This window comes from Culex quinquefasciatus, chromosome 3 (assembly GCF_015732765.1).
Source record: "Culex quinquefasciatus strain JHB chromosome 3, VPISU_Cqui_1.0_pri_paternal, whole genome shotgun sequence".
In the NCBI taxonomy this organism is placed as follows: domain Eukaryota; kingdom Metazoa; phylum Arthropoda; class Insecta; order Diptera; family Culicidae; genus Culex; species Culex quinquefasciatus.
Window position 1 is genome coordinate 195882291 of NC_051863.1, and position 68448 is coordinate 195950738.

The following is a 68448-nucleotide window of genomic DNA, read 5'->3' on the forward strand; positions in this document are numbered from 1 at the left end:
ATGTTATAAATAATTAATGCTGAAGGGAATGCATTTAAATTTGTCCGTTTTGCGCCCCCCGCGAACGGAAACGGACACCTGATTGCAAATCGGGACAACTGTTTTGGCGATTATTGAATTACCGATGCAATTACGTGCTCAGATTCGCAGATTGGACGGTTTTTGGCGATTTCGTTTATGGGCAGTGATTTTGCAGCTGCCGAGCAAAGGGAAAGTTCGTCAGGACACACGTGTGTTTCACCTTTGGCAGAGCGGCTACTGAAGCAGCAGCGGCAATAAGCGACGAACCTGTGGGCTGATGGCCAAATCCGGAAAAACTGACAAACAGCTATTTGAGAAGCTTTTGTTTTCGACGATGCGAACGCTTTTGACCTGGCCTGGAAAACAATGCCTGTATCTGGCAGATTTGCATACATTTCCCCAAAGTTTGCTCAAACGAATTTATTGTTGTTTCGAGTTTTGGCTGGGAACGGAGAAATGCAGGTGTTGATTGCTGCTGGCGGATGAAGAGAATTGAGAGGAGAGGAAAAGATTTTACGACATGCAGGTGCACATGAAAAAGCCGGCTAGTGGACAGACAAAACGGTTCAATTGCAGGAAGGATTAGACGGATAATGGATTTGCATGGTAAATTAAGCTTCCGCATGCTCAGCAAACGAGTAGCGTTAATGAACCTTTGCTACTCATGGCCATTTCGATGCGCTACTCAAGATCACCTCACTCGAGTACTGGAATAAATAAGTATGCCGGTATTGATGAAATAATTGAATTATTTAGTTGAATTGTAAAAAAGAGTAATTTTGATTTTGAAAGAAATTTTCACAACCTTCTTCAAAATTCTCATCATTTCATTGATATTACCCAATTAAAAAAAACACACACATCCAAATCGTAATAATATAATAATTGGATTTTTCAAATCCAAGATATTAGATAACTCTCAACATTGAATTTATGACATTTCCCCGAAACCCACATTCCCGAATAGACATTTCCCCGAATGTCACATCTCCGAAAAGACACTTTCCCGAAATGTCATTTATCCGAAAATCATTTCCCCGAACAATCCATTTTCCCGAACGGCCACATCCCCGAATGGCGACTTCCCCTAAAAACCATTTTCCCGAATGGCCACTTCCTCTAATTTTCCACATCATTTCCCCGAACGCCACTTCCCCGAACCCGGTCAGGCGGGTATGGCCGTTGCCCAGAACCGCCTGACCGGGTTCGGGGAAGTAGAGATCAATAAAGTATCATGTCCACGTTTGAACGTTCAAAAATTCCGAGCTTCACTTGAATTTTGAATATTCAAATTGATGTAAGTGCGACAACTGGCCAAAGGGATTTCAGGTCAGAACGTGTTTGACACACGTTCAGGCCCGACTACCACAAAAATGTTTAATTATTACTCGGGACCTTGGCAACCAAAATCAACCAAACTTCGGGACAATGCACAGAATGGTCAACCAAACAAAACGTGTTTGGCTCTATTTTTCGTTTATTCAAGGCCAGACATTAAAACGCGTTTTTTCGGAACGTCAAAAAGCGACAAACGACAAGATAACACAACAACGTCAATTTGATACATTGATCATTTGGCAAAAATGCATTTAGTTTAAAATCAAATTACAGTCTAGACTCGATTATCCGAAGGCCTTGTCAAAAGTTCACTTCGGATAATTGAATAATAAACATTTTTTTAGTCGTCTTTTTTGTTTTGCTGTCGAGCTTAAGTATAGCCCCTAAACTACTTTAAAGTGATTAAGTTATTTTAAATCTAAAATGGCGGTGATGAAATATAAAAAAATGCATTTTGTAATACAATTATCAACTATTTAGATTTGATTTTAAAAAGGGTTGGTTGCAGAACTTGAATTGGACGTAATAAAAATTTAAAAAAATTGTTCAAAGTCTTCATCCAGCCAAAATTGATAAAGACGAATCAGTTCAGTTAAACAAAATCTAGAACAAACTGAATCCTGCGCATCGAGTCGTCGCATAAAGCTATCGTTGCTGTTCAATCCTTACCACGTAGATACCGCTTTGGAAAATTGTCCTTTGCTGAAAATTGTCGCTACAAAAAAAAAACTTTTTTTTATGGAACGTGGATAATCTCAATACCCCGCACTCTTGAAGTGTCCGCGTGGTTTATTAATGCCCTTCTACGGTTATTTGTTTTTTTTTTTAAATCTTAAAACACGTAGGAGAATTTAATATTGAGGTACATACATACTTTTATTAAAAACAATCCAAGAAACAATCCCTAAATAACAATTTAGTTTATATCTAGGTTATCATTCAGGAAAATTGATTTTTCGGAGAAGTAAACATTCGGGTTTATGTAAATTTGGGAAAACGACAGTTGGGTAAAATGGCCATTCAGGTAAATGACATTCGGGGATATGGAATTTTCGGGAAAATGATTTTCGGGGATGTGGAATTTTCGGGAAAATGATTTTCGGGGAAGTGGCACTTTCGGGGAAATGATTTTCAGGGATGTGGAGTTTTCGGGGAAATGATTTTCGGGGAAATGATTTTCGGGAATATGGGATTCGGGAAAGTGGGATTCGGGAAAGTGGGATTCGGGAAAGTGGGATTCGGGAAAGTGGGATTCGGGGATAAGGGATAAAACCCTCAACATTTTGTTTTTTTATGTGTCCAACAGATTTTATATAAACCTTTTCTTGTTTCAAATTTGTTCCCAGTCAACTTTGACGTTCATCAAATGTGTCAGTAATTAAATTCTTTAATTTATGTAAAATTATCCAAAATTGAACTTCTAATTCACCCTTTCCAAATACAGCCAACCTGATTTATTTTTAAATTTTAAATTAATTTAATTCAGATTTTTGTGATAATTGTTTTGAGTCTAAAAAAACTTAGGCCTGAGAGATCATTATCAGGTCTGGGAGAAACTAGAATCACTAAAATGGCCATGACTCTGTGAAAACTCATCCAATTTGCATACTTCTTTATTAGTTGGACAGAAATATTTGACTTTTCAATGTAATATTAATTGCTTTCAATTAAACATATGGTAAAAATATCAAGAATGGGTCTCCTACTAAAGGCTAGGCAGAATTCTCGAAAGGCCGAATCCCATAAGGCAAACCATGCCCAAAAAGCCGGAAACGCATTTCCAACGAAGTTTTGCTTTTATTTTTTGAAAAACTATATCAAAATCATTATCATGGTATATAGGTATACGTAATCCCATCCCCAGTACAGTATTTCAATAAATAAAATCAAATCAGGAGTGCTTGTCATCGTGATTGACACCAAAAAAGAACTAATATCAGTAAACTTTTATAATAAAAAAAAACAACGGGTTATTCAACATTGAACATCTTATTTCCCGATTCTACTCGCTCATCGCATATTACGAGCTCATTTAGATATCACGACCACACCAAAAACCGCAGCAAGCTATGCGAGTGCTTCCCACCAACGAACAAGATGCAACGGATTCCAGGCTGAATTAGTCGCTCTGGTGGCATTTCTATGGTTGCTTTGGTGGTTCAGCGAAGAAAAAAAAAACACTTAACCCATTTGAAGCCCAACGCCAAAGTAAATCTGTGCTATCAGGGTATGCCAACTGCACTGCAATTGAATTCATGTTAATTTTCCTAAATGGCACCGGGCCGTTTCTTCACCTCACGACGACGACGCCGTGGTTGGCAATTTTCTGTCTCAGTTCTTTCCCGTAAGGATGGCGTTAAATTTGAACCATTAGAGATCCCAGCTTCTCGATGCCACCGTGAAGGGGGGGGGGCGGTACTGTACCGCGAGGGTCTCCAGCGTAGGAAGAAATGTCCCGCGACAAGATCGTGTTTGTTTTAGAAACAAATTTCTCCCACCAGAACTAGTCACGGTAAATTGGCTGGTTTTTCCTTCGTTTTGCCTTTCCAATCGTTGCCGTATCCACCGGGGCACTTGTTCCCCAGGGTCCGTGGCCGTCGACGACGTCGCCGCTGCGGTGGCCAACTCTGGCTTTGGGCTGGCTGGAAATGGAGGGAAAGAAAAACAGTCTCTGTCGCTTGTAGTAAAATGGTTAAGATATGTCAAGACATGGGTTTTGTGTAATTAGATATCACAAGTGGTCCGGGCTTGTTGAAATGATCCATTGTGGACCACAGCTTCTCGGGTGGTAGGAACAGAAAAACGAAGGAATAACTCGTGAGAAAGATTTATCGACTGTTGAGACCCCTCCGTGGACTTCTGTGATCGCGTTGAGGTTGGGAAGAAGTAAAAAAAAGTACCACACTCCTTCGAGCCGGATTTGAACCAGCGACCTATGGATAACTGAGGATTTTTGACGCACTACAGTCCACCGCTCTACCAACTGAGCTATCGAAGGTGCATGAACCATTAGATAATGCAACGATGCAGTTAACGCAGTAGGTTGCACTCACCCATGACGAATACTTTAACGAATGAAACCGAAAGTCATAGTAGCCTTCGATAGCTCAGTTGGTAGAGCGGTGGACTGTAGAAAGATCAACTGCGTAGTAATCCATAGGTCGCTGGTTCAAATCCGGCTCGAAGGAACACAAGTTTTACTTTTTACCGTTCCATCAATCAAACAAATTGGTCTCTCGGGACCCGCGCACAAGCAATTACAACTGGACCAATTAGCTAATTGTTTGAGGTTGACTTTCGCTCGGAGGTTGTCAAGCGTCCCGGTGGCGCGGCCATTGGTCGCGTTGCCGCACACGAAGTGGCTAGACGTCGTTCAGCTCTCCACAAGTAATTGGTGAAAATTAATCCACCAGTTGCATTTTTTTACTGCTGCTTGTATGCAAAAAAAAAAAAGCTACATGAGTTACGCGCGCGGGTGTCCTGAGCTAAGCACATGTAGCAGCAAATTAAGTGCCACTACCGTTTCTTCTGGCCGGGGCTGGGGCATTCGGACTTTTGAGTCAGTGCAAGTGGCTGGCTGTGTGGAGGACATGATAAGTATGATTGGTGGCTTGAACAGTTAAACTATGGATCGAGGCGCAGTTGCTCTTTGCTCTTTGCATGGGGCATTGCACGCGGTGAGCCATCGGGGATCTGAACTTTTCAAGCGGAAAGACAGTCGTGCTGGGTCAGTAATTGGCTGGCATTACGCGGTGTAATCTTGCTGTGATGAGGAGGAATTTGTTGGGCTGCACGTGGGTTGGAAATTGGTGCAATTTGGTATAAATTGGGTGGCCTATGGTGTGGAAGCAAATATCCGAATATTTAAGAATATTTTCTGCAGTATCTCGATATGTGTTATTTGTAATTTTTGTTTTTATTTTTAGTGGATTTTGTCATTTTTGTCATTTTTGTCATTTTTGTCATTTTTGTCATTTTTGTCATTTTTGTCATTTTTGTCATTTTTGTCATTTTTGTCATTTTTGTCATTTTTGTCATTTTTGTCATTTTTGTCATTTTTGTCATTTTTGTCATTTTTGTCATTTTTGTCATTTTTGTCATTTTTGTCATTTTTGTCATTTTGTCATTTTGTCATTTTTGTCATTTTGTCATTTTTGTCATTTTTGTCATTTTTGTCATTTTGTCATTTTTGTCATTTTTGTCATTTTGTCATTTTTGTCATTTTTGTCATTTTGTCATTTTGTCATTTTTGTCATTTTGTCATTTTGTCATTTTGTCATTTTTGTCATTTTTGTCATTTTTGTCATTTTGTCATTTTTGTCATTTTGTCATTTTTGTCATTTTTGTCATTTTTGTCATTTTGTCATTTTTGTCATTTTTGTCATTTTTGTCATTTTTGTCATTTTTGTCATTTTGTCTTTTTGTCATTTTTGTCATTTTTGTCATTTTGTCATTTTGTCATTTTTGTCATTTTTGTCATTTTGTCATTTTGTCATTTTTGTCATTTTTGTCATTTTTGTCATTTTGTCATTTTGTCATTTTGTCATTTTTGTCATTTTGTCTTTTTGTCATTTTGTCATTTTGTCATTTTTGTCATTTTTGTCATTTTGTCATTTTTGTCATTTTGTCATTTTTGTCATTTTGTCATTTTGTCATTTTGTCATTTTTGTCATTTTGTCATTTTTGTCATTTTTGTCATTTTTGTCATTTTTGTCATTTTTGTCATTTTTGTCATTTTGTCATTTTTGTCATTTTTGTCATTTTTGTCATTTTTGTCATTTTTGTCATTTTTGTCATTTTGTCTTTTTGTCATTTTTGTCTTTTTGTCATTTTTGTCATTTTTGTCATTTTTGTCATTTTTGTCATTTTTGTCATTTTTGTCATTTTTGTCATTTTTGTCATTTTTGTCATTTTTGTAATTTTTGTCATTTTTGTAATTTTTGTCATTTTTGTCATTTTTGTCATTTTTGTCATTTTTGTCATTTTTGTCATTTTTGTCAAAAATGACATTTTTGCAGATTTTGTTAATTTGGTCAATTTGGTCAGTGTGGCTGGTTTGGTCAATTTGGTTATTTTGGTCAATTTTGTCAATTAAATAAATTTTGGTAATTTTGTCAAATTATTTCTACAACTTTGTAGAACATTAGTACACTCTGAAAACTAACCTTGCAAAGTTAAAAAATCACGTGTTTCTAAAATAAAATTTTTGTTCTAAATAATAATATGACCTTTCTGGAATGTTGAAATTCAAAAATTATTTTAAAATTTTCTCTGAATTGACATGTCTCAAATTTTTTTTACAGTAGAGTAAGGGCAGCGATTTTAAAACTATTTTTTTCATGAACTCAGTAACCCGCAACGCATTGTCTAATCAATAATTTTAATTATAATACCTTCATAAACTATTTTAAAAAGTCGGAAAACTTAACCACTATATCAAAGTGTTTGCTTTAGTGTGTTTTTTATTTTAAAACGGTGAACCTTTTTTGTAATGTTCTCTTTTTACAAATTTGATTATTGCATCTGCAAATAGAGCAGATTTTATGAATGAAAAAAAGAAGTTCACGATTTCGGAACCAGATTCATGAACTGTTATGCAAAAGAAGTTTTTTCGTTGCTTAAAATCTATTAAAAAAAAGTAGTTTAAATGATACAAACTCAAGAATTTTAATTTGAATGATTTCAAAACTGAAACAAAAAAAAACAATTTTTAAGGGTGAATCTTCAAACGAAAATGATGACAAAAATCTCTCCCAAGCTTTCAAAGGAATGTCAAAGAGTTTACGATATTTTATGGCTCTGCAGAACTATATCTGGCTATTTTCACATTTTTGACAAACATGGATGTACTGCATAAAGGTTAGCGGTTGCTGAAGTTTTACAAGTGAAATTCTAGTGAGAACGTATATTGTTGATAAGCTTTTATTATTATAGGCTGTTGCATTCCTTTCTCAATAAGGCTAATTGAAATTATTTTTTTAAACATTTTACCATCTCATTTCCAGAAATAAAATATGTTATTTTTTAAGATAAAAATATTTTTTTTGTTCAATTTTTCGTGAGTTCAAGGGATTTTCGAAATGAATTTCACTTTCCCAGAAAATCAAAACCTGGCATAAAGATCGCCCAAAGTTTTAGTAAAATTTGAAAAATTAGTTTATTGTGATGGTCTGGGATAATTCAATGTTTTTTTTTATGATTTGATTTACCTAAAAATTATAAATTTTATTAGAGAATAATTTGTTTATTATATCTAAACTCATGCATTTCAATACAGTCTGCAGTTACCCATTCATTGAACATTCATTGACAGCGCGGAAAGCCACCAACCAGGCAGTGCTTCCAAGTAGGAAAAAAATACTCGCACTTGTCCCATTCATCGCCATGCCACTACACCACTTAGTCCAACCAATATGTTAACGATATGCATGCATGCCCAGTCGGAGGAGCTTTGTCGCGAAGCATAAATATGCAACATGTGCAGCCACGAAGAATTGTCGGGAAAAGAGGAAAACGACGCCGCCGCCAAATGCCAACAACAGGTTGTTATTTAGCTAACATTATGTACAAATAGGCTTGAATGGCTTGAAAAATGTGGTGCCCAACGAGGAAGGGATCACATTTCATAGAGCGTTTCTCTTACTAATTGAACGATTGGCCACCATCGAGCCACGTCGTTGATCACGCAGCACTCAACGACGGAGTAGGCGGCCAAAAGATCACGTCGACAAACATCAAATCTATCACGTCCGTCCTCCTTGCTGCTCTTTCCTGTGTATTGACCCCTTGGAGATGATCCTAGCCATGCCAAGCGGGAACCCGAGAAAAGGAGGACTCCTAAGCTGAGAGGTGCGGATGAGATGATCAAACAAGCCGTAAAACGATCACCATAAATCTCCTTTTCGGTGGGACTTGAACCCAAAGTGACGGACCTACATCCGAGTGTCCATGGTCGTGGCAAATTGAAAAAAAAGGTGAACCTGAACTTCCCCTGTAATTAAGCGGACCGGCTCATTTTTTTGTTTTTTGCTTCTTCTGTCTAAGCCACTTCGAGTGAACTCTTGCTTAAGAGGTGATCTTCGTTGGGTCTTCGCAGTAGGCCTCCCGTGGTGAAGTGGGACGTGATGCACCTTATTTGGGAAAAATGTTGATTTTTTTTTCGGACGCAAACGTGACGAAACATGTTCAAATAGACGTTGGAATGTTTGCCAATTTACGACATAATTAGAAGGGATGGATCGTCTAACAGGTAGAATGAACAAGGATTGCGTGCTTGAAAATGGATGTGCAAGAAAGAGTTTTTGAATGGATTTTTGTAAACGTGACATTTCATAAGTGTGTCGAATTTATTTCAAAAATTAGATAGCTCAATTCGTTGATGCACAATTCACGACTAAAAATCAAAAACTGAATACTCAAATGAAACACAGTTTGCCAAATAATCAGCCCAGAACATCCTGCGAATCCGTTCGTTTTCAGTTTCCCATAAGAACCGGAACACATGCTGCTTTCACGTGTGAAACCAAAGTCCCACCGATATCGATGTTGCTTTATGCAGTGTGAGAAACAATCCCTTTGAAACAGGACCTTATGCCCAGCTGCGGAAAACAACGAGGGGACAATGTTCCGATTCTCACCCACCCTTTTTTTAAGGAACGCTCGGAATCGTTTAGAACACACAAAGCATGAGGGCAATTATGGGCCGCGCTTATCGGATGGGCTCACGATCTTATCGCGCCATCAGCTGTACCAATTTAATCCTTGGTGGTTTATGTTGGTTTGAATCTGGGCTTTTGAGGTTCTAGAGTCTATGAAACTTCCAAATTTGAAGTCGGAGTTGTCAACTCCTCAGAAGCTGGAGTCGGAATTTGAGTCGCTGAAAAAAAAACCCGACATCTCAGTCCTGATTAGAATGGAGAAAAATGTGAACCCTCATACTAACGATTTCAATACATTTTCTCAACAGATTTAAAAGTAATTAAAACTATCAAGTCAATTGACGACCACTATTGAATCCTCCAAAGTGCCACACAATGCCAAGTCAACAGGCCCTCTCGAAAGTCTATAAATTTCTCACGCGATCACACCATATCGAACACAGTTCACAAAGGCCGAACAAACTGCCGGAACGTGTGGGTCACGTGACTGTACCGCCAGCCAGCCAGGGTACATCAATCTTCGGACTTAATCCGAACGTCATACACACGACACGATAGGGGAGGGAGTTGGGACTGTCATTCGATTCGCACTTTCAACCATTTCCCGTATATCGAAGATATAATGAGAGGACGATATCAATATGCTGGATAAACATATGAAAATGGTTCAAATGCGAATTTTCTTATAATTTAACTTTTCTTTTTCGCGTCTATTAAAAATAAATCAAAATTAATCACCACTAAACCCTTTTCAAAAAATAGTCCAGCCTGAATCAACGCCTCTACGTCTTTCTCTGCCATTTCACAGCCATAATCAGCTGTGTGGTTCGGCGCAGTATGTAATCATAATCGACACCCCTCACAGAGTGAAATCGACGACGCGACGCTCCGGCACAACAAAGTAGGCAGTGCGAATCGAACAACACTGGTGGAAAGGAAGCGCCAGCAGCCGCAGCCGTCGCGACGCTGTAGCGATATTATTTTGTGACGGTTGATGAGAGAATCGGGGAGATTGTCGTGGCCTGCTGAGCGTGTGCTGTTTGTGCAGCTGGACATTTTCTGTGGGAACTAAATTTGCTGCGCGAAGAGGATGCAAAGTTGCTTGCTTTTTTACTTCTGAAGTTTTTTTTAAAGTTGCAATAAACCAATTTTTTATTTTGCTTTTTAAGTGGTTTAAAAGAACACAGAAAGAATAAAAAATAAAAATTGATTTATTCCATTTAAATACATATTTTCTTTGAAATGATCAAAAACTTTCATCAATATTTCATATTTATTCTGAAGATATTCTGAAGTTTTTGAAAATGTAGTGCTATTTTGGTGAGGACCTAAAATGCTCTTTTTTCCTGTTTCCTCAGCAATTAGGAGTCCAATCATGAAAGTTTCTTAGATAAATTTATAAGAAATTTTCTGAACTTTACGAGGATATATCTCGAAAACGGTGCACCTCTAACAACATTTTTATTATGTTTTATTTGATTTCAAATTCAATATTGCATTTTTGAAGTCAATTTTATGACCGTTTTACAATTATTTATTTTTCTTGTCGGGACGTTACTCAATAGTTGCATTTTCCGATGCTCTAAAACAAAACTTTAAAAAAATAATGCTTTTGCGCAATTCTATTTGTTTGTAATGTTTGAGATCAGAGTTTTTCGTGAATATAGTATTTTCCGCAAAGTTGTAGTTATAGGTAAGGCAAATCCAGGAAAAAAAGATTCTAGAATATTAAGTTAACATTTTTGCATAGACAACTGCGTGGAAATGTGTATTAACGAACAAAATATGCCAAATGATTCTTTGGCCATAAGTCCCTATAAAGTTTAAGGCAAATAAAAAAAATACATTTTAATTGAAAGTCCACTTCCGAAATTCCGAAGGCGCGTAATTATTCATTTACATCCAACAACCAACTGTTTTTTTTTTGTGCAAAACTATTACCATATTTTCAACATAAAAAAAAGATACTTTGAAAACTTTCAGGATTCCGGAATTCCTGAGGTATCTTGAAATATACCCACAATCAATAAAATTAAACTGTCTCTATATACTGAAACATGATTTTTTCTGTAATCAGAAAACTAAGAACAAAAACATCCTCAAAGTAGTACAACAAAAATAGATGGACTGTAAAAGATGCTCTCAGCACATTTCAGCAAACGAATGACCTGCGGTCAAACACCGCTCATATTGATAACAACAATATCGTTCCACTTGCGAAATACTCAGTCTTTCACGGTACTTTCTCACGTAAAGATGATCTTCAGAGTGGGTTTCTTAACGTTTGCGCTCATAGTTTCAGGTGTTATTTCGTCAGAAGAAAATGGTACAGCTTAAAATAATTGAGTATACTATATTAAACAAAATGTTCAATTTCCATAGAATTTAACGTTGGCAACCTGGACTTTACGTTAAAGTTCTTCCGCAAACACTACAACTCGTCCAGTAACTCGATCGTGTCCCCGATTTCGGTTCGATTGGCGTTGGCAGCCCTGTACCAAGCGACTGGACCCAAGCTGGATCCCACCTTTCAGCAAGCAATCAGCATTCCCACTAAAAATAAGAAGAAAATTGCGGACGACATTCGTGCATTTCTGGAAACGACCAACAGTGAACATCTCCGAGTTTTGTTCAAAGCCTACAAACTAGACAACGCGCTTGATCCGACGTTCGAAAAGACTTTGCAGGACGTGTTTGGAACGAGCATCGATACCGTTGATTTCAGGGACAGGGTAAAGGTTACCAACGTGGTCAACAGGTGGGTATCGGACGCAACGAACCAGCTGATCGAGAAGTTCGTCGAGGAAAGCAGCATCGATCCTTCGACGGAGTTCATGCTTATCAACGCCGTTGCTCTGGAAGCTCGCTGGGCTAACAAGTTCACCCTGAACCAAACTCGTCAGATGACGTTCCACTTTGAAAATGGTGATCGCGAGGTACAGATGATGAGTCAGGTCATGTCGGTGTCGTACAAAATAGCTGAGGACTTTCATGCAGCCGAACTGCTCTACACGGAGAAATCAGATCTTTCAATGTGGATCATCTTGCCCCGGGGTCGAGGCTCGTTGGGAGATCTGGTCGGTTCGCTGACGCCCGAACTACTCGCGAACATCCGGTTGGGCGCGAAGACGGTTTCACTGAACGTGGAGCTGCCACGGTTCACGATCCGGAACGAGTTCGACGTCAACCAGGTGCTCGAAAAGATGGGCCATGGTGGACTGTTTGGCAACGCGGACCTCCAGGTGTTCGCTGGATCAAAGTCGGAGATCGACGACATTTTCCAGAGCGCGGTTATCAAAGTGGACGAGGAAGGCACGGAAGCATCGTCCGGAACTAGTGAGTTGTATTTATTGTCTAGTGGTTTAGAGTTTTATTCAAGGATTTTGTTTTCTTCAAATCAACAGGGGTCAACGTGAAATGGCGCGTCGGACCGCGGCCGTTCTTTGCCAACAAGCCGTTCATCTTTTTCATACAAAAGCGCTCGACAAATACGATTCTATTCATAGGACAATATTCGAACCACGAGGACTAGGGTAGGGTCTTACCCCGGGGGACCGGTTCCTAGAGAACGGGAAGTGCAAATATCAGGGGGCGCCGCAGGTTGCACCACTTTCACCTGGTGGAATAGCTTAAACCCTTGTAATAGATGTCGTCTTTTTTATTATTAAACTAGAAGAAAGAGAATGTCCCCTTTTTTGGCAGTAAAAGCATTTCTCTTTGAGAAAACTTTTGTCGGAAGTGCCTTCAGGGAGTACACTAAAGGACCCCTTTTTGTGCAAGAAATCATTATGCAACGCAATTGCAATGGAAATTGCGTCTTAAATATGAAGGAAGGTGATTAAAATAGCGTTTTGCGTGAGGGAAAAGCACAAATCAGTCTACGTTCAAACATCAAAACATTAACCCTTTTTTGTATTATGTTCTAGACTGTGTTTAAACGTAATTTCTATTTTCTTCATAGCTGATATTTTTATTTTATAGCTAAATTTGATAAACAATAGCAAAAAATATGTAGATTATATCTAAGAACAAAGTTGCATAAAGTAACAACAAAAATAGTTCAAAGAAGAACAAATCACTCAACCTTAATCGAAATTCTTCGCTCCAAAAGTGCTAACGGAACTTTGCATTCCTCTCCAATTCGCCAAATACCTCCTCTAATCACCGGTCACGGTCGCCAACAGAACTTCGCAGGCCGTCACGAAAATTGCTTGCCAACTAGGTATAGGTATAGGGTCAACCCCGCGCACCTCGGCTATCAGTTATTATTAGGTGTAGCCGCTAGGCACCTTTCTTTCCGAAATAAGAGAAAACTGGTTTCACACCTTTGGACACGCGGCGAGATGGCGCGAACTCCATAAAACGATATGCAGCTTTGGAAGTGGCCAGTTGGGGTGGTTCCTTTGCTTGAAGAAATTTTCAATTTGACAAATGAAATCTCCATTTCAATGAAATAATTTGAATTTGAACAGAATTTAGAATATTTTTTAAAGTGAACCAAAGATCCACCCTACCTTCAAGCAGATTAGCGCGGCCCTGGAGGAAGGAAGAACAAGCGCGAAAGAATTCATTCACCTGGTCTGGTCTCAAATTGGCTCGAAACTACGACGACGCCAAGGTGTTAACTGGCCACGGCCCGCTGGACCATCCCGAAGCCGGGCGGGGGCCATCTCTCGCCAGTCATCGGCCGGGGTTCGACCTGGTTAGGCGTGTTGTTGATCGAACTCTCTCGTTCCGCGGCCAAGTCAAGATCGTTCTGGAAAACGTGACGAAGAAAGTTGCGCGCGATGCTAATTAAGGCGGTTGTACCGTTGGTTTTCGTCACGATCGCCGTTGTAGTCGGTGCCGACGGGCCGGACTTTAGCTTCGGCGATGCGGACTTTTCCGTTGAGTACTTCAAGGCGGCGTTCAATGCGTCCCGGAATGAGGTTGTGTCCCCGCTGTCGATTCGGCTAGCGTTGGCCGCGTTCTACCAGGTGGCCGGATCGGTGGTGGAGCAAACCATCCAGAGGGCGTTCTATCTACCGCTTGAGAAGTCAGTGGCCAGCGAGAATGCCGCTGGATTCCTGGAAGAGGTCAGTACTAACCAGCAGCTGCAGGTTGCATTTAAAGTGCTGAAAAACCAAGATCTTTTGTCGGATGAGTTCGCCTCAACGCTGAGCAAGGTATTCAAAACTGCTCCGGAAAGTGTCGAGTTTGCCGACAAGCGTTCCGTCGTGACCTCGGTCAACACGTGGGCAAACCGCGCTACGAACGGTCAAATCCGAAACTTCCTCAAAGAAGACGAGCTGGACACCAACACGGAGTTGATCCTGCTCAATGCGGTATCTCTCAAGGCTTCATGGGCCGAAAGGTTCTCCGAGGCCAAAACTGATCGTCAAAGTTTTGCCTTCCGTAACGGAATCCGTCCAGTCGACATGATGCACGAAACGGTGGAAGTGCTGTACAAGGTCGCTCCCGAATACCACGCCGTTCAGATCCCGTACAACGAAGAGAGCGACCTGTCCATGTGGATCCTGGTTCCACGCGGACAAGGCAACTTCGACTCTCTTGTTGCTTCCCTCTCCTCTGACCTGCTGGACGACATCGAAACAACGGCGATGCCACGGGCCGTGGACATTTCGCTGCCAAGGTTCCAGATCCGATCGGAACTGCCGGCCAAGAAAATCATCGAGAAAATGGGCTTCGAACAACTTTTTGCCGAGAGTGACTTTAGCATCTTTAAGAACCGCAAGTCGGAACTCAGTGATCTACGCCAAAGTACTTTCCTGCAGGTCAACGAAGAAGGCACCGAAGCTGCCGTGGTTTCATGTAAGGTTTCCAGACTATTTTTATCCATTCCCAATAATTTACAGTCGTTTAATCAATCCAGCGGCCACCACGAAGTTCCGCGCGAAAAACGCCCAGTTCAACGCGAACCAACCGTTCGTGTTCATCATCAAGAAGATCTCCACCGATACGATCGTGTTCATCGGACACTACTCAAACTTCGAGCAGCAACAGTAATACCGTTGAATAAATTTCCTCAAACAAGAATCAACTCATTGTTCGTTCGCTCTAATCCGAAAGGATCCCGATCCTGCGCCAAGCTCAAGTTGAGAAAATCTGGTTTAGCTCATATTTTCCACCGAAAAATTCCCACATTTCCTTTCCCATCGGGCTAAACATTTCCACATGGCACCCACAAGGTCCACTTGAGCCAAAACAACTCCCGTTCCTCGCTCAATCGTACACACATGATGTTGAGTTATGCTAAATGCACATAACTACCGCGCTTAGAACGAACGACAACCGCCAAGTGTGACTGTTGCACACGTGGTAGACAAACTTTGAAAGATGTTTGTACTGTTTTAAATTAGTGTTATCTAAACATGTTTTCTCGGGATTGGCAAGAAGATACGCCTCACTTCCAACAAGTGGGAAAAACTGTTTATGGAAATGTGCAGGGTAGGGTAACACGTGTTGTCATACTATGAGTTTGAATTATTTCATATTCAAAATCATTGTAAAAACATTTCTAATACATGATATTGTCAATCGTAAACCATCTAATCACATCTGCAACCTGCCCATTTCCAAAAGATCCCCTCGAAAAAAAAACGGGTCAAAAGCAGATGCAATGCTCTATATATCATACCCTACCTCGATACGATGTGCCAGCTGATACGGCGGGTGACCCTGACGTCGGGATGCACCGGCCACCTCAAGCTGCAGCAACGGCAGTTGCATTACCGTTGATAAAGCGCCCAGTAGGCCGCGTTGAAAACGAATTTGTCGACATCTGATCGGGCCCGGATAGCATCGGCACCGAATTTGATCAACAACGCCTGCTTAGGTCGCCTCTAAACAACGCAACGCGCGCCGATTCGCCGAACTGCCCAACTGCTTAGATGCTAGGGTATGTGCACCTTTTTAGGACCCAATCATATTTTAGTGAGCCTATTCAGATATTATGATATGTTATAAAACTGTCAATTTTTCGATAACCCATTCAATCCCAAACTAAGTCCCCCTACCTTATACCGTGTTATCCTGCAATGTGGATTCCAAACTGACAGACTGCTGCCGCGCACAGCCTGCTGCGTCCGTTCGTTCCATTGCGCCTTTGCACACAGCCAACTGCAACTTCATGAACGCAGAGCAGATGAACGAATTAAATCCCTTTTTTTTTTGCTCGATTGCCTTCTCTCTAACAAAAGTGGAAGCAAAAGTTACACCTTGACGTTTTGCTGGCTGTCCTCGTTGTCGACTGTCGGGGAGAGAGAGGAGTCGGAACAGCCGGCTGCCAGCGCAAGCCCTCGGCAAGCATGCGGCACGGTTTTCCCGAGGCCTCGTAACGCGCAGTGGAAGTTAATGAAAATCGCGACCGTTTCCATTCTCACGGGATTCCTGTCAGCTGTTCCGGCTGTCTTTCTCCGGTTCCCCGGGAGATATTATTATTAGAATCACATGTCGGAGTAGTTTTTGTGTTTGGCGTACGGTTTTCAAGTAGCTGCTTCGTTATTAGTCGATGAAGAATTGAGGAGCTATTTTAATTTATACTCGAAACTTTGTTTTTTTTTTATTTCAATAATTGTTTATTCAAATCTAACTTGGCAGATTGGTGTTTGGTCACAGTTAGACTTCTCTTTTTTAAATCAACAAAAAAATAGCTGGACTATTCAATAACTGGAATATTGTTATACAATGACTGAAATATTGTTATTTAAACTTTGTTTAAAAAAATTTCAGTTATTAAATAGTCCAGCTATTTTTTGTTAATTTAAAAGAAGGATGTCTAACTGCGAATGCTGCCATGTAAAATTTTAATAAACTATTATTAAAATGTAAATAAAAATCAAAGTTTACCTAATTACAGATATGAATTTGAAAAATATATAAAATAATAATGGAAAAGATCAAGTTCTTATTAAAAATAAATTCTTGATTTATAAATTTATAAATAAGTATGTGAATGATTAAAATATATTAAATTCTGAACATAAAACTTACAAGGCATTCACCTTTTTACTTGAGGCCGTTGCAAATATTTTTTTTTTTATGTCACCCAAATTAGGCTGTTGAAAATAATTTTCAAAGTTTGTATGTTTTTTTGTGTGAGATTTTTCATGCGCAAAAAGCATAAAAGCTTCTTTAGACACATAACGTGAAGACTTCCATCATTGTCATGATTTTTCGCTCAAAGATAAAAAATTTGCGTTGCTTTCAATATTTTGACAAAATTCCTTCAACCAGTTGTTTAGAATAGTGCCCTACACATGCTGATTCCTTTTGGTAACGATCATCCCATTCTTTGTAAAGTTATGGAAATCGTCATAAATCAATGATTGCCAACTAGGACGTCAATGATTGTACCACAAAATTATATAAATTTTGAAACACAATTGCTTTAGATCAAAAATTCCTTCAGTGGCTTCAAGAAGGCAACAACCGGCACATGCTGATTCATTTTGGTGCAGAAATTCGTTAAATTGAATTTAATACAGAATATTTTATAGTGATGATCAATTTTCTTCGAAAATGATCAACGGCTTCACCATAAGCAAATTCCATTAAAATTGAATAATACAGAATTAGGAATATTTGCAAAAATCGTTTGAAGTGTTCATTTCAACATAATGTGAGAGTTACATAAATAAAACAAGAATTTTATTCAAAATAGGGGGTAAAAGTTTGAAAATGTTTATCAAAGAAAAAAATCTGTCTATTGATTTTAATTAAGATTGAGAAAGCAAACTGATAATATTTAATAAACAAATTACATACATTCAGCAATGCAGCATAGTTTAAAAAAATTGAATGTTGTAGAAATGAAATACAGACAAAATAAGGTAGAAATAGAAAGTTAGTAGTATAGTTTCGATAGCATTAATATTTAATAAAAATAGATTATTTTTTATTAACTAAATCTAATTTTAATTGTAGTTTTTGTCTTGTTTTTTTTTCAGTAGACAACATATTTTTTGCTTTAAAAAATAGAAAAATACTTTTACAACTGTTTATACATTATTTAGAATATATTTGATTTTTTTTTTTTTGATATCGTAATTTTATTTCATTTTTAATCTTAAATCGAAAAGAAGTAAACATTGGGATTTTTTCATGAATTAATAGATACTTTCAACAGAACCATAATTGTTTTTTTTATATTGTTGTTTTTTATCATTTTTTTTTTTTCTTAATGTTCATGGAGCAAAAATCCATTTTTTTCAAAACATTTTTATTTTTGTCTGTTATATTTTTCTAAAAGTGGCCTCTTTTAATTTTTAAAATTATGATTGAAATTATTTTACCATTTCTTCGGCTTTGACTAGAGACGGCAACTTTTAAAAACAAATATAATTGACAGAAAAATAATGTTTAAAACAGTGAAGTTTTTGTAGACAAAAAGAGAGTTGGTAGGAATGATATTAAGCTCAATATTAAAAAGACTGATTTGTAAAAAAAATATGTATTTAATTAGTAAAAAATTCTTACAATCCAACAAAATGTAAACCATGTTTCAAAGCAATTAGTTAAATTGCTATTCCTCTCAGATTGTCCCAACCTACAAACAGCTGCGATTGCCGAGCCAAGCTGAAACTAACGGGGTTCGGTGGCCACACTCCACACTCTGCGCTCGGTTCCGGCAAGCCCTCTAATTAGAATAGATAAAATGCAAATGTGATCGACTTTTCTCGCCATTACCCTATCGCGCCCAGAGGTACCGATATCCTTCAGCTGACTGACAGATGTTGTCACATGGCGTGTCTGCTGCTGAGCAAAGTACCGGCCAATCGTGCGACAACAGTCATAAATTTCAGACCGCCACGGAATAACCGGTGCAGCAGAAAGGTATGTGGGTCTTGGGCTGACCAACCCAATTCCCAGTTTTCCAGTACTGCTCCCGGGTCTTGCTGGGGCAAATCACACGAAAGTTGATTTGAATAAAATATTCACACAAAGTTGAAGCCGTTGGTTGGCGCGCTCATGGCGCAGATGCAGCACATGTGTCCACGCTTCCGTGCGCCAAGAGCTCGACCTCGACAAAACGGGACTCGAACCCAGTCTGCAACAGCTGACTAGAGCAAACTAGGTGTAATGCTGAACAAATGTCGTGTTTGACGTGGTAGCGCCACACTTTATCCCTCTCCGAGCATAAAACACTCAACATCTGCATTGAGCAGCACCGCATTACAACATATTATCGGGCCAACATATAGCGACAACATATTTGCTCACCCAATAACTCTCCGCAGGGATAAGTGGCGTTTCAAGCGCGGTAAATGACTGCAAAATCAAAAACTATAAAGGGCCCTCTCCCAAAACCGAAAACCCGAAGACCCGAAGAATGGCGCGCAACTATTTTCCCATTGGACACCTTTCACCCTATAATGCTCGAACTCAGTTAGAATTTTTGCTTCCGACATAAATGCAGCAGCAGCAGTCAGGGCAGATGACGAGTTTTCGGAAGAGTTTCCTTCCGTCACATATGCCAGCAATTGGACGATGGGAAGTAATGCTGCTAATTTTTGTGTTTTTGGGCAGATGCAAACCGAACGTTTGAATTTGCGGGGCTTTGCGTTGAAATATTAATTCGATTTTGGCGGTTAGAGCGCCAGGAAGAAAACATACAGATGGTGTTGTATCGAACCTCAATTTGAGTGATTGAAATTTTCGTTGACGATGCAAAGAGTGCAGTTTAAATATGTTTAAAACAATTCTTCGTGAGATCGGCTTTTGAAATTTTAAATAATTATAAACAAATCTTCAATTTTTTAACAATATTACATATCATTAATTTAATTTCCGGGCGTCTCAACGCTGGTTTCTGTTAATTTTTTGCAAAATATTTGTTGTTACATTTATCTTTTATTTTTTGCAGTTTTGGTTCTTATAGAACATTACGATAATTGAAATAAAAAAAAAACAACAACTTAAAAGTTTATTAAAAAGACCAGTTCTCCGTTCACCATCACCATACTTCAAAATAGCTGGTACATAAACGGCTCATAGCTAGTCAAGCGTTATCTGTTGATCACATAAAAATGCGTTTTCAGTGATCCTTCGATAGCTCAGTTGGTAGAGCGGTGGACTGTAGAATTTTGTGTGTATCTTCCTCATTCACTGACATTGGAAAGACTTTGCAGTTATCCATAGGTCGCTGGTTCAAATCCGGCTCGAAGGAGATATTTCTTTTTGGTATTGAATTATTTTTTGGCAGATTAAAAACAGTCGTATTAACTAAGAAAGAATGTTTTCAATCAGTTTAAATTAAATTATCATATCCAGCTGTTCAGAATCCCTCCAAACAAAATCAAATGTCAACAAACTCCCTGCTGAATTGGGTCGTTGGCCAGTGTAATGAATACATAATCCGACACGGTACACCGCGGCGTCTACCGACCATTCGGGTGCTAAATAGCTTCCAGCAGACTGCTCAGCATCACAGACAACAACAACTGCTGCAAACATTTGTCAAAAATACCGCGTTCGCCTCACCCTCCTGTAACCAACGAACTTGACTTGAACTTTTCCTCTTTTCCCATTTCCCACCGCCCATCGAAGTAGGTTGCCCGGCTGCCAGTTTTCCCCGTCAACGCTTGCTTTGAATCAGGCGACGGTTTTTTTTTTGCTTCTCTTGCTTCAACGGCAGCACCGTGACAAATGTGAGCAAACATTCTACATTCAAATCCAATGCAAGCCATCAGGCATTCATAAATTCAAATGAGCGAGCAATCTCCCTAAATGACCCTCTCGAAGTTGTTTCTACAACTCTCTTGAGCACGCGGTTTGTCTGTCGTTTTTTGTTCCATTCCGTCTAGCTTTAATTAACATCAAGTTTTGTTTACTCAAATCAAGCCCGGAGTGCACTCTCTCGTATCACATCTGAGCAATTCTCTACGAAATCGGTCTTTTTTCTTCAATTTTAATTTTTGTATTTTTTAATCCGGCTGAAACTTTTTTGGTGCCTTCGGTATGCCCAAAGAAGCCATTTTGCATCATTAGTTTGTCCATATAATTTTCCATACAAATTCGGCAGCTGTCCATACAAAAATGATGTATGAAAATTCAAAAATCTGTATCTTTTGAAGGAATTTTTGATCGATTTGGTGTCTTCGGCAAAGTTGTAGGTATGGATACGGACTACACTGGAAAAATAATACACGGTAAAAAAATTTGGTGATTTTTATTTAACTTTTATCACTAAAACTTGATTTACAAAAAACACTATTTTTAATTTTTTATTTTTGATATGTTTTAGAAGACATAAAATGCCAACTTTTCAGAAATTTCCAGGTTGTGCAAAATCACTGACCGAGTTATGAATTTTAATCAATACTGATTTTTCAAAAATCGAAATTTTGGTCGTAAAATTTTTCAACTTCATTTTTCGATGTAAAATCAAATTTGCAATCAAAAGTACTTTACTAAAATTTTGATAAAGTGCACCGTTTTCAAGTTATAGCCATATTTAAGTGACTTTTTGAAAATAGTCGCAGTTTTCATTTTTAAATTAGTGCACATGTTTGCCCAGTTTTGAAAAAAATATTTTTGAAAAGCTGAGAAAATTCTCTATATTTTGCTTATTCGGACTATGTTGATACGACCTTTAGTTGCTGAGATATTGCAATGCAAAGGTTTAAAAACAGGAAAATTGATGTTTTCTAAGTTTCACCCAAACAACCCACCATTTTCTATCGTCAATATCTCAGCAACTAATGGTCCGATTTTCAATGTTAATATATGAAACAATTGTGAAATTTTCCGATCTTTTCGAAAAAAATATTTTTGGAATTTTCAAATCAAGACAAACATTTTAAAGGGCGTAATATTGAATGTTTGGCCTTTGTGAAATGTTAGTCTTGATTTGAAAATTCCAAAATATTTTTCGAAGAGATCGGAAAATTTCACAAATTTTCATATATTAACATTGAAAATCGGACCATTAGTTGCTGAGATATTGACGATAGAAAATGGTGGGTGTTTGTGAAACTTAGAAAACATCAATTTTCCTGTTTTTAAACCTTTGCATTGCAATATCTCAGCAACAAAGGTCGTATCAACAAAGTCCAAATAAGCAAAATATAGAGAATTTTCTCAGCTTTTCAAAATATTTTTTCAAAACTGGGCAAACATGTGCACTAATTTAAAAATGAAAACTGCGACTATTTTCAAAAAGTCACTTAAATATGGCTATAACGAAAACGGTGCACTTTATCAAAATTTCAGTAAAGTACTTTTTGATTGCAAATTTGATTTTACATGAAAAAACGACCAAAATTTCGATTTTTGAAAAATCAGTATTGATTAAAAATAAACTCGGTGATTTTGCACAACCTGAAATTTCTGAAAGTTGGCATTTTATGCCTTCTAAAACATATCAAAAATAAAAAATTAAAAATAGTGTTTTTTGTAAATCAAGTTTTAGTGATAAAAGTTAAATAAAAAATCACCAAATTTTTACCGTATTATTTTTTCCAGTGTAGTCCGTATCCATACCTACAACTTTGCCGACACAAATCGATCAAAAATTCCTTCAAAAGATACAGATTTTGAATTTTCATACATCATTTTTGTATGGACAGCTGCCGAATTTGTATGGAAAATTATATGGACAAACTAATGATGCAAAATGGCTTCTTTGGGCATACCGAAGGCACCAAAAAAGTTTCAGTCGGATTAAAAAATACAAAAAAAAATCGAATGACCGAAATCCTAGAGAACTGCTCATCTGTCAAAACGGGGCGTTAATCCGTTGATTTACAGTAAATCCCACTAATTACCGTCTACCGCACGAGTGTTGGGACAAGAATAACCCCCACAACCCAACCCAACAAACGGTCGTCGTTGGGGTACTGCCCTAACCTCAACGCAAAAGTGTGTATGTGTGGTGACATTTCTCAAAATTGTTTACAACTGTTCATGCCCCATTCTTCATCTGACTCACAGAGGACTTACTACTGCTGCCCAGCTGCCCCAAGTCCGAGTCCGATGGATTTCCAAGCCAGATTGAGATACAATTTATCTGACCCTTGTGGAACGCCCCCTACCGCACACTAATCGGGGACCCCCTTGAACCACGATCGTGTTATAATTTATGGACCTATTTAAGTATATACGGAGCAACCATTGACGGAGGCAGTAGGCCACGCGCGCGCGCCAGCAAGCCAGAGAGCGATATAAACAAATGTTTATGAATGAATGAAACCATTAATAAGTAGGCGAGTGAGTTGAACGGGCGCGCGTTCCACTGGGAAATTCTTAAGTCCGATCGGGGAGTATTAGACTGTAGGCAAATGACGAGGGTGTGGCCGTCGGGGCTTGCTGCGATTGTCACAACGCAGTTTTGTCAAGTATTTTGGAGCCATTAGACACACTGCTGGGGCAAAGGAGAAAAACCAGAATTATACGAATTACAAACAGTTACGACCGCTAATGCTAGTCAATTTATTGTGACCACTTTGCTCACTGTTTGACAGCGTGTTTTTGTGTGTAGTAACACCATATTCTTATACTCTCTTATCTGGAACGGCTTAAATTTATTGACTAGGTTCGCACTGGGGCATCCTGACCGGGCTGGATTCCACCAACGGTACCGGTACCCGTCTTGGGCAGGAATCCGTTCTCGTCAGCGCGGTAGTTGACCCAGTACGTTTGACCATCGGGTCCCACAAACGTGTAAGCTCCCTCTACTGCCAGGATTTTGGTTCCGTTGGCCGTGTCCTTGGGCGTACCAACCTCCGAAAAGATCTGCTTGTTGCTCTGTTCGTACCTGTTGAGAAGATTTTCGGTTACTTTGATCATCTCATGACTCTTCAGAGTAACTTACGTGAACGCATAGCCTGCTTCGTTGTTGTTGGTAAAGTTGTATCTCAACAGTTCAATTCCGTTTGGATCCGTATTTTGACCTTGTTGACGGAGTTGAGGAGCGGCAAGGACCGCACTCACCGACAGGACACAAACCAGCACAAATCGGGACATTTTATCGCGCTGACAAAGTTGATTCTCAAATGTACCAACGATGTCCAACTCGTGATCATTATATACCCCAAACTGATGACCTTTATGCCGTTTAGTTGGTTGTTCAATTAACGCGCCATCACTTCTTGTAGCTTCTTGTTAGACGGAGGCGTTGTTGGTTGACACCTGAACTAGCAAGATTCAACCGTATTATTGACTTACGATGATGTGATGCGGTTGATGATGAGATTGCATGTGCGAAGCTTGTGTTGTCAAATCCTTGTAAATTCATCAACTGAACAACCAGAAGCTCGTTGCAATTTCATGCCATTAGCACCGCTAAACAGTGGGACAACATTTGATTAGGTGACCGCACCTACGTGTAGGGGAAGTTGGTCAAAATCAGAATACTACTACTGCAATTTCTTTAGTTGAAATTGATCTAAATTTTTCATTTTTTCAGAAATGACTTACAGCCAGTTGTATTATAAACTGTTTGAAATTAACTTCTTCGACTTCCAGCTAAAATAGAGAAGTTGTAAGTAATTTGTTCGGATCATTGATTACAAACTACTTAGCACCAATTTCCCCTTAGATAGTTTGCTACCAAATAGATTGTTGAAGGTCAAGACTGTTCAAACAAGTGCAAGTTTTTTGCTGCCTGTCATTAGATCATCAGCCGTTGGTCACATTTCTCACGGATGTCACAATTTGTTTAAAATATTCTCCATTTCTAAACTATTTCCGTTTAACTTTTTTCCCCCGCCAAACCTGCTCAAAACTCATTCACCTTTTTACACCTGTTTATCAAACATTCCCACCGATATATAATTACTTCACCTAATTATGCTCCGACCGTCCAGCCAGTCACCGAACATATGCTGGACGACCTCAGCTGTGTGTTCCCCCCTTCATTATTTTACGGTATAGGTCGTTCCGGACCAAAACTCTTGGGTGACTTTCAGCTAGCGAAAATAAAAAGAAGAATACGAACCGCATCACATTGTGCGTGGTCATCGACCAGTGTCTTTGCCCTAGTTTATTATTTTTCCTCAAATTTGCATTTACACCTCGTCGACTCCACCTGAGCGCGCGGGGGTCGTCAAGTGGAACTCCACCGACTTTTCGTGGGACTTCCTCATTCATGCACACGCATCTTGCCCCATCAATGTGTTCTCATCACGAGGGGGTAAAAAAAAGCACTTGTCGTGGGAAAATTGTTTGCTGAATAACTAAGACACAATGATGAGACCCTAAAAGTTAGGTTTATTTCAACGCTGAACCGAAAAGCCATATGTTGGGCTAGTTACTGTTTTGCTACCCTTGAACTATTGCATTACTGCTTAACGGTCAGTTATTGCTGCTCCTCGAACACGGAATAGTGTCCGATGAAGATGATATCCTTGGTCGAGCGCTTCCGGATCAGGTACAGGAAGGGACGGTTAGCGTAAAAGGTGGGAATGCTGGAACGGCCCACCGCTTGGACATCTGTTAGAAAGAGAGTCGAAATTAATTCATTGTTAAAATTGAGACTTATTGACGTTCACTAAAAGGCTAAGGGTGTACTAATCCCAAATATACATCAGTTGGATAAAATTTTCGCATCACAAGCCAATATTTTGGCCATTTTTGTGATTACTGTCAACGTTACACTGCCCATGTTTGCATAAATGTCCCATATGCAAAAACAGCAAGCTGAGAAAAACGCATTTGAAGTTTGTCCCATACATAAGGCTACGTGTTAAGTTTTCGCGAAAAAATCGGATTTCCTCCTGATTTCTTGAACAAAGTACTGGATGTTATAGGCTCTTTCGAAAGAGCACACAATTTTGAACCAAACTACATCAATAACTCGAAATCGATTAAAATGCATATGGGACATTTATTCGATCAGGGGCAGTATAGGTGTGTAGCACAACCTCTTGCGATAATTATTCCATACAAAATTAATTTGGCTTATTATGCTTAATGTTTCTCCAGTTTATATCCGAAATTTAGTCACAGTACACCCAAACAATTCAGCCCTAAAATGAAAGGCAAAACTACTATTGAACAGGCGTAAAACTTTTTGTGTGATTCTCGGATCATCCACCGTATATGGGATGGCGCTGCAGTATGGCACAGTTAAATTGACGTTTCGCGCCCCATTTTTGGCCTGTTTTTTGTTTTGTCTACAGTTTTTTTTACTAGACATGGGAATTAACGTTTTTCCGAGGACAGAAAATACAATGCATTCTTGATTTCTGTCTTGGCCACCATATTGAGCAAATGGCTGCCAAACTTGATGATCGAGTTTTGTAAAATTTGTTTAATGATTTACGTCTGTTTATCTGTGGTAAAATTTACCAGTAGCTGCAGCCGCTTCAGTTCCCTTCTCATCCACTCGGATGAACCCAGTCTGACGAACTTCACCGATCTTGGACTTATACTTGGTCAAAAGATCAAAGTCCAAATTTTCAAAAATCGACTTCAATCCCATATTCATCAGCAGTTCCTTAGCGTCCAACTTCTTGGGCATGGTAAACTTCGGAATCGCAACCGCCACTCGAACCTTGTGGAGACTCTCGTCAAGTGCCCGGTACAAGTCAAGGCTCAATCCCTGAATGATATCTTGCAGAGTGTGCTTTTTCTTCGGAAGGATCAACACCATAGACAGATCGGTATCCTCCTCGTAGTTCAACTCAACGGCGTAACAGTTGTGCTCGTTCACAACTCCGAACTGAAACTCTCCGGCCACGTGCATCATCTGAACCTTCCGCACACCATTCAGAAATTGAAAGTCCGACTCCTCCGTCTCTTCCGGATCAAACGGATCCTGCCAGGAAGCGTTCAACGCAACCACGTTCAACAGCATCAGATCAGTGTCCACGCGGAGTTCCCCAGGTTCCATGTAGTTCGGAATCAGCCCACCGGTGGACCGATCAACCCACTCGTTCACCGATCGCACCACCGTTTCCTGGTCCTGAAAGTTGGCCGTTTCCACCTCGGCCCCGAACTGACCTTGGAACAAGGGCAGCACCTCCGGGTTCAGCTCCGCGTCTACGTGGTACACCTTGGACAGCACCTTCAGCGCATCGGGCCGCGCCTGTTGTTTGCTGATTGAAGCGAAAAACCTTCGCAAATTATCAGTCGCGATCGTCTTATCAGCCGGCAGGTTCAGATGACGCTGCATGTCCGGTGATACCGCCGGACCGGCCAGCGGGTAGAACATCGCCAGCGAAGATTGGATCGACACCGGAGACAGGATGGCATTCTCCGTTGGGGTGTAAGCACGCTGTAGGAACCGGAACGTGAAATCCGTCGAGGAAGTGGTGAACTCTGCAAGGATCCTTGTAAGTTACATGGACAAACATACGATTAACTAACCAAACCTGATAGTTCACCAGATGATCCAACAGCTAAAACAGCCAACAATGCAACAAACGGTATCATTTTGAGCCTGAAAAGTGAAGTCGATCGTTTGGAACTCAAGCAGCGACTGCAACTAGTTGAAATGTCTTGCGAAGAAGATTAGCTGCAAACTAACTCAAATGTTTGTGCATTCTCGATGAACTGTAGCTAAACGTGACGAACGGCACTGAATCCTGGCCGTGAATGCAAAGCTCGCTGTATGTGTGTGGACTTCTATTAACTGATAAAGCCGATTACGAAGTAGTTGAGTTGTTGAATAACTTCATCAGTCATCATTTCAATGCCATCGGTTGATTGTTCGGATGAAAGTAAACTAAACTGTAGAATGGGTAGCTTTGTCCAACTGTTGCTTTATTTAAGAAATTAAAATTATAGATAAATCATTAATACTGCTCATCAGGATCCACGTAGATAGAGTAATCGCCAATCATAACTACCGCACTGTCGTTAGCCCTCCGAACTACGTACAAAAATGGACGATCCGCTGTGAACGTGACTTGTGGTGATTCCGGAAGCGGTGCGTTCAATTGGGCTCCATTTTCGTCCATGCGAAACCAGCAATGCTGGTAGAATCGATCGAGTTGATCCTTTCCGTCGGCAAACACCTTCAAATCCTTCAGCTCAAATATTCCGGTGCAGTCTTGCTTGCTCAGCACATCTTCCACCGATGTCTTCATGGCCACAGTGATCCTGGGAATCTGGACGTCCACCCAATGCTCCGTCAGACAATCAATCATAGTGTTCAGGTATTCTTCAGGGATTGCATCTACCACATCGGCAAGGCATTGACCATCATCTGGTAGGATGATCAGCAGGTTATAATTTGAACTATGCTCAAACGGCAGCTCCACGACCTTGCACCTCATCTGAAGATCGTAACAATATCTAGCTTTAAATATTCCGTGCATCATCGAAACTTTTTGCACCTTGTTCAAAAACTTAAACTCCTTCTGCTCAGTCAAACGCGGATCAAATCCCAACCTCCACTTGGTCATCAACGAAACCGCGTTGAACATCATAACGGAAAGCGTCTCCAGCGACCAAACGTCCCCTTCCGTGACAAGATCATCGATTTCACAGCGCTCCGACTGGATCCACCCGTTGACGGCCCGAGCCGTCGAAACATCGTCGGTAAAGTCAACCGGCTCGAGGACCACCGCAGGTGCGTGGTTTGCGAGAAGATCCTGGAAGCAAGCGTCCAAGGGTCGAGTCTCGGACGTGCAGATCATGGTGTGAATTTTGAGGGCTCCGGAGCTGGTTAGGTCATCGTGTAGTTGGACCTGTTGGGTGTTTGAGGTTGATTTATCACTGGGTAGGTGCAGTACGGTGCGGAGATCCTCTTCGATAGGCGTTCCGGATACCTGGTAAAACATGGCTAGGCCGAGTCGAACCACAACTGGAGAACAGAGGACGTTTTCGGTTGGATTGAAGCAGTTCTGCAAACAAAGTTTTGTTTAAAAAAAGAATAATAGTAGTTGTGCAACAAGTTGCAAAATGATTATTTTTGGTACCACGGATCATACACAAATCGTGGGTTAATACGACGGGTACTGAAAAAACAAGTTTTGTGTTTTATTTTGTATTTTTTGGCACTTCATATCACTCTTTAAAAAGATTTGTTTGATTCCCCGCCCTAGTTCGGCGTCCGTATATTTGGTCAACTTGAAATCCAAAACAGTGTCAAACATGAGTAATTACGTTACTTTAGAATTATGGGAAAAGTATTTATTTAGAAAACGGAATTGCAAAAATATTATTCTATTTCTAAGCAGAAGAGATTTCTTATCAGTCTACTTTCAATTCAAGCAATATCAACGAGAAACGAGGAAATTGAATCAAGTTTACCCCTTGCTAGGTGTTCAATGCGCTAAAGGGAAATCCAGTGAGACTTACTTGCAAAAAAAACCCATGAATAGCTAATATAGCTAATCTCGAAAGGTATATAATCCCATTCGTGAGAATATCACTACCGTAGTATTCAGAAGAACTTCTAATCAGGATGGTTAACTTGAAGCAATCGATCGGCAGGATTTTCTTGGTTGCATCACTTTTGATGCCTCAAGTTTTTGGATTGGCAATCGAAAGATATGGTAACTAGTGATAATAGCATTATGTTTGGTAAATCACTAATTTATTTTTCATTTACTCCAGATTTCACTGAACAATCCACAAAGTTCGCTATAGATTTTTACCGGAATGTTTTCAACACAAACGAGAATGCAATTCTGTCACCGCTTTCCATCCAATCAACGCTATCCCTGCTGTATCACGTGGCAAACGAGAAAACCGCTTCGAAAATGCAACAAATCCTGGGACTGCCCGCTAATCCGGAGCAGCTACGTTTGAACCTCCAAAATCTGCTCAATCGCACCAACAGCGACGACCTTCGAATGGCGTCCAAGATCTACCACAGCCAACTCTCGTTGCATCCCGATTTCCTCCCAGTGCTGCAAAAATCGCTCGGTGTCGACGTAGAACCTGCGAATTTCACCCACAAACAGGAAGTAGCCGATTCCGTGAATCAGTGGGCCGCACGTTCTACTAAAGGATTGATCAACGAGATCATCAGTCCCATCGACATAAGAGACAGTGAGCACGTCATACTGTTGAACGCCATCGTGCTGGATGCCAAGTGGAAAGAGCCTTTCTGGCCATTTACCATTGAAAAAGTCTTCCATTTCACGAATGGTGACCACATCGTTGGTATGATGTTCATGGATGGATATTTTTCGTACGGTGAGTTCGATGGGTTGAAGGCGCTGGAGTTGCCGTACGAAGACCATACCGACTTGTCCATGGTACTGATTTTGCCAACAACGGTGTAACAAATGGTGGGCTACCCCAGCATTAGTGAGACCCCCCTCTTTGCCTCAGGGTCGGCATGTTAATCCGGAATCGGAAAGGGAAACACTCGATTGGACCTACGGACAAAACAAACCCACTTTATTCCGGAAACTCGTGTTTTATTCCGCAGACTCAAGCTGCTCGTTCTTTGTTCCTCGATCCCCCACTTCCTTACTAGCTAATCCTACCTCACACGTCCTTCTTCCTTCTTCTTCGTCGGGGCCCCTTTCCGGAACTGCTGCTTCCGCTCACTCTCAGCTCGCGTTCCTCGAACAACGGCTACACGCCTCCACCGACCTCCGGGACTCGGTCAACCGGGGCGGGACACGTCTTCCTCTCTCGTTGTGCGACCACTATGGGCGGTCAGCTGCTGCTCTCGTACTCGTCCCTCTTCTGCGCCACCTGCCTCGACGCTCCCGAGTATGGTGACGGACTCTGGGACCTCGGTAGATGAATCTACCGGTCTGCCTGGTTTCCGGCGTCGGTTGATGTAACTGCTGGCGAGGCTGGCGTCTTATCTCGCGACGGTTGGTCCGCAGACCAAAATGGCGGCGTCGCGAGGGCGGTTCCCACACCGGAACGGTGTCGCGGGCGATCCTCGTGCGTGAGCGATCGTGCTCGGCGGTATGATGTACCGCGCGGGGAATACCGCGGGTGTCGGGTGGCTTACGGCGGACGAATGCGTCTGTGCCGGCCTGTACGCGAAGCGTACGAACACCGAGGGGTTCTGTGGGCACAATGGGACGGAAATTAGCGATGGCGGAGGGAGGTTGGACGGCGATAGATCGGGGAAGCAACGACATTTACCTGGATGTCCACAAATCAACGCAGGCTCCTCCTGCTTGCGTCCGGATCTCCAGATCGTCGGACGGCTTTCCTCCGGGATGGCGTCTACCGGATCTTCCTTTTCACTTCCACAAAACTTAACGTACGTAACGGCGATTTTCACGGGTATCGACCGTCCTCTTCAAAATACCAGGCAAAGTGACCGTTGCAATGGCGGGGTTTTCCCAGCGATCCTCAACCTCCCCCTTCTGGACTCCTTTGTCCCATCGTCCCATCGTCCTGATCATCGCCGCTACCCAAGGCGGGCGTTTGCGATGATCTCGTGCGCTCCTAGCGGTGACTAGCGCAACTAGCGGTGCAGCGTTGGTAGCGTCCGTAGGGGCTGGACAGCTACGCTAGTAGGTCCGTCTGCCCGCAAGTCTTCTCAAGTGCTCCCTCCGTAACGTGCCGCGGAACAAATGATCGCACTAATCTTGGGATGCAAATACCACAGGTTACACTCTCCCCTCGCTCGGGTAAAAAAAATATTAGAACTAATATTTTTTTTTTTCTAACATTTTTCGTTTTGCACTGAACACTATATACGATCCGCTTACCTCTGAACCACGAGACAAGAACAAAGAATTGACTGCACATCGTTGTTTTAACTCAAAGTAACCAGAAATATTTGAAAATTGAGTCCGTTGTACTAAGTCAAGTCAGAATACCCAAGTTCACAACACTTATATCAATGGTAATGGGCGGGGTCATAAGTTATCATCGTCAACCTAAGTCGACTCCTCTCAGTTTCAAGGCCGAAACCTGTTACTGACCATCAACGTATATTTCAACTCCGGTCTCCAGCGATCTCCATTCTTGATATATTAACCGACATTGACAACATTTAAATTACAATATTTACAAGTCAAATAAATAAATAAATAAATAAATAACAAATTAAAATATTTACAAATTAAAATTATACTCAAGCATGCAAATTTTTATAAATTTTGATTTTTTTTTTATATTTTTTTTTTATTTTCAAATTTTCTGCTGCATGCAAATTACAAATAATACCATGGTAATAAATTAATTATATTCCGGAATAAACAAATTCAAACAAATATCGCGATCAAAAAACCTATTCGCATCAAGCGACGGTTGAAATAATTCACTACGTGAGTGTCGGAGATCTCCTTTATCGAACCAATTCGTGCTATAATCTTTATCGTTATCATTCGTATCAGTGTGTGTGCAGCTTCTTCGGGTTTGCTGAGTGACCTGAACCTGTCAAACTACTATTGGTGATAAAAAATGTGGCCTGTGGAAGTTCGCGATGCGGTTGTTTGTGAGAAAATCGGTGATTTGTGTAGAATTTGGAAAATGTTTATTATTTTGCTGATACGTATCAGTTTTGAAAAGGTACCTATTTAATCTTTAGAAGTTTTGTTCCAAAATTCTACCCCAAAAATCCCATATCTCACAAACAAGCTCATCAGAGATGCAATATGCTCTGGTATGAATTATGCAATGATATGCTTTTGGTAAGTATGAAGTGCTCAAGTTTCACGGAAGTGCGTCCACTAGGTGAAAAATTAAGCGAAAAAATCCTAGTTATAAATTGAAAAAAGCTAAATAGTGATGCATGGTATATGACAAAAACTTCTTGCTACTTCATGGTTAGGCAACTCATTTGCTCACTGCTCACGACTCATTCACATGTTCTTTCACACACACTTTGAACTCCGATGCAATTTTCTTTCCACATTCCCTTCTCGTAGTGCAACTTTAGAAATACTCTTGATAATGTTGCCTGAGAGATGAATGGGACATTATGCACCGATAAAACATAAAATTGATTCACAAAACACAAAATAACACTCAATTATGACATTTTAAAACTTTCACTTAAAATTTGATCAATGATTTCCTAGGATGCACTTTTCCATACTGGTGCTTGCGATGCGTGGGCGTTCATGTGTCAATGAACCCATTGATGAGTGACACTCGGTTCATTCATGCGCTGTGGATTGCGCAAGGCGACTTAGATGAGAACTCCTGATGAATGAATTTGCGGAATCACATCTATATCGACCTTGACCTCCTCTCAGATGAACCTCTGTCCTCGAACTAAGCTATGTCCCTCTTTCAGAGATCATGCTTTCAAATCCGCCGCTGAGAAGACTCCCAATGAGCGACCATTCATGTCGGACACTTCGTAGGAACTCGTTCCCTTCTTCGCGACGATGATGCACGGGACGTACGTAGGCCCAAGCTTGGCATTGAAGGACTTGTTCGCCGCCGACTGCTGGAAGGATCTCTTAAAGACGCGCTGTCCAACATCGAACACCGGTGAGTACCTTTTGTGCCTCAGATCATACTGCCTTTTTGTACTCTCGTGCGCCTTCTGCAGGTTCTCTTTGACCAGCTCGTAGGTCTTCTTGTTCACTCCATGCATGCGTTCCATACGCTCTTGCTCGGTGAGTTCCTCATCGTCCTCGAGCTGATGGTCCATTCCTCGGGTCACCGCTTCGTGCCCGAACACTACTCTGTGTGGCGTAAACTTCGTTGTTGCGTGGACCGTGTTGTTCAGGATGAACTCAATCTCTGAGATTTTAGTATCCCACAGCCGTTGATCCTGCCGGACGTACGTGCGGATCATCGCGTTGATCGTACGGTTCAAGCGCTCGGTGGGATTTGCTTGGCTCCTGTGACGAGCGTTTGCCCAATGCTGGATTCCATACCGTTTCAACAGGTCCTGGAACTCCTTCGACAGGAACGTAGTTGCGTTGTCGGTGATGATGTACTGGGGCACAGACAACTTTCGCAGCCACTGTTCTTCCAGAATGCTACACAGACTAGCAGACGAAATCTTCCGGACCGGAGCAAGAAGGCAATACTTAGAAAAGACGTCTAAGACGACCAATAAGTGTGCGTTCCCTTTCTTGCTACGCGGAAGCGACTGTATGTAGTCCATGCAGACAATCTGGAATGGCCTAACCGCTACTCGTTGTTGTCCCATCATCGGCTCAGTAGACACGGTCGAATGTTTTGTCTCCTTGCAGGTATCGCACCTGTTGATGTACTTTTTCAATTCTGCGCTCATTCGAGGCCAGTAAAACCTCCTCTTGAGCTTCTCAATGCACTTTTCGAAACCGATGTGCAAGCAGCCGTCGTGCTCTTGCCGCATGACTTGCTCTCGTGCCGATTCTGGTACACACTCCTTCCATTCAAATCTGTAGTCCAGCACGTCGGACTTGGACGACACAAACTTGAACAGCTTCCCGTTCTCGATGCGGAAGTCCAGATACTTCTCCGGATCATCCTCAACAGCATTGTACAGATTCCGGTACCAGTTGTCGTCATCGCCTACGTCGAGCGTCTCAATCGACCGCGACAGCGCGTCGGGTACGATGTTCTCCTTTCCCTTTCTGTGCTTCACCTCCATGTCGTACTGCTGGAAGGTTATGCTCCAACGACTCAGACGCGACGACGACCTCCACTTTGCTCGCATAATGAACGTGAGCGCGGATGAATCGGTCACCAGCGTGAAATGAGTGCCCTCAATATAGCAGCGGAACTTCTCGATGCAACGGAGAGCAGCTAAACCCTCTTTCTCCGCAGCATGGTAGTTCAACTCAGCACCCTTCAGCTTCTCTGAGTGATACGCGATCACCCTCTCCACACCATCGTGAACCTGTGTCAGAACTCCGGCTATCGCGGTGTCGCTTGCGTCCGTTTGGACACAGAACGGTAGCTTAAAGTCGGGATTGGCCATCACTGGAGCTGAAATCAGCCTCTCCTTGATGGCCCGAAAAGCTAAGTCTGCTGCTTTGGACCACACCACTCGCTTCGGCTTGTTCTTTAGCAAGTCCGTGAGCGGCGCAGTAAGTTCGCTGAACTTATCGATGAACCTACGGTAGTAGTTGACCATACCGAGGAATCGTCTCAGCGACCTGACCGAGTTTGGGGCCTCATATCCTAAGATAGCTTGGACTCTATCTGGATTAGGCCGCATTCCTTCTCGCGACAGGATGTAACCGAGATACGGCAATTCGTAGCAGCAGAACTTGGACTTTTCTAGGTTGATGCGCAAATTCGCGTTTTTCAACCGCTCCGCAAGTTCTGTCAGTTTCGCAATGTGGTCGTCAAACGTGTGACTGGCCACAACAATGTCATCTAAATAGACAAAAATGGACGGCTCAAGTGCCCCGAATCCTAAGACTTTGTCCATGAGCTTGCTTAAGGTTGCCGGGCTGTTGATCAGTCCAAACGGAAGTCGCTTGAACTGGAATAATCCCATTCCGGGAATGGAGAAAGCGGTGTACTTCCTGCACTCCTCACTCAACGGCACCTGCAAGAACGCTTGGCTCAAGTCTATGGTGGACAGGTACTTGAACGGCCCCAGATGACTCAATATTCTGTTCTGATGGGGCAGAGGGTACGCATCCCTCTTGGTGCGCTCGTTTAGCTTACGAGCATCGAGACACAACCTGATCTCCTCGCTGTCTCTCTTCTTGACCGGAACGACCGGCAACGCCCAATCCGACTCCGACGGTTCGATGATTCCGTCCCTGAGCATCTTTTCCACAGCTATATGAATCTTCTTCTGTATTTCTGGGCTCCACGGATACGGATTCTTCCGGACCGGTTCGGACTGCACGAACTCCTCCTTCAGCTCGATTTTGTGTTCCAGCAGGTCCGTCTTTCCGACGACTCCTTCGCTGGCAACGAGAAACATCTTCTGTACATCTTCCAACTGTTTTTTCTGCTCTTCTTCTAATTCTTCTTCTGCGTCTTCTAGATTTTCATCGACCTGTTCATCGACCACCTCGACGGATTCCATCGTTGGCCTGATGCCGAACTTCTGCCAGAAGTCGTAGCCGAGGATGCATCTCCTGTTCAGCTTCGGCGCGATCATCACGGACAGAATCTTCGTAACACCATTGAACGTAATCGGTATGTCACTACACCCAATCACCTCTAAACTCTCACCTCCGGCTGTCTTCAAATCAATATTTGTGGGTTTCAACTTTAAACTTAACAACTTCACTAACTTTCTTCCACCAACACCTAAAACTGTGCGCTGTGCACCACTATCAAGAAGTCCAACAACCGATATTCCCAACATTTCCACTCTTGCAAACGGCCTACGATCGCCGTTGCTCACTGTAACGAGCATCGTTGCCACTTCAGCATCTTCTTCTTTCTTTTCTCCATCAACCCTCGAATATCCTAGCTGTTGGAGTGCTTCCGACGCTTCGGTATCTTCGTGAGGTCTTCTGGAGCTTCCCGTGAGACTGACTCGCCTCACTGAGCAGTCTTTTGCATGTTTTTTGCTTCGCAGTACGGGCAATCTTTCGTAGAAAAACCCGGAAAACCACACCGCACGCAGAACACGCTCCTCTCCTGCCGGCATTCCTCGTGGCCATGACCTGCAACGTGACAATTGTAGCAAATATCCCGTTTGACCGGAATATACGCCTTCACAATCCGTTGTAAGGCACTGGTTCCACTCGAACCTGCAGCAGTGCTGTTCTTGCGATTCTGGGTGTTCGGTTTCGGTTGAGACCTCTCGTCAACCCTTGGTTTGTTCTCCTTTTGATTTCCGTTGCTCTGCTGTCTCTGCTGTTCTGGCTTCCACGCGCTCTTCTGATTGTAGTTTCCGTTGCTGTTGTTCTTGTTGTAGTACGGTCGATTTTGCTGGTTCTGACCTTGCTGTTGGTAACCACCCTGCGATCGGTTTCCACCCTGGAAACGATTCGAGTTCTGGTACCTATTTCCGGTGTTCTGGTACGACGAACGCTGTGTTTGCACCTCCTCCACGTGCGCTGATCGCGGCGTGTACCTTTCTCCCTTCTGATACAGCTTCCAATTGACAGAGTCGAATCGCTTACCGAATTCCTTCATCGATGGAATCGTCTTGATTTCTGCGGCTAGCATCGCTATTTGGCAGTCCTCGCGAGTATTGCGGAAGAGAACGTCAAACTTCCGTTTCTCATCCCACGGATTCGTCATACAGCGGAAGATCCGGACCATGTCCAAGTAATAGTCCTGAAACTTCTCCTGGACATTTGCTTGCGATTGTTGGCCTGCCGCTCATAGACGTAATCGATGTCGATCGGCAAGAATTCGCTCTTCAATTCATCCACCAACTTCTTCCATGAACCCAGTTCATTATTCCCGTTCACTTCCATGAACCAAGAACGTGCTTTCCTCGTGAACAAATGATGCGCACACTGGAACAACTCGGACTCAGAAATGTTCTCTGAACGAGCGTTGAACTCCACCTCCTTCAAAAACTCGTTCAGTTTCCTCCCGTTGTCCATCCCGTCATAACGAACCGTCCACTTATGCACCGGTAAACTCCTACCAAATCCGGTTTTCTTTTCCTCCGGTTCATCCTTGCCGGAATGAACTTCCTCTGGTTTGTTATGTTCATTCTCTGAGTTACCGAAGCTTCCCAATGAACTATTTCTTTGGTTGAGCCACGCGAGAAAATCACTTGGATTCTGCTGGCTTTTACCCTCGTCCTTTTTGTCCTTGTTCGCGTCTACTCCAACTTGCGTACTGTTAGCTGGCTTGGCCTGTACTTCCGGTTTTTCTTTCTCCACCTCTTTCTCAGCCTGTTTCGCTTCTAGAACTTGAATGTGTTCCAACAACTTGTTGACCACGTTTATTAGTTCCACTTTTTGTTCTTTCCACTGTTCAAATTCAGCTCTTTTTACGTCACCAGGTTTTCCAACACTTTTTCCATCACCACTACCAACTCCACTACCAACTCCACTACAATTTCCCTTACCATTTCCACTAACAGATCCAGTTTCACCAACAATTCCAGCAATTTCCTCTCCATTATTCTCTTCAGTACTATTCCAAGATTCATTATCTTCTTCCGCTCCTTTTCCATTTCCTTTTTCCGCATCCTGCTTCTTCATTATTTCCGTTAGACTCTGGTTAATGAGTGCTAACTCTGCTTCATGTACTTCGGGCAAATGTGAAGAAATGGAAAAGAAAGTGTTCAGCATTTTCATACACGCTCGAGCTGTTTCTGCTAATGAATTCAGTTCATCATCCTTGGTGGTGTATGTTCTCAAACGTTCCAAGCGGAAAACGCAATGCAGAATCCTAGTCTTGAACGACTGTTCTGGTGCTTGCTTGGATTTCCGGTTTTCTAAGAGGGACTTAATTTCACTCACTTTCAACTCACACACTTCCAATTCATCTAACACTGAACCATTCATTAACTCATACTCAACATGTTTCAATTCTCTCTCTTCTTTTAGGCGATTACGCAACGCACGTTCGGCTCCGCTGCGCGATGAATCAAATGGGATGTCGCGGATCTTCAGCTCATGTTCGAGTTCATCAACGGTCAAATGACCCGTATTCATTCCGCGATACAGTGACAACAAATGAGCCATATCCATCTTGAGTGCAAGGAAAATCAAAGATCTTGTAATTAAAAAGAAAATTTATTTAAAAAATACTAGAAATGAGCAATCACAACTACAAATTAAGAAAAATACCTAAAATTGATTCGCTAACTGAGATAATTTGATAACCTAGTGAATGAAACTGTTCATTGATGAACACCAACGGATCAACAATGAATTGAAAAAAAAAAACTAAAATTGAATTACGCTCTTGAATAAATCAGCAAATAGCGAATAATTGTAAAAAACCTAGTGTAAGTCGAAACTTTTGTAATCGTACTTTTGTACGGTGAATAAATAACTTATTTTGCCTGGTGTTTTCACTAAACTAGTCCGAAGGAAACGACACTCCACCGATACGAATTCTATTCCGGAATTCAAACAAAATTTTACGAAATCTCCAACCAATTACTTTGCCAATGTCTGGTGGTCGTTCCTCCTAGCGTAGACTTCCAAAACCCCTCCTCGGAACTCAAAAATTCAAATATTAGCGTCACTTCTGTTTGTATTTTGACGATTAGACAACTTTTGCACCTGAATAATGGGCGTTTTCCCAGAGAAGTGGGCAAATCGTCTAAAGTCCTCAAGTGAACCCAAACACGAAACAGTTAAACTAATTTCTAGTTGGGCGACAAGTGTAACTCATGGTGGGCTACCCCAGCATTAGTGAGACCCCCCTCTTTGCCTCAGGGTCGGCATGTTAATCCGGAATCGGAAAGGGAAACACTCGATTGGACCTACGGACAAAACAAACCCACTTTATTCCGGAAACTCGTGTTTTATTCCGCAGACTCAAGCTGCTCGTTCTTTGTTCCTCGATCCCCCACTTCCTTACTAGCTAATCCTACCTCACACGTCCTTCTTCCTTCTTCTTCGTCGGGGCCCCTTTCCGGAACTGCTGCTTCCGCTCACTCTCAGCTCGCGTTCCTCGAACAACGGCTACACGCCTCCACCGACCTCCGGGACTCGGTCAACCGGGGCGGGACACGTCTTCCTCTCTCGTTGTGCGACCACTATGGGCGGTCAGCTGCTGCTCTCGTACTCGTCCCTCTTCTGCGCCACCTGCCTCGACGCTCCCGAGTATGGTGACGGACTCTGGGACCTCGGTAGATGAATCTACCGGTCTGCCTGGTTTCCGGCGTCGGTTGATGTAACTGCTGGCGAGGCTGGCGTCTTATCTCGCGACGGTTGGTCCGCAGACCAAAATGGCGGCGTCGCGAGGGCGGTTCCCACACCGGAACGGTGTCGCGGGCGATCCTCGTGCGTGAGCGATCGTGCTCGGCGGTATGATGTACCGCGCGGGGAATACCGCGGGTGTCGGGTGGCTTACGGCGGACGAATGCGTCTGTGCCGGCCTGTACGCGAAGCGTACGAACACCGAGGGTTCTGTGGGCACAATGGGACGGAAATTAGCGATGGCGGAGGGAGGTTGGACGGCGATAGATCGGGGAAGCAACGACATTTACCTGGATGTCCACAAATCAACGCAGGCTCCTCCTGCTTGCGTCCGGATCTCCAGATCGTCGGACGGCTTTCCTCCGGGATGGCGTCTACCGGATCTTCCTTTTCACTTCCACAAAACTTAACGTACGTAACGGCGATTTTCACGGGTATCGACCGTCCTCTTCAAAATACCAGGCAAAGTGACCGTTGCAATGGCGGGGTTTTCCCAGCGATCCTCAACCTCCCCCTTCTGGACTCCTTTGTCCCATCGTCCCATCGTCCTGATCATCGCCGCTACCCAAGGCGGGCGTTTGCGATGATCTCGTGCGCTCCTAGCGGTGACTAGCGCAACTAGCGGTGCAGCGTTGGTAGCGTCCGTAGGGGCTGGACAGCTACGCTAGTAGGTCCGTCTGCCCGCAAGTCTTCTCAAGTGCTCCCTCCGTAACGTGCCGCGGAACAAATGATCGCACTAATCTTGGGATGCAAATACCACAGGTTACAACGGGATCATTGGAGGATTTGGTGAAAAGATTTAACATGGAACTGTACACAAAAATGGACAGCGTAATGGATGTTGAGAAGGGGGAAATTGAAATTCCAAAATTCAAGACCAGTTCCAAAATTAAAGCAAAAGATGTTTTGCAATCGATGGGGCTTGAATCGGCCTTCGAGGAAGGTGCCTTCAGAGTGTTTGCAGAACACCCTGCCCAACTAACAGAGTTACGACAAAATGCAGTTATTGAAGTTTCGGAAAGTGGCACCAAGGCGGCTGCGATTACTGGTAAATATATTTAAGAATGGTTTCTACTTGTACAGCATTTTAATACAATTTTCTTACAGTTGGTGGAATCGACCTGAGGAGTGGCCCTTTGTACGATTTCATAGCTGATCGACCATTCATGTATCTGATCCGAAGGATGTCTACCAAAGAAATCATCTTCATTGGACACTTTTCTCACTTCAAATGAGCTTAAAAACTAAATAAAAAAATATTATGAAAACTTTTCACTAGAAAAATCCTTTATTCGAAAACTAATTTTTATTCTGTTGAAAGAAACTTCTGCTTTTTTCTTTTTTTTTTTTTGTTGTTCTATTCTATGCTGCCCATGATCGCAGAAATGTTCCACGTGCATTAAACAGCTAGCCAAAAAACGGTGAAACAAGTTAGTTTCACACATGGCTAAATAGCTTTGCAATAAATGATTTTCACAATCTAACGAATTTACCAACTACCATTTTTGCTGTTCATCTTCATGGAAAGATGTTTTCCTTGGAAAGCGTTTGTTTTAAAAACGAAATGAATGCCATTGATATTGAATTTTTAGATTGTCTTATCAATTAGGGAAAGCAATAACAACATATTCATTCCAGTGAATTAAAGCCAGTTAAATCAAAATAAGCTATTCTTCACGAAATCAGATATTTTTAACTGACTAAAACATTTCAGAGCACTTTTCATTGACCAAAGAAGCCATTTTGCATCAAACGGTTTCGATGCCAAATCGACCACTCAAAATGCGAACCATTTCCGATCGTAATAGAACTTGTCGAATCGTTTGTCCAACTCAACTGTGTCCAACTTCTGTGTACTCAGTTTGTTTGTTGTGGCATTCGATTGTTAGAAAATCGTTTTTTTTTAGAGAATTCATATATTTTTAACGGAAATCGTGCACTCTTTTTCAGGAAAATATTTCCAAAATTCTAAACATTTATTATCGAGCAAAAAAAGCAAAATCACTATTTTTTCGAATATCAGGCTGCCAGTTAATATTCAACCTTCCGAAATTACAGCATTGAAATTTACACATCCAGCAAATTAAGAAGGATATAATACAAGCGGAAATTTAAATATGATTAAATGATAATTATTACCATATTGAGTCTAGAAAAAAAATCACTTTCCAGTACTTGACTCCAGCTTGACAATTCCTGCTAGGCATCGTTGACATCCCCAACTGCAAATGACTCACCTTGAAGTATCTCACACTGAACCTGTTGCAAGCTCTCACCAACGTGACCGGCGAATCGGAATCATCTGGGTGGGGTGAGAAATGGCGCTGTTTACTAAGCAGGTTAATCTTTTTACCGCCAATTAATGCTAAACACTCTCACCGTCATCGGCATGCGCTGCTGAATCGATTAGGACGCACGTTGATAGTATTTGCGACAGCATGGCACGAAACTACTGTTTTCCTAATCACTGCGATTCTTTAGTACAAACGAGTATTCAAAACAAAACCACAATGACTGTATGGCGCCACACGATTGCGAGTGAGAATTGAGTAAAGTGAGCGGCTGCGCAAAGCTGATTCTCTCTCTTTTTCGGGTTTTGTGACCATTTCAACGAGAGGATTTGGGATTTCCTGAGATAGGGATGTCCATTAGTTGGAATATACACGAAAGAATTGAATCACATGGCAGCTTACTTAAGTTTTATTGAATAAATAATAAATTATTATCCTAATTATGAAATCTATTCATGATGCGAGAAATGTCCAATAAAGAATATCTCCTCGGTTGATTGCCTTCGAATGAGGTACACAAACGGTCTATCAGCGATGAACTCGTACGATGGTCCGGACAGCAGTACGATGCGTCCTTCCGTGACGGCAGCAGCCGTGGTGCCTCCTTCGAAAACATTGATAACTGCACGTTGCCTCAGCTCAGAAAGCTGGGCTCCCTTTTTCACAAACACGTCGAAAGCATCCACACCGAAGACAGATCCCAGTCCCATCTTTTCCATGATGTCCTTCGCCGGAATTTTGGAGTTTATCGTAAATTTGGGAATCTCAATGTTTCCCTTTGTAACGCGCATTGCACTGTTCAGCTTCTTGTAGAGTTTCATGTTGAATCGCTTCATTAAATCTTCCAGGGATTCCTTGGTCGGCATAATCATCACCATCGAAAGGTCCGTATGCTCTTCGTAGGGTATCTCCAGCACCTTTAGGTTATCCACCTCAGCGTACGAGTAATCGTCCATTTCGGTCATCATGTCGATCTCGCGATCTCCGTTCACAAAATGGAATGTCCTCTTCCAGGGCACGGTCATGAACGGAATTTCCCACCGAGCGTTCAAAGTGATCGCGGTCAACAAAATCACTTGCTCGTCATCGCGGATATCGTCGGGATTTATCAGATCGGTAATCATTCCGTTGGTAGAGTGATCAACCCACTGGTTCACTGAATCAGCAACCTGCTGTTTTTGGGTAAAGTCAGTCGATTCCACTTGCACATCGAGGGCTTCCTGCAGCACTGGTAGAAACTCCGGATTGAGCTCTTCCTGGCTGTGGTAAACTTTGGATACCATTTTGAGAACATTGTTATTGGTACGACCGAGGAATCGGCGAAGATCCGGGATAAGTTGGTCGGCTGTCGGTGGTAATTCGAGGATGCGTTGCATATCGGTGGCGGCATTTTCACTGGCCACGTGGTACAGCAGGGCCAGCGTTGACTGGACGGATATCGGTGACATTACTGTATTTTCATTGGCGTTGAATGATTTCCGGAAGAAATCCAGAGTAAACTTGGTCGATCGAGTTGCAAAATCTACGGGAGAAAACTCGTAAGTTGATGGCTTCTTTGTAAATTTCAACAAAACTTCTCACCTTGTCCTTCGATAGCATATCCTTGAATGTGAGTTGCTGCGCAAGCAAATAACACTACGCAAGCCAACACCCTGTTTGATCGCACTGAGACTTTCATCCTGACTAGTAGTAGCGCACTAACGGTTGTTTCAACACTGAGTTGTAGATGATAGCTCGGCTTGTGGTTTTATAGCGATAAGGTTGTTCGTTGCCTGAGTCCAGCTCGTATAATAAAAAAAATCCCCAGTGAGATGGAAAAACATGAGCTCCTCCAAGGAAAGAAATAAAAAAAACGATGTACCTTATGTTTCAGAAGGTGGGAAATTTTGAGATTGGGTTTTTCCAAATTTTGCAGCATCGCGCGGGTCAATTTCGTGAACAACAGATAACATTGATGTTTGTTCTGAGGAAGAATAAAATTACTGGAACTCTTTACTGCTGTTATTAGTTATTTTATGTTTATGAGTTATTACGTGACAATAACATGAGGGGGAATTCGCATGCTAATAAATGTTATTCATATTTGCTTACTTGAAGTTTACAAAAAAGACTACTTAAAACGTTTATTTTACAGGCTCTTATTTATTGGGAATGCAAATATTCCTACAAATAACGGATACTGTTGAGATTTTTTCACAATCGCATACAGGAAGGGATGATCAGCATAGAACGTCGGAGTGGCACTTCTGCTGGTGAATGACATACCTAGAAAAAAAAATCAAATTATTACATGAATCGATATAAAAAATCTTCGCCAACTCACTGGAAACCGCCGCAGCTCGAGCCCCTCTCTCGTCAATCTCCACCGAAACGCTTTGCATGGCCTTATCCAGGGCCAGCTTCTCGTCCTTGAACACCTGAAACACGGACCACTCGAACGGTGCCGTCAGGTGCAACTTCCGGAAAACGTCGTTCACATTCACCTCGGCGGTGAGCTTGATCCGGGGAAGTTTAACGTGTACCGATTGTTTGATTCTACTGTTTTGTATTTTTTTGAAAGTTTCGTGATCCAGGTTTTGTACTAGCTGAGTCAAATTGCCACTTTTATCAACCGGGATGATCACCACCAAGGAGTAATCGCTACCAGTTTTGAACGGCAGTTCTATCGAGAGAGCGTTCAGCGGTTCATAGTATCCATAGGGAAGTTCAATGCTCCGAAGGTTCATCATATCGGTCATGAACGGCTGGCCTGTCCCGGTAGAGTAAAACAACTCCTTTCTGGTGTTTTTCAGCTCAAATCGATGTTGCCACTCGCTACGGAACGTGATCGCATTCAGCAGAACCAATCGGGTGTTGTCTCGAATATCACTAGACTTTACCACCCTAGTGACCATTCCCGAGGTCGTCCAGTTCGCCCAATCGTTGGCCTCCCTAGCCAACTGACCAACTTCCAACTGGGCACGTTTCTCAACACCCGCGTTAAAGTAGCGCACTCCAGCGGCAAAGTTCGGATTAAGGTCGCTCGTACCGTACACGTACACCTTGGTGCCGATTCGCACATCCCGGTCCATGGCCAGCAGCTGCAGCCGGCGCCGGAACTGCTCCAGCACCGCCGCCATGCTGACACCCTGCAGCCGAAGCTTTTGGCTCAGCTTTTGCATCGTAAAGTGACTGTTGACCGAACTTGCCATCATCGTCATTCCGGCGCGAATCACGAACGGCGAGAGGACCATGTTCTGGCGCTCGTGGAAGCTGGTCTGCGAAAAAATGGTGGAGGTTTGCTGCAGGATCAATTATAAGAACAGCAAACTTACCTTGACGACATCCCAGACAAAATCTGTGGTGAACAGATCTTGCTGAGTCGTTGAAGATGCAAAGGCAGCGAACAGAAATAACGCTTGGAAGAGCAACATTTTGTGAAATGGCAGGTGCAGTTCTGTGCATAGCTTTATATCGTTTCATTTTTGTTATTAGTACATGATTGTCGTTTACGACCAGCTGAATATAACAATCTAGTTCTAATACAAAAAGGTGCAAAAGAAGCAAAGTCTCTAAAACACCCTGCTTCTCCATGGCAACAGACCGGTTGAATCATCATGCAAACTTGCCTACCTTGGGCACACTTGGACAAATTTTCTACACAACTTCAACGCTCGATAGCGACTCCTAAACCTTAACCAATTTGTACCAAAATTGGCACATATACTTGCATAAGGAATAAAAAAAAAGTTCTCCCAGATTATTTTTTCTTGTCACACTAATGGAGACGCATGATTGTTATCGTCGATTCATATAAAATCGTTTCTTTTACTTTTATTCTTTTTACAAGTCACAAAATTTCTACAATAACCCACTTCATACATTATTTTCAAAGATAACTTTACTAGGGCTACCAAATCGAGCAGAATTATCCCTTAAACGTCCAACTTGGTGGATTTTGGCACATCAAATGATTCGATTTGGGCTTTTCTGTTTTTGTTGGCTCAATCAAATGTCCCACGATGATCGGCGTGAGCTCCTGCCGATCAAAAACGGTGAAGACAAAAGGTTCGTGGGCGATAAACTGATTTCCAAGATCTCGACCAGGAATGTTTTTCACTGAAAAAGCAATAATAAAAAAATATTGCAAAACAATTAATATTAAGGGGAATTATTACCTATTTGTCCAACTCCACTTTCAAACTGAATCGTCACTTTTTGCATAAATTCTCCAAGAGAAACCCCGTTTGGTGAATTGAATACCTTCCAAATTTTCTCCGTAAAAGGAGTCTTCAATCCCAAGCTTTTGAGTATGTTGCTACTCTTAAGTGACACTCTTATAATACTTTTCGGCATAATAATGGTCGTTTTACCTTCGTTCAACTTTTGATAAATCTCTCGAAACCTATTATGATCGTAATTCTTCATCATATTAGAGAGTGATCCGTCGATAGAATGCATCAGCAGACATGAATAGGGACTACCGTCCTTGAAAGGAACTTCAACAGCTGCCAAATTCCATTGCGAAAAATATCCGTACCGGAAGTATCCTTCAACTTGCATAAACTCTGTGTAAATTTGCTTGGATTTGCTAGCGTAAAAAGGGCACACTGTTGTATCACTTGGCTTAAACTGGTACTTCCACTGAGCACTCAATACAACAGAGTTCATAATGAGAAAATCCCAATCAACGTCGATATCATTGGGGCTCAAAAACTTTCTCATCTCATTATTAGACGCATTCCAAAACACTCCGTTCAACTTTTGCGTCATCTTTATCGCATGATCAGTTGCAACCCTCGTTTGAAACATCCTGCAATGGTCCATCGTTGATCTGAACATGCCGTCTAGCACGTGCTTTGTGCCCAATCCAGCGGCCAACGTGGCAACTCTCAGCTCATCACGACACTGAAAGCGCTCCCGTTGCAGGTCGTATCTGGTGTGAATTAGGTTAGTCCTGGGGAGCAGAATTGCCTTCTGGAACTCTTTGCTCAATGTATTTGAAGGCAACGAGACGTTTGAAAGACACGCGAATGCTTCCCTGATGTGGTATGGTGAGCTAATGATATTGGTTTCGAACGATTGACTAATCTGTAGAGAAAATGACGAATATTGATTTATGGAATGTAAAAGTGTCTGAACACATACCTGCTTGTAAAACTTCCAAGCAAACTCCGCTTGGTAATCCTTAGGTAGTTGCTTTGGAGAGTTCGAAACTATTCCTGGAGTGTAGAAAACAACTAGAAGTAACAACCAACGAAGCATCTTGAAACTATTCTAATTGTAGCTCATTTGTGAGATGGTGCTTTATACGATCTAGCTCTGTCTAGTTGAGAAATTACATCCATCTGATCAAATGTTTGTTTAATACTATCTATCTATTATATGTTAATATTGATTTAACAATGACGTAACATGAAGTATCGTAAATGTGTTGTATTACTATAGATTTATTGTGTACCGAAAGATTCAAAAATCCATAATAAACATTCCTTCTACCCGTCGATCAACATATCCATCAAACTCAAACATCTAATTTCAAGTTCCACGTTCCTCATTCCTCGGTTCACCAAAGAATATTGCTTATTTTTATTACCACCGACAGAACATTCCATTCCGTTGGAACGACGACTCCAAATTGCCGTTCGACACACCCCAGTCTTGCTGGATAAGTCTGGCCGCCATTCGGTCCCAAAGTCCAAGTCACGATTTGCTGCAAGTGATAAAGCGATTACGCCGTTTTGACGCCACACTCTCTCGTGGACCAAATCCGGCAGCCTCCGGTTCTCTTCATGGCCCGTTTGATCCGCACGGTTATTTCTCTTGCGGGGACGTGGGAAGCACATTTGCAGGTCGTGATCTCGATGCTTTCCAGATATATAAACTTCTCTACGGTGTACGGAAAATGCCCCCGAGGGAACATTTTCAGAAAGGAGGGGGGGACTCTCCTGTGTTTTGGCGCCCACACAGCTTGTGTAGAATAGGGTGGTTTAGATTTTAATTTCTTCAAGGTAAAATACCTTTCGTTGAGAGTTGTAAAAGTAGCTGTCGCTACTTAATTTTTAAGATTCACCAAAATTCAGTAACAAATATCAAATCTGTTACAATTGTTCAAGACCTTGGTTAATCACCCTAACGGCCTATTCAAAAAGGGGAGTACCTCCAGTTAACCCCCTTTGTGCTAAATCACCTAGTCTTAGACCCCGCGGACGGGAAAAATATCGCCGAAAAGGGAACACGTGTTCGCCGCGATAGAAAAGATCGACCTGAGTACCTCGGAAATATTGACAGTCATTATCGATAAACATCTTGAGATTTTTTGTTGCTGCCCCAACTCCATATCTCCGTCGCCCCTTCCTTCTACCAAATTCTTCGTTTGGAAGCTGTGTGTGATACGGCGGAAGACAAATTAGTAGGTAAAGGAGGAGTATAACGCCTCACGGGTCCGTGGTTTGGGAATCTTGCGCGCAAAAAAAAAAGATCACGAAATAAGCGGCTTACAGCGTTTTTGCCGGAGAAACCCGCAGGGCAAACTGTCTCTTCAAGTTACGGACCCGCAATGAAAGGCGTTCTCGCGGAATCAGGGCAAATTTTGCGATAAATCAAACGTCGTGGTCAACGGTGGAGACGTGATGGGGTCTCTGGAAAGGGCACATCCATCCCCAGCATCCAGCATTGTGGACAGACAGTTTTCTTTGTCTTTTTTGAATTTTGGAGAATCGTGACGGCTGGTCGCCGTTTAGGTTCGGTTTGAAACCATGCATGAAATGACGGTTATTTCGTGGTGGAAGCTGATCTGGAGGTTGGATGCCGAAAAGAAGGTTCAAATCGAATAAATTAGCATAACATTTGGTAAAATTGGACTATGAGTTTTGGTACAGAATGTCCACGCCTCCTTCCTCCCTTGTTGGTTTTGTGAAATGTGATCCATTTACCGAATTCGCCTCTGTGGTTGATGTAACGCAGTAGGCCTGGCCTGACAAAAAATGATCATCCAAAAAATTCTTTACTTTGTCGCGTCAGACACCATGCGTCTCCTCTAGGCAAAACATAATCGACGGAGACGCATGGTGAACTCTAGCTCATCCACGGCCTCCCCTAGCTGACCGTCATCAACCATCATCATTTTGGTCATTATCGCGGCACTGACCTGAAATTCAATCGCTCTCACCGCGCGCGCAGCTGCTATTTTTATCAGTCTCTCCAGCAGCGCTCCACAATCCATCCAGAGGACTGCTGCACTAATCCAGCGATGATCACTCTCCCGCGCTGGACTATTTTTAACCGCCCCAGAACCAATTGACGCCCCGTCACATGGGGATTGGCCGCGGAACCCCAGCGTCGTCGTCGCAGTCGGGGTGATTTGTTTTACGACCACATGTTGTTGTTTTTGATTAGTTCGCCGCACTATCAAGCCGTTATCACCTTTGACGCACACACACACACAGCTGACCATCCGCGTCGCCGCTTCAGTTACAGTTCAGTGTGCGATCGGGTCGGTGCAAGTGCGTTTCTGTTGGCTCTCTAATCCTAGTAGGCGAGGATGCGGCTCCTTGGATGGGTTACGGCAGCATGCGGCATCGTGGCCTGCTGCGGAAGTCAATTGCGGTTTCCGTACGGTGATACCAGCTTCAGTTTGGCCGTGTACAAGGTAGGCCATGGTTTGCCGGTTGAATTCGGAACGATTGTTGACTATCTCTACACGTTTCAAGGCCGCCTTCGACCCCGACCGGAATATTGTGGTGGCGCCGTTTGTTTTGCGAAACAGCGTCGTGATGCTGTACTCGATCGCGACGGATGCTGTGCGAGATAAGCTGCGGGAGGTGTTTGGACTGCCGACGAATTTTACGGAATTTTTGACGAATCAGAAGGAGCTGCACTACACACTTGGGGGTGGCGGTGATGGGTTCCGGATGAAGAATCGGATTATCGTGAACGGGTTCAGGGAGGTTGATGTACACATGCGGGATGTGATGAAGGAAGATCTGGATACCACGATCGCCTACTTTGATTTCATTCAACGGGAGGGGGTGGTGCGTCGAGTGAATCATTTTGTGAATTTCAACACGAACCGAGCTGTTGGCGGGATTGTGAAGATCGACGATGTTCCGAAGCATCTACAGCTGGTTCAGGTTTGTGCTGCTAGCTTTAGACCTCCGTTTGCGAGTTCGTTCGATCCGAAAGACACCAATCCGAGGGACTTCTGGAGTGGATTGATTGAGAAGCTGTACAGTACAATGACCATGTTCAAACGAGGAGACTTTCGGTTCTCGAGAATTCCGGAACTGGAGATTGAGGTGTTGGAGTTACCGTTTATCAAGTCCAGCGATGCTGTTATGTGGATTATGCTTCCGGATAGGGATGCCTCGCTGGAAGCGATCATGAAAGCTTTGGAGCCTGGTCACTTTGACGCAATCCAGGCGCATTTCTCGTTGAAACGAGCTGAAATCACGGTTCCTCTGTTCTCAATAGAGTCCGAATTCAACGCAACAGAGTTCCTCCAAGGAATTGGCCTTGATGTGCTGTTCAAGAACCGTGATCTGCGGGTTTTCGAAGACGTTGATTCATCTCTGGACAGTGTAATGCATCGAGCTGGTATACGTTTGCACGAGAAGACAGCGGATGCCGGTGGTGCTTCCGTAGTTCGGAGCTTTAACAAACGGAGTTCAATTTACCAGTACGTGGTGGCGCGTTCCTACCTCTTTGTAATAGTCAAGAAGACCAGCAAACAGATCCTGTTCATGGGTCATCTCCACAAGCCGGACGATTTGGTAGAAGTTTGAAACCTCAGGTGTAACCGTGTACAGTGCGATGTGATAAAAGCAGAAGTGGATCTTAATTAGAGTGCATTTTTATTCCAAGTAGAAGTCCGAAACAAAGGTCCCAACTCTCGGGGTTTGATTTCATCGCCCGCGGGAACCGGTTCCTCTCCAACAGCATCCCGGTTGAAGATCGGCCACAAAAGCGAAGAGACGCGCGAAGAATATCACAGCCAGCACAAAAGCACTCAACTTGTGCGGAATGCAGTCCGGCGCCATCGAGTCTGTAGGACACCTGCACGCCAAAACCCAACTTGGGTTCGTCGGGTTTGGCTTCTTTAAGTTGCTCTCCGGGGCCATGACTCTCGTTATTTATTCTGTTCGCTGCTCGGCGGCGGCGGTGACCAGCGCGTATACACTTCCCCCATATAAGGAAAGGGTTGTGGCCAGGGTTGGAACCGGCGCGGGAGCGGATTGAAATGCTTTATTTTTATGTGCGTTCTTCGCCCGTTTTGTGCCGGCTATCCGGACGGCGTTGCTGTGGTTGTGTACGCTCGTTATGGCCATGGGGAGAGAGCAGCATGATCACGCGGACAGTGGTCGCGAACCGTTGAAACGTCCACACCGACTACACTCATTTTGACCACCCTCAAACTCCCACCGTCCAGGAACAATGTCTCGTCTCACTTTATTACCGCATCGAACTCGCGCAAGGGTTAATGATTGTGGTCGGCCGGTCAGAGCGGTCGTGGTTGAAGTTCCTCCGATGATGATGACGGTAATGATCGCCCCGGTTTGATACGACGCCCGTTGGTGGTGCCCTTTTGCCGTACACCTTGATTTTGCGCGGGGGCGCCCTCCTGGAAAATCACGGTCTGCTCGGTGCTGTGAAGAAGGTAGTGGTTTCGACCAACGGCAACGCTGAGTGGCCATTACGGTTTGACCTTTTGTGGTCGCTGCTGCTGTGGTCGGTTCAAGAAGTAGGGTTTGCCAGAATGAGTCGCTCTTTTTGTTGGGAATTTGCCAATCGCGGAAATTGGCTCCCAGAAGAAATCACGCAATGAGGTGAATAACTAATCAAGCTTTAATTTGCGCAATTGCTTTTGCTTGAAATTTTGTGAAATTAGCTTGTTATACAAAAAATAAGCTTAAATCTTCAGAAATAATAACTACTACAAAAGTAATCTAAAACAGTCATGGAGACGCGTGGTGATTGAATCGATTTAATGGTTGTTTAGATTTATTTGTTTAGATGTTATTATTCAGAACAGGGGTGCCTACTACGACTACGACCCGCGGGCCTGATTCGGCCCATGAAATAATGTTATGCGAATAGCGACGGGCCCTAAATATTTTTTTATTCTTTTAATGTTATTCAAATTAGATTTGAAGATCTAGTTATAGATTTAATAGATAGATAATAATAGGTTTCAAATATGAAGGCAAATTTTTCAAATACATAGCTCAAAGCCCATTTGTCATGTTAAAAAATCAAAATTAATTTTGAAGTGACTTGAATTGAATTGAAAAAAAAATATTTTTGACCCTCTACAGCCCATTTTTTTAGATTTTTTTATTTTTCCCGTGTTTATTAAGTCATTTTGAGCAACTTGTGTTCTAAGAAAAACTATACTTCCATTGTTTTATGTTTTTGTTGTTTTAATTTTAGTTTATGTTTGTTTTGAGTAGTTTTTGGCCTACCACTTAATTTAATTTCATTTTGCCTTTCTAATTTTTCACATTTCAACAGTCACTTTTTTGCATGTTTTTTGATGATCATTTTAATTGTAAAAATGCGTAGAGGCATAGTATGCGACTCTACAAAAATTACTGCAAACTTCTTTTTACTGAAAATTTAGTAAATGTTAGTTAAAAAACACAGCCAAAGTTCACTTATGACATTTTTAAAAACAACCCTAAATTTTGCTAAAATTTGAAGAGAAACTGTTCTTCTTTCCAATGCTTTTTAAAGATCAAAAATTAGTTGAAAAATATATTTTTGGCGATTTTTTAGATCGAAGCCCGTCTAGAGGCGAGGTTAGGTTGTAGAAGGTTAATGAAGTTTTCAATCATGGCCAAGTATTAAAGATCGTATATGTTTGAAGATCTAACATCCCTATCATAAACTAAGAGTTCTCAGATTAAATTTATGAATCATTTATACTATTTTTAATATTTGGGCTAAACATAAAAAATACAGTTTAAATATGAAAAAGGCTGTTTTAATTTACTGAAAAAAGTGCGCTTGGTAATTTTTTCAATATATTCAACGATTAAATTAAATTAAAAAGACTGTTTAAAGCTAATGTAATTTTAATTGGAACCACTCTTGAGTTTCAAACCAATTACGAAGCTCCAAATGATCCCATCAATCTGGTGTCAGCGTCAACAATCCTTTACCGGCAACCGGTAATTTATCTTCGATTCATCATCCGCGCCAGGACATCTTCATCTTCAATCCGGACCCCGTGGTAATTTTGGAATATTTTAAAAACCACGTCGGCCTTAGATTGCTACAATAACTCTCCGTGGGAGAACGACGCACACGCACTTAATGGGGGGCTGCGGGCCTTGACATCTACATTAATTCCTATCCCGCCAAGAAGACCCTTTTCCAGCGGTCCATTTTTCATCTCTTTTCTGATGATGGCTTTGCGGTCGCCGGTCGGGTGAAATTTATTATTTCTTCAAGCTTCTCTTCCTGCCAGGGTGTTCAGATCAGATCTTGGGATGACTCCAAAAATATTCAAATTAAATCCGAAGAAGCACGACGGCGGCTATCATTAACCCTCACGGGGTGCGCGCGCCCGCAAAAGCTCTCAGAAGCCCCCAAAAAGGCACCGAGTTAAGCTCCGTCTTCCTGGATCGCATCACCCCCTTAAAACAGTGACTTTGGTGCCCGCGCGATCACCACCGATCCCATAAATGATGACCGTGAAGCTTCCTCTCTTTGCTGGAGACTCAGCTAGGGGAAGTTGGGGTCACTTGGATTTGAGTTGAGTTTACGCTGAAAGAACAAATTTCAAGTTACCCTAGTGTTTGCTACAGTTGAAAGATAAAAAATCTCCAACCTGAACAACCAACGTCCGGCGTGGATGCTGCCAAGTCACCGAGGTCTCGAGAAGTCCAAGTGGTCAGTCCAAACTCGTTCTTTTTCTTTGTTCTTTACGCTGAGACGCTGGAATATGATGCCGGTGTGGAGAAAGAGGAGAAATTCCATCATTAATTTTAAGGTCAATTTTAACGACTTGACTTTTGGTTGGTCAAGCCGTTTCCTCCGGGCTCTGGCGGACAAAACGTGACGATGATTCAGAACTTATTTGGATAGCGTCTCTTCTTTTTTTCTGTTGTGTTTTACCCTGAGACAAAGACCATCAGCCGACCTTAAGATGAATGTTTTCCACACAGCAAAAACAAATCCCACATCCTCGAGTAAATTACCAGCGGTGTCGGACCGGTTCAACTTCCGCCAGGCCACGGAGTTAATTTGGGTTTGCCAACCCCCATCGTAAAAGGGTTATTTCGGTGGTCATTATGGCGCGAGCTGATTATCGAAATCATATCAATAAATTATTAATCCGATCGACGGGAAGCCGAACCTCGGTGGCCATCCGGTTGATCTTAAGGCGGTTGAAGACGCGGCTGTAAGTTGCTCATCAGGTCGGCAAAAAAGCAACCAAAAAAATCTGCCAGCTTTAATTTCAGCCCCTTGGGGTCCCATTTCATGAAATTTTTTGATGTAGGTCAACGCAATTTGTCATGACTTGTCATCGTGGAATGATGTCGCGCTCTCGTTGCCCGTGGCGGAACCGTTCTTTGAATGCAAAATTAAGGGCAGCGACACGTTGTACTGAAATGGGAAACTAAAAACAGGTCCCAATATCGTTCTACCGATGGTGCTTTATTTTTATGAAAGCTGCCCAGAATGTCGAAAAAAAGCAGTTAGTTGGCCTCGTTGTTCGCAGGATGCAATCAATCATTGTTTGGTTTAATTGGCTTTAAAATGATTGGCATTTTTTTACGTTCATCAAAATATTGTGTCATTTAATTTATTGTGAATACAAAGAGACGAGTTGTTCCTTTTAATTCCGCTATATATTTTTAATATCTTGTAAAGATATTAAAAATATATAGCGGAATTAAAAGGAACAACTCGTCTCTTTGTATTCACAGTAATGCATTCTGCTAAAACGCTCAACCAAACCACAATTTAATTTATTGTTTTTCCTCTTGGAAATGAAAATTTGTCCCATGTGCACTTAAAGGCAATGAACGAATTTTCATAGAAACATCTCAAAAATTAAAATAAAACACATTGGACCTCTATACAGTTATACCCAGGGCTGTGGAGTCGGAGTCGGAGTCGGAGCCGGAGTCGGTGGAGTCGGGTCTTTTAGGGGACCTGGAGTCGGAGTCGGAGTCGGAGTCGTCAAAACTCTAACATCTGGAGTCGGAGTCGGAGCCGGAGTTATCTTAAATTAAACAAAAAATATGTTTTTTTTTATTGTTCAGTATTTCCTATAGAACAGCTTAATTTGCAAAACATCTTATATTTTTAATTGATTTATCAGATGCCATTGTGTTTTTGAAGCTTTTTATTGTGATTGAAAAGCTCTTATTGTGTTATTACGCTATAATCACTAAATGATAACCTCTTCCTCAAGTATGCAGTATCATAATTTAAAAAAAAAAATAATGGTTTTGTAGTCAGAAATATCTAATTGATTCTTGAATGCTTCCTTTTGCCTATATTTATGTTATTTATATTTTGAATTAATCATTGATTGTTGATGTTGATGTTGATTTTAGTAAAACTATTTTGATATCGTTGCAAATTATCGTTGAACAAATCTCAAGAATTCAGTACAAAAATGAACTAATAAAAAAAATTATAGAACAAAATGTAGGATTTTAATTTATTTTTCAAATATTATACAAAAAATAAAATCAAAATATTATCAACTGGTACGAATTTTCTCAAACTGTATGTCCCACGCCAATATGACGCAAGGTGATAATCATTGCATAACAATGTACCTTAAAAAATTAAATATTTGTGACCTAGAAAATATTTTACTTGTGGATATTTGTTTTTTTATTATATTTTAAGTTTTTTCAAATATTTTGATGGAGGCGCAAGATCATTCATAAAGCTTCGTTTTAGGTGAAGATTCACAAAGTAACATGCGCCTCCTTTTTAAAGTATATAAAATTTTAAAATTAAAATTAATTAAAAATTTCCAGGGTAAAATATTTTCCTTGTCACAGATATTTGAAAAGGACATCTTAAGCGTCCTTTTTACGAAGAAATTGTTTAGATATTGCGCCATTCTCACTAACTTGGACTGCGCACTAAATTATTGCTATCGATCGCACTATTGCGACTTGTCAAACTGGCTTGGGAAATTTTAATTTTCTCAATAAAATGATCAAAGCGAGCCGATGTTGTTCACCTATCAATCGCAATTTTAAAGTGCGAATGGCCAGTTTGGTGGAAACTGTGACTGGAAATGTAAATAAACAACTGCTGGTTGCCTAGTTTTTGGAAATTTTGTTGTCAAATGTGCGAGAGAAAAGTGCGGGCCAAATCCAAGTTACAGTGCAAGGATCAATACATTGATTTGCAATAATATTCTCCTTCAGTCATGGCGAAATGTCCATGTACGTATTAAAAAAAAAAAACAAAAAAAAAATTCGTTTAAAATTGTCATTTTAAAAACAAGGTGCCTGTCACTGTGCTTCTTACAAATGTCAGCCTGAAAGTGAGCAAATTGAATTTTGATGTTCAATAGATCATTAAGGCCAAGTTTCTTTTAGTTATTCTTTCAAAAATAACAATTTAATATTTAAATTTATAAGCTTTGAAAAAAATATTTTCAAATTTGAGGTTAAGCAAATAAATCCAAATTTACTTACAAAACTGTTCTTCTCAAAATGCCTCTAAAACTGAAGATATTTTTTGATTTCTGGTTCCATAACGTATAAAACTTGTAACCTAGAAACTTTTTTTCCGTTTATTTACTTTACTTTACTTTTACTTAACTTATTGTTCTTGAGAAAAACATGACGCTTAGAGAGTATTCAAATAATCCTATTTATCAATGTTTTAAAAATAATTAACTAATAATAGTTAACTAACTTTTGAAACATTTAAAATTATGTGGAGTCGGAGTCGGAGTCGGAGCCAACCATTTGTTGAAAGCTGGAGTAGGAGTCGGAGTCGGAGTCGGCTAGAGTTGGTAGGCCGGAGTCGGAGTCGGAGCCAACCATTTGTTGAAAGCCGGAGCCGGAGTCGGAGTCGGAGTCGGCTAATCTGAGAAAGCCGGAGTCGGAGTCGGAGTCGGAGTCGTTTGAAATATGACCCGACTCCGCAGCCCTGGTTATACCTATGAAAAACAGAACTTGTTGTGAAATACAAAAAGTGGTTGCCTGTCCTGTACTGGTAGAATTTGTTTTAATTCCCTTTAAACAATTTCTAAGCAACCTCAGCTGATGATTGTCCATCATCACATATACATGACGAAATCCAGTCTGCAACCCGCTAAGATCACCAACTCCATGCGAATACGAATATAAGTAGAAGGTTGCAAATATTCGTTCAAGTCTATGCCGACTTAAAGAAAGAGGAATAAGTAAGAAAAATTCAATGTTACATTTTTTTAAATATTTAACTATTATAATGAAATCCCAAATGTCTTTACTTTTCAGGAAAAAAAATAACATGGAACAAAACACGGAGAAATGGGAGGGGGAGGGTGGCAAAAGTTATAAAAAAAATCAAATTTTAAATTCTAAGCTTACTTTTTATACATACAGTTCCAAAAATTGCTAAATACATTTGTTTAGTAGTATTGGTGGAGCAATTGATACTATCAAAACATGTAAGAATCCTGATTTTGAACCAAATTGGACTTCCCCTTCTATTTTAGAACCACCTCAAAGTTTTGCAACTATCATATTTTTTTAAAAAACCTCTTTTTCAAATGGCAATATCTCGGAAACATAAAATGATAGAGCAAAACTCGACAGTTATTATTAAAGCAAATTGCTAATATTTATTTCGAATTTGTACATTTTTGTGTTGTGATGCGAAATGACTTATATTTCAAGTTTCACTTTTTTTGCAATCTGTGAGCCCAAAATGCATCATCTGTAAAAGCTCAAAATTGTGCCATTTGAATCAAAATGTAAACACAAACATAATACAATCTATTTGAAATAGCTTAAAATCGGTAGTATAAATAAAACCTCAATTGAATAATTAATTTAAAAAATAATTGTTTTCTTCCAGATTTTTTGGAAAATTTTGTACTGGGACAAACAAATAAAATAAAATCAGCTTTTTAATTTGACTCGTTTGAATATTAACGTAAGCTTATTTACTATTCAGGTTTCTACCACACTGAAAAAAATATTCTATTTTCAGTTATGAGCAATGTAATTAATCTTATAACTGTAAGCCCATACATTCAATTGAAATGTGGTCAAAGGCAAACTTATGGAAAATTTGACGAGCTTTCCGGTAAAAATACTAACGAGACTGAAAAATCAAGTCTGTCATACAGAAATTGCCAAAACCACTAAAAAACCTATCTTTTCAACATTTTTATTTTTAAAACTGCTGTATCTTCACAAGGATTGGACATAGGACAATGGTCAATATGGAGACTTTTATGTAAAATTGTCTGGGGAATCGATTCCCATTATCGGTTTTTGAAAATTTTGATGTTTAGACCACTTTTCAAAAAAACAGTTTTAGTAAATGATTTTTTTTATTTTTTAAGGAGATAATTTTTATACTTAAAAATTGAAAAATCTCATAAAATTGGCGTGCGTTTTTCTTTCAGTGTATTTTTTTTCAAAAAGCTCGTCTAATTTCCTACAAGTTTGTCTTTGACCACTTTTTGATACGGCTTCGAGATACAGCAATATTTAAATTAAAAAATAAAAAATATAGAAAACTCTTACGCCCTTCTAAAATGTCATTTTCGAGTGCAAATGGCTCCTTATACACAAAAATGGCCTTTATAGGCCTAGGATAACATGTCTAAAAAGTTTCATTGAAATCGGATAGGGTCGGGAACAAAAGTACCAGAAAAAATCCTGATTTGAGCTGGAATTGCTCTATTTTAAATGCCACTACTGGTTAAAGAAACCAAAATTACAGTTTGTCTTTCTATTGAAACAAATTTTCAACAAACCTGCACGCAAGATTTTTAAATTCACCCTCGGGACCTCCATTAAGGACGATACAAACAGGCTGTGAGTGTGGCCAATAAACGGACAACAAACGAGCCCCGGTCATATAATCTGATTATAATCAAACATTTTATGCTGGCCTGCCCGGTATGACCACCCAGGTTTGTTAGTCGCACATGCACACAAGTTATATAAACATAAATGATAATAACAATAATTGCATCTGAAAGATGTCCGAGAATCCGCGATTGCCACCCAGTGCGATGAAGTTGATTTCTTCCTTTAGAAGGGGATGCTGGGGTAAATGGGGCCATAAAATGGCGGGAAGGTATTATAAAGTGAACGGAAATTAGAGATATTGAAGGCGTTGCAGTTGTTAGGTTATGATTGACGTTCGTAGCGGGTATTGTCGGTGGGCAGGATCGTCGACTTGAATAGGTCTTCTGGCCAGGGAAGTCTGGATGTGGACCACCATCGGCGCGGCTGTTGTGCGCAGTGTGTCCAATTTCATTACGGTTCCATTTTATTCATCACGTACACGTCGATCGAGATTTTTTTTTTCTTCTCATGTCTGAGAAACGTGCTGGACAGCTCCACAAAAAAGGCTGTATCCAATCGAGCTAACCGAATAAATATAACAAAAATCACGACCACCTCCGCGTCATTCCCCAATTCCCAGAGAGGTGGGCCCCCAAAGTGACCGACCACACCGACTGACGCTTTTTGAGACATCGCGCGCGCAAGAAAAGACGTTTTTCAGTCGCTTTTATCACGTTTATTTGTAACACGATCAACAACACCGTTCCAAAAGATCTGATGCTGGGGTCCGTTGAGCGGTTTGAGATTTAATGACTTCACCGGTGCCGCGGGTTCACTCCGAGATGACCTGACCGACGACGCGGGGGACCACCAGGATCGAGCTCAGCCTTATTTTTTTTATATTTGTTGAGTTATTGCATCACACGTGCACCTCTAACCAACACTCGCCGAGGCCTGGTGGACTCTGTTTGGTTAGGGTCCTAAAGTGAGAAAATAACAACAACAACAACAAAAAAAAGTGTTGAAACTCAGGAGTGGCCACCGACCGAGAGAGGTGTCTTGAGCCCTTTCGAAAACTGAACGCGTTTTCGACGGGTCAAGTGTGGAACAAATTGATTAGTTTTAATTTAATAAAATACGATTTGCTTGCCCACTGGTGCTCGGTTTGGTAGGCACGGCGACGGCGGTGGACCAAGTGTGGACAGATATCGGGGGTGTTGAACGGCAATTTCAGGACCTTACGGTAGGCGGTAATTTCGTTGAAAAATATGTAGTGGCATTCGCCATGCTATTTGGCACGTGATTGCGGGGAAGTTTATGGAATAGCTAGATCAAGTTTAGTATAATAACTTCTTGCGCGTTCAATAAATATGATTTATAATTTTATAGCATATTTTTTTGTTTATTAAAGCTACATACATTTTTATGAGTCAAAAGAAACTTAATACAAACTAAATATTAATTTGATTCAAGCTATCATTTTTATTCAGTATAGGGTAAAATTTCCAAAAAAGAAATGCAATTTTTTATCCAAATCTTTGGCCAAATCTTAACCCAAGATAACGTTCCCTGAATGCCCGTTTCCATTCACCATGATTAAATCCCATAAGAATGGAGTCCACGTACACTACAAGGTACTAAAAGATTGCCGAGATGCAATCATTGTTACTTTAATCTCCGATGCCCGATCAGCATTGTTAAATAACCAACCATACCAACAATTATAATAAATAACCGAATATGGCCAGAACAACAAGCCTCCGATCAACTGAGAGCAGAGAAAAAAAAACCTCCGACCGCGAGGCTTGGCCGCCGTTTTTGGGCGAAGATGAAACCGAGATGCAGCGCAAACGATCCCCGAGGAAGGAGCGATCACAAACATAACAGCAACAAAAAACAGGCATAAAAACAAAAAATAAAAGCAAGTAGAAAAATGAGCGTTGAAAAAAAGGCAACAAGTTTCGAACGCCGGACGAACACCTGAGAATTTTTGGTGTGACCGAAAAACTTTCGGAGCTTGGGGGCAAAAGGAAAAAAAACCAAGACGAAGGAATGATGGTCAAAGAAGAAGATGAAGACGAGAAAGAAGATGATGAATACGGTGGATGGAGAGTGGAAGAGAAAGAGATAAAAATACATGACGCTACCTTTGAGGTCTTTTCGGGGGCAGCAAAGGCGCACACCGAGGTTTCGTCGTCGTCGTCGTCGTCGTAAGAAAAGATTCAAAATCAAGGAATGCACGACAATGTTGAAGTGATGAGCTAGAAGAAGAAACCGCCTTTTTGGGGTCCTTCCTGTATAATGTTGCACTAAGATGAACGAGATTGTGCGGTTGTAAAGCAATATTTTGTAATTATTTCTTTGGAGCAATATGAAAGAATTTTTACAATTCCGTCGTGAAACTGCTTACTTTTCCTGTCTTTCTTGAACGACGAAATAGCCTACTTTTCTGTACCAAAAATAACAGAATCGAATAGCAACACTTTTCAAAATAAATGCTGAAAAGTTCTACTTTTCAGTACTGAAATGGGTGCTGAAAAGTTGAACTTTTCAGCATTTGTTTCGAAAAGTAACACTTTTCAACATTTTTTTTATTTAAACGATTTATTGACAAAATACATAAAAATTTTACTTAAAATTTCACTCAATGGGTGTTTTTCGGATTTGCAAAAAATGTTGTATGGAACTCGTTGCAAAACTTGATTTTTTCAGCACTCTTCGTATTTATCCAACTCGGTGAACCTCGTTGGATAAATGTACGACTCGTGCTGAATAAGTCCTCTTTTTGCAACTTGTTGCATAAACTACTATTTCAGTACTAGGGGAAATATACCCATTCTAATCACACTAAGCCGTTCGACCAATTCTCATCACTTTTGCCGTTTTCCGCTATTAAATCAACATTTTCAGATGTTTCAACAATGTAGAGTTGCTTGCTCACTTTTATTTGAGCTATTTATTACTTTGGAACAGTCAAAAACACTTTATGAAAGCTTTAATTCATGTTCAAAGTGCTGATAGGCCGATAATAGAAATAGGCTGAGAAAGGGTATAGTTCCCCTACTAAAAATTTTAACCGTTAAAAAAGAGGACGATGTCAAAAATCGACGACTAGTCTCCGACGACTAGATTTCCGTTAAATTTTGACAGATAAAGGTTTTCTTTAGGTTTGGTCTAAAAGGTCGAGTCCAAAGGTTTTAAACAGTTTAATTGACCATATATATTGCTATAGCTGGTACGTAATGTTTGTATGATCCCATAGTCGTTAATCGGCAATTGAAAGAATTTTCCGACTAACAATTTATATATCAAATTTGGCTATGCGATGTCCTTTGAAAAACAGAAACTTTATTGCCTAGAAGTAGTCATTTTTGACGGAAAAAAAAAATGAAATTTTACGACATGACAATTACAAAACATTGAAATTACGAAGATTCCACCGTACTTTAAAATCTACTAACAAAAACACAAATATGTGTTGTTTTAGAATAATTGTATACGCTTAAGTTACTGAATAAGTTCAAGAATACAAAATATAAACCCTTGACACAAAATATTCATAGAACAAAAACGAAATCATTTTGTGAAAGTTTGTAAAATTTTCTTCAGCTGAATTTACAATTCAGCCATCCTCATTTTAAAAGTTTAGTTAATATAGTGCTGATATACTCAAAAACGAAGCACATCTTAAACAACAAATGTAACAATAGTAAGGCCGTTGCAAATATTTTTCGAAGTTTATGTGTATAATGCATTTTAAAACACTTTTTTCATTCAAATGTTGAAACCGAGGCTTGTAATTTTTTTTTTTAACTTTAACCTCGATTTTGGTAGGAGTCAAGGGTCATAAACTTCAAAAAATATTTTCAACAGCCTAAAGCAGTACAATAAAATCGGTTTCGGAGGATTTCAGTAAATGTAAAATTTATGCATTTCAAAAAAGTTTAGGTGAAATTCTTTTTAAAGCATTTCAAAAGGGCGTCATATTAGTGTTGATTCCAAAATCCTCGAAATATTTTTTTTAAATTACAAAATTTCACAAATGCACAGCAACCAGAGGTCCGATCTTTAATGTCTCTTATGCGACTTTGTTGAAAATTTGCTCAACTCTTCGATAAAAAATATTTTCAGGAATGGATAATCATGGACACTTATTTAAAAATTCTAAAATTTGAAATTTACAGTTAAAATAACAAAATTGAAAGTAATTTTTGAATTCAAAATTAAATATTCATTGAAAACTGAAGTCAAATTAATTTTAATAAAATCGCCAACTTGGTGGAAAATTTTTGGTCTTCACTTTTCTATGGCTCAAAAGATGACATTTTTTATCCCCTAAACCATATTAAATAAATTCGAAAATAAAAAAAAAATATGGTTATTGGGAATCTATTTATTTGTCAAAAAAAGTGATACAAACATTGCGGAAGACACCAAACCGATCAAAAATTCCTCCATAAGATACAGGTTTTCGAATATTTAAGTACCATTTCTGTATGGACAGCTGCCAAATTTGTATCGCGCCTTGTATGGGTGACACAAAATGGCTTCTTGGTCATAAAGAAGGCCCACAAGAAGTTTGAGCCAAATTAAAAATAATGCAAAAAAACTAAAATGCAGGAAATCGGTCGATTTCGTAGAGAATTGCTCATGTGTACTAATTTGCTTTTGACTTCACATTGTATAATCCATGGCCATTTTCAAGCTATTTCCACTGAAAATTTACAATCAATTATCTGCATTTCGTAATGTATTGTTATAAACAGTATCTTCAAAAAATAAGGTCTAAACTGAATGCATAATATTTACAACTGTTTACCTAAATTCCATTTAAAAATCTTATGAAGTGCTTGAATAAAAAAACGGGTTAAATAGAAAATTTTAAAGTAGAATATTTTGAATTTTGCGGAATATCACGGTATTTTCCTATTTTTCAATAATTACGCGGCTTCCGCAATATCACGAAAAATCATGGCATTGGCCATATTTTTTTTAATGAACTTAAAATGAACTGATTTATTTATCAAAGTTTTTTTTCATTATGGGAACAACACTGCCAAGTGATTTGAAGACACATAATTTAAAAACGTTCATCTGTTCGTTCGTAGTTTCAGTTTAAATTTAAAGATTTCATACAATTTAAATGTAATTTATTTGTTTTGAAAACTAGAAAATGCTGTCCTTTTTTACCGCTCTGTAGGGAAACCAAATCAAATATTGTATCCTAAAAGGGAATATTTTACGTAACAAAATGTCTTTAAAAAACTAACTTAATCCACCTATGTGGTTGGAGCCTTCCTCACAACAATGGCTGTACACAAGTTTCATCTATTTTTTAGATCCGGCTTCCAAAAAGTACATCGATATCACTTAAGTGGGCATATCTCGAGACAGGGTTGCCAGATCTTCAATGTTATGGGCTCGTTGAAAAGGCCTTTTGATAATCTAACCAAGAATGGGTCGGATGGTGGATCCGGACATAGTTTACATACATTTAAGTGAGATCCGGCTTCAAAAAAGTACATCAATATCACTTAAGAGGCCATATCTCAAGACAGGGTTGCCAGATCTTCAATGTTTTGGACTCGTTGGAAAGGTATTTTGATAACCTAACCAAAAATGGGTCGCATGATGGATCCGGACATAGTTTACATACATTTAAGTGAGATCCGGCTTCAAAAAAGTACATCAATATCACTTAAGAGGCCATATCTCGAGACAGGGTTGCCAGATCTTCAATGTTTTGGACTCGTTGGAAAGGTCTTTTGATAACCTAACCAACAATGGTGGTTGGAGCCTTCCTCACAACAATGGCTGTACACAAGTTTCATCTATTTTTTAGATCCGGCTTCTAAAAAGTACATCGATATCACTTAAGTGGGCATATCTCGAGACAGGGTTGCCAGATCTTCAATGTTATGGGCTCGTTGAAAAGGTCTTTTGATAATCTAACCAAGAATGGGTCGGATGGTGGATCCGGACATAGTTTACATACATTTAAGTGAGATCCGGCTTCAAAAAAGTACATCAATATCACTTAAGAGGCCAAATCTCGAGACAGGGTTGCCAGTTCTTCAATGTTTTAGACTCGTTGGGAAGGTATTTTGATAACCTAACCAACGTCGGGTCGGAGAGTGGAGCCGGACATAGTTTGCACACATTTAAGTGAGATCCGGCTTCAAAAAAGTACATCAATATCACTTAAGGGGCCATATCTCGAGACAGGGTTGCCAGATCTTCAATGTTTTAGACTCGTTGGGAAGGTATTTTGATAACCTAACCAACAATGGGTCGGATGGTGGATCCGGACATAGTTTACATACATTTAAGTGAGATCCGGCTTTAAAAAAGTACATCAATATCACTTAAGTGGCCATATCTCGAGACAGGGTTGCCAGATCTTCAATGTTTTGGACTCGTTGGAAAGGTCTTTTGATAACCTAACCAACAATGGGTCGGATGGTGGATCCGGACATAGTTTACATACATTTAAGTGAGATCCGGCTTCAAAAAAGTACATCAATATCACTTAAGAGGCCATATCTCAAGACAGGGTTGCCAGATCTTCAATGTTTTGGACTCGTTGGAAAGGTATTTTGATAACCTAACCAACGTTGGGTCGGATAGTGGAGTCGGACATAGTTTACATATATTTAAGTGAGATCCGGCTTCAAAAAAGTACATCAATATCACTTAAGAGGCCATATCTCGAGACAGGGTTGCCAGATCTTCAATGTTTTGCACTCGTTGGAAAGGTCTTTTGATAACCTAACCAAAATGGGTCGCATGATGGATCCGGACATAGTTTACATACATTTAAGTGAGATTCGGCTTCAAAAAAGTACATCAATATCACTTAAGTGGGTATAACTAGAGACAGGGTTGCCAGATCTTCAATGTTTTGGACTCGTTGGGAAGGTATTTTGATAACCTAACCAACGTCGGGTCGGATAGTGGAGCCGGACATAGTTTACATACATTTAAGTGAGATCCGGCTTCAAAAAAGTACATCAATATCACTTAAGTGGCCAAATCTCGAGACAGGGTTGCCAGATCTTCAATGTTTTGGACTCGTTGAAAAGGTCTTTTGATAACCTAACCAACGGTGGGTCGGATGATGGACCCGGACATAGTTTACATACAGTTAAGTTAGATCCAAATATATGTGAAAACACATTTTTATACATAACTTTTGAACTACTTATCGAAACTTCAATCTGTATAAAACTCGATCTATGGGACCCTAAACCAAGTCGAATGCAACAAGTTCGGGTCAAATCGGTTCAGCCAGTGCCGAGAAACATGAGCTAGTTTGTTGGTCACATACATACATACACACACACATACACACACACATACACACACACATACACACACACATACACACACACATACACACAGACATTTGTTCAGTTTTCGATTCTGAGTCGATATGTATACATGAAGGTGGGTCTACGACGTTTTTATACGAAGTTCATTTTTAGAGCAGGATTATAGCCTTACCTCAGTGAGGAAGGCAAAAAGCCATTTAAAGCTCGTTTTGTTTATTGGCCGTTATCATTCAACCTATCCAGCTTCCAAAATGTGATAAATAATACAACCCCCAGACACAGGTCTCAAACCCCTAATTTTTCACGGTCCATCTCCCGCCAAGAGTCGATGAGTCATTCCGTGTGCCTTTAAATATTATGATCCCCGGGACCTGTTTCCCCCGGTGATCAGAGATTCTCATGTGGTGATGATGCTACCGTTCGATTCTAGCTTCTACCTGCCGGTCCTTCCCGTCCAAATTTAAATGGAACATCGTCCAACAAATCACTATCCTCTCCTTCGTTCCCGAGCCGGATGATGGAAACGATTTTTTTTTTGTCGTTTTTCGAGTCCTTCGCTGTGTTTTTTTTAATTGGAGAGACCCGTTGCTTGCGGGCACTTGGCCCCGGAGGAAACCTAAATCAACCGTGTAAACGTTGGTTCTAGGGGTTTGTTTTAAAAGGACGAACATTTGCGTTAAGTTTGGTGCTGGATTCCGAAACTGGAACCCTGAGTCAGATGGTTAACTTATGGTAACGTACAGATCATTGATTGCTTTAGCATGTTGTCGTTGAAATTCCAATCACGGTACAGTTGGATGCATTTATGAATACTCAAAACCCGAATGAACGTAATATCTTGAATGAAAAAGTATCGAATTTCGTTCAGGTGTTCGTCTGTTGGTTTTTTACTGCCTCCTTGGGCTATCTCGTAACGGAGCAAAAACAGCCAGATTGTAGATGTGGTTAGAAAGGCTGGTATTAATTACCACACTTTCCGCTCTCCTAAATACGTTTCCAATATCAGTTGTCTCGAGAAGGTAATCTCTCATGCACCCGTGTGAGAACACGTTGAAACCACTGCAAAAAAAACTGAACTCGTTTTCAATGAATCTCAGCTTCATTACAGCTCACTGCAGCAAAAAAGTGCACCAAATTTGGGCACTTGAACGCGTCAAGACAACAAAAGACTTGAACACGCCCAGACGACGAACCCGGTTTCAAGCCTCTCCAAGTCGCTTAGGCACAAAAGACAAAACACCGCGTCATCGACAATGGAATGCTCGTTGAGCTTTCGAGCCGATCCCCGCCGACTAACCGACAAACAACCATTATATTCAAAAATTTGCCAGAGCTAAAAGGCAACAAACAACAACTAACAGAAAAAAAAAAGCGATCTCTTCCTTGGCGCCAGTAAGTCGCGATTTAAGACGGAATGAAGCCAAAGGGTAAAACCAAGAAAGCTGAAACACTCGAGTCGACGTCAACGACGGGAGAGATCCGAGCACCGAGATCTCCAGCAGGGCAAGGATTCCTGTACGGTGCGCGGCTCCAAAATCTCCGACCTATTTGCTGTGGCCGTTTGAGAAGAGGAGTTTGCAAAAAAGCCCGAAACCCAGCAGGATGGACATTTATGGAAGTTGATTTGGAATTCAGGTTTATTTTTTGGCTTCCCGATAGTGATACTTCGTTGCCACTGAGTATTGTCAGTTATTTTTGGAGATTTAAATTGGTTTTAGATCTTGTCAGCAGTTTGAAGATAGAGCAGAACATTTTCAACCAATAAGTTCTAATGACAGGAAAAAAAAGATTCAATCTTAAAATAAAGTTAAAAGTTAAAACAATACATACTAAGAACCCTTTACTCAAATTATTGAAAAAAAACTTGCACAACTTAGCAAATTTCATTGCATAAATTATTAAGCTTCAAACAAGTAAAACAGAATAATATTAAACCGGACCTTCCCCAGGACTGTGATTTAAACCGCGCAATGAAAGTTGTCTCCACGGCCCAACCCCAAACAAAAAGGGCCTCCAAAAAACCCCCACGAAACTGCATTTCTCACACATTGTGGGAATCCGGACAGGTTTTCCTCCGGCTCGGCGGAACACCTGGACACAAAACGGGCGTTGCAATCATCCGTGCGAACGAAAATCCTGTGCAAAAGTGGTTTCTCTTCACTTTACGTCCTACGTCTGCAATTATATCATGGCCCCCACCAGCCAACCCATCCAAGTAGGCTCCCCCGAGCTCCTCCACGTTGACTGACGACGGCCAA

General features: G+C 41.1%; 9 protein-coding genes and 3 non-coding genes across 13 annotated transcripts; 5 read left to right on the plus strand and 7 right to left on the minus strand.

Moving 5' to 3' along the window:
- Nucleotides 1–4264: 4264 nt before the first annotated feature.
- Nucleotides 4265–4357, minus strand: Trnay-gua. Its single transcript has 2 exons — nt 4321–4357; nt 4265–4300 (listed from the first exon to the last, which is right to left on the minus strand). It is a non-coding gene; the product is annotated as a tRNA-Tyr (tRNA).
- Nucleotides 4358–4455: 98 nt separating this feature from the next.
- Trnay-gua lies at nt 4456–4547 on the plus strand. Its single transcript is given in 2 exon segments — nt 4456–4492; nt 4512–4547. It is a non-coding gene; the product is annotated as a tRNA-Tyr (tRNA).
- Nucleotides 4548–11229: 6682 nt separating this feature from the next.
- Nucleotides 11230–15057, plus strand: LOC6038688. Its single transcript, XM_038261417.1, has 6 exons — nt 11230–11343; nt 11400–12353; nt 12422–12548; nt 13539–13724; nt 13792–14828; nt 14890–15057. Exons 1-6 carry the CDS (start codon nt 11274–11276, stop codon nt 15021–15023), a joined length of 2508 nt encoding a protein of 835 aa, XP_038117345.1. The 5' UTR covers nt 11230–11273; the 3' UTR covers nt 15024–15057.
- Nucleotides 15058–20060: 5003 nt separating this feature from the next.
- On the plus strand, nt 20061–20184 carry Trnay-gua. Its single transcript has 2 exons — nt 20061–20097; nt 20149–20184. It is a non-coding gene; the product is annotated as a tRNA-Tyr (tRNA).
- Nucleotides 20185–23418: 3234 nt separating this feature from the next.
- LOC6038691 (cuticle protein CP14.6) lies at nt 23419–24412 on the minus strand. The gene is made up of 2 exons (XM_001848389.2): nt 23830–24412; nt 23419–23772 (listed from the first exon to the last, which is right to left on the minus strand). The coding sequence occupies exons 1-2, from the start codon at nt 23979–23981 to the stop codon at nt 23547–23549; spliced, it is 378 nt and encodes a 125-aa protein (XP_001848441.1). The 5' UTR covers nt 23982–24412; the 3' UTR covers nt 23419–23546.
- Nucleotides 24413–25203: 791 nt separating this feature from the next.
- On the minus strand, nt 25204–27537 carry LOC6038692 (leukocyte elastase inhibitor). Its single transcript, XM_038259159.1, has 3 exons — nt 27332–27537; nt 26307–27278; nt 25204–25448 (listed from the first exon to the last, which is right to left on the minus strand). Exons 1-3 carry the CDS (start codon nt 27390–27392, stop codon nt 25315–25317), a joined length of 1167 nt encoding a protein of 388 aa, XP_038115087.1. The 5' UTR covers nt 27393–27537; the 3' UTR covers nt 25204–25314.
- Nucleotides 27538–27701: 164 nt separating this feature from the next.
- On the minus strand, nt 27702–42141 carry LOC6038693 (antitrypsin). 2 transcript variants are annotated; one of them, XM_001848391.2, is made up of 3 exons: nt 41972–42141; nt 41830–41894; nt 27702–28807 (listed from the first exon to the last, which is right to left on the minus strand). In XM_001848391.2, the coding sequence occupies exons 1-3, from the start codon at nt 42030–42032 to the stop codon at nt 27755–27757; spliced, it is 1179 nt and encodes a 392-aa protein (XP_001848443.2). In that variant the 5' UTR covers nt 42033–42141; the 3' UTR covers nt 27702–27754. The 2 variants fall into 2 exon arrangements, with proteins under 2 accessions (XP_001848443.2, XP_038115085.1); XM_038259157.1 differs by having other exon boundaries at nt 41830–41916; nt 41972–42132.
- LOC6038694 (leukocyte elastase inhibitor) lies at nt 29359–40860 on the plus strand. Its single transcript, XM_001848392.2, has 4 exons — nt 29359–29461; nt 29523–30184; nt 40358–40640; nt 40700–40860. Exons 1-4 carry the CDS (start codon nt 29371–29373, stop codon nt 40825–40827), a joined length of 1164 nt encoding a protein of 387 aa, XP_001848444.2. The 5' UTR covers nt 29359–29370; the 3' UTR covers nt 40828–40860.
- A 123-nt stretch (nt 42142–42264) lies between the features above and the next one.
- Nucleotides 42265–43616, minus strand: LOC119768678 (leukocyte elastase inhibitor-like). The gene is made up of 2 exons (XM_038259158.1): nt 43465–43616; nt 42265–43405 (listed from the first exon to the last, which is right to left on the minus strand). The coding sequence occupies exons 1-2, from the start codon at nt 43559–43561 to the stop codon at nt 42333–42335; spliced, it is 1170 nt and encodes a 389-aa protein (XP_038115086.1). The 5' UTR covers nt 43562–43616; the 3' UTR covers nt 42265–42332.
- A 395-nt stretch (nt 43617–44011) lies between these two features.
- LOC6038697 (antichymotrypsin-2) lies at nt 44012–45296 on the minus strand. Its single transcript, XM_001848395.2, has 3 exons — nt 45198–45296; nt 44207–45140; nt 44012–44148 (listed from the first exon to the last, which is right to left on the minus strand). Exons 1-3 carry the CDS (start codon nt 45294–45296, stop codon nt 44012–44014), a joined length of 1170 nt encoding a protein of 389 aa, XP_001848447.2.
- A 394-nt stretch (nt 45297–45690) lies between these two features.
- LOC6038698 (serpin B5) lies at nt 45691–47128 on the minus strand. The gene is made up of 3 exons (XM_001848396.2): nt 47011–47128; nt 46041–46953; nt 45691–45981 (listed from the first exon to the last, which is right to left on the minus strand). The coding sequence occupies exons 1-3, from the start codon at nt 47125–47127 to the stop codon at nt 45791–45793; spliced, it is 1221 nt and encodes a 406-aa protein (XP_001848448.2). The 5' UTR covers nt 47128; the 3' UTR covers nt 45691–45790.
- Nucleotides 47129–49093: 1965 nt separating this feature from the next.
- Nucleotides 49094–50701, plus strand: LOC6038699 (serine protease inhibitor 42Dd). The gene is made up of 2 exons (XM_001848397.2): nt 49094–49513; nt 49575–50701. Exons 1-2 carry the CDS (start codon nt 49406–49408, stop codon nt 50643–50645), a joined length of 1179 nt encoding a protein of 392 aa, XP_001848449.2. The 5' UTR covers nt 49094–49405; the 3' UTR covers nt 50646–50701.
- Nucleotides 50702–68448: the final 17747 nt, after the last annotated feature.

Coding starts and splice junctions, on each gene's coding strand:
- LOC6038688 (XM_038261417.1), top strand. CDS start 11,274: ATGATCTTCAGAGTGGGTTTCTTAACGTTTGCGCTCATAGTTTCAGGT. Junction 11,344..11,399: donor TATTTCGTCAGAAGAAAATG/GTACAGCTTAAA, acceptor CAATTTCCATAG/AATTTAACGTTGGCAACCTG. Junction 13,725..13,791: donor CCGGGGTTCGACCTGGTTAG/GCGTGTTGTTGA, acceptor AACGTGACGAAG/AAAGTTGCGCGCGATGCTAA.
- LOC6038691 (XM_001848389.2), bottom strand. CDS start 23,981: ATGTCCCGATTTGTGCTGGTTTGTGTCCTGTCGGTGAGTGCGGTCCTT. Junction 23,773..23,829: donor GAAGCAGGCTATGCGTTCAC/GTAAGTTACTCT, acceptor TCTTCTCAACAG/GTACGAACAGAGCAACAAGC.
- LOC6038692 (XM_038259159.1), bottom strand. CDS start 27,392: ATGATACCGTTTGTTGCATTGTTGGCTGTTTTAGCTGTTGGATCATCT. Junction 27,279..27,331: donor ATCATCTGGTGAACTATCAG/GTTTGGTTAGTT, acceptor GGATCCTTGCAG/AGTTCACCACTTCCTCGACG. Junction 25,449..26,306: donor TGAAGCGGCTGCAGCTACTG/GTAAATTTTACC, acceptor TCTTTCTAACAG/ATGTCCAAGCGGTGGGCCGT.
- LOC6038694 (XM_001848392.2), top strand. CDS start 29,371: ATGGTTAACTTGAAGCAATCGATCGGCAGGATTTTCTTGGTTGCATCA. Junction 29,462..29,522: donor ATTGGCAATCGAAAGATATG/GTAACTAGTGAT, acceptor CATTTACTCCAG/ATTTCACTGAACAATCCACA. Junction 40,641..40,699: donor CAAGGCGGCTGCGATTACTG/GTAAATATATTT, acceptor ATTTTCTTACAG/TTGGTGGAATCGACCTGAGG.
- LOC6038693 (XM_001848391.2), bottom strand. CDS start 42,032: ATGCTGTCGCAAATACTATCAACGTGCGTCCTAATCGATTCAGCAGCG. Junction 41,895..41,971: donor AGCAGCGCATGCCGATGACG/GTGAGAGTGTTT, acceptor CACCCCACCCAG/ATGATTCCGATTCGCCGGTC. Junction 28,808..41,829: donor TCAGTGTGAGATACTTCAAG/GTGAGTCATTTG, acceptor CTTTGTTTGCAG/AACTGCTTCAATCCAACCGA.
- LOC119768678 (XM_038259158.1), bottom strand. CDS start 43,561: ATGAAAGTCTCAGTGCGATCAAACAGGGTGTTGGCTTGCGTAGTGTTA. Junction 43,406..43,464: donor ATATGCTATCGAAGGACAAG/GTGAGAAGTTTT, acceptor TTTCTCCCGTAG/ATTTTGCAACTCGATCGACC.
- LOC6038697 (XM_001848395.2), bottom strand. CDS start 45,296: ATGTTGCTCTTCCAAGCGTTATTTCTGTTCGCTGCCTTTGCATCTTCA. Junction 45,141..45,197: donor TTGTCTGGGATGTCGTCAAG/GTAAGTTTGCTG, acceptor ATTTTTTCGCAG/ACCAGCTTCCACGAGCGCCA. Junction 44,149..44,206: donor TCGAGCTGCGGCGGTTTCCA/GTGAGTTGGCGA, acceptor TTTTTTTTCTAG/GTATGTCATTCACCAGCAGA.
- LOC6038698 (XM_001848396.2), bottom strand. CDS start 47,127: ATGCTTCGTTGGTTGTTACTTCTAGTTGTTTTCTACACTCCAGGAATA. Junction 46,954..47,010: donor CTTGGAAGTTTTACAAGCAG/GTATGTGTTCAG, acceptor TTTTCTCTACAG/ATTAGTCAATCGTTCGAAAC. Junction 45,982..46,040: donor AAGTGGAGTTGGACAAATAG/GTAATAATTCCC, acceptor TTGCTTTTTCAG/TGAAAAACATTCCTGGTCGA.
- LOC6038699 (XM_001848397.2), top strand. CDS start 49,406: ATGCGGCTCCTTGGATGGGTTACGGCAGCATGCGGCATCGTGGCCTGC. Junction 49,514..49,574: donor TCAGTTTGGCCGTGTACAAG/GTAGGCCATGGT, acceptor ACACGTTTCAAG/GCCGCCTTCGACCCCGACCG.